General features: G+C 42.2%; 1 protein-coding gene across 2 annotated transcripts; it reads left to right on the top strand.

Annotated features, from left to right (window-relative positions):
- The first annotated feature begins 6,051 nt into the window (after positions 1-6,051).
- Positions 6,052-54,833, top strand: TAMM41 (TAM41 mitochondrial translocator assembly and maintenance homolog). Of its 2 annotated transcripts, XM_021695046.2 has the most exons (8): positions 6,052-6,416; positions 8,907-9,089; positions 11,474-11,566; positions 19,276-19,426; positions 32,866-33,011; positions 42,914-43,079; positions 44,337-44,399; positions 54,703-54,833. In XM_021695046.2, the coding sequence occupies exons 1-8, from the start codon at positions 6,282-6,284 to the stop codon at positions 54,777-54,779; spliced, it is 1,014 nt and encodes a 337-aa protein (XP_021550721.1). In that variant the 5' UTR covers positions 6,052-6,281; the 3' UTR covers positions 54,780-54,833. The 2 variants fall into 2 exon arrangements, with proteins under 2 accessions (XP_021550721.1, XP_044772336.1); XM_044916401.1 differs by lacking the exon at positions 44,337-44,399.
- Positions 54,834-72,089: the final 17,256 nt, after the last annotated feature.

The following is a 72,089-nucleotide window of genomic DNA, read 5'->3' on the forward strand; positions in this document are numbered from 1 at the left end:
GTTTCATCCATGGAAGTATTAATAAAGAGGTATGGGCACCAGCTGTATTACTTCTTCTTCAATCCTTTTTATTCCTGAGGAGGCCCAGATGATGCCCAAAGTAGTAAGATGCCAGGCAAAAGGTCACATGCTCAGACCCTGGAGATTTGGAAAGTGTCGTTCTAAACAAGAAGATTGTTCCTAGAATTTTGCCAGCTTGGAGTCTGAACAAAGACAGCCTCAGAATCAAAGGCATAGATATTCTTGGGTTTTTACAAGCACAAATTATAACGGTAATTCATATTTCTCCTTACTTTCTCTCTTAGGTTATGGAATCCTTTGTGCCTTCAGGCAAAAGAGGTCTGTGTAAATAAGTCTTGATTGGTTTTGCACCTTGAGATGATTCTGTGACAGCAAAGGAGTGCTTGGCACCAATATTTCCCAAACTGACGCCACAAAATATTAATCCCAAAAGATGTTGAGTGGAGGAGGAGAGCGGGGGAGGGGAGAGGAAAACATGGTCTGGGAAACTGGAAAGTGTTACATGTTCTGTTTTTCTCTTAGAGTTTCACAGTGCATATCAATCTATTAATGCTCTGGGAAATCCCACAGCAAAGAAATCTATTTGCCTCTATTCAATTCAGTTTCCTAAACTCGGTTGACCGTGAAATTTTTTTTCAAATAACTCCAAATCATGATAATTCAATGAAAACCCACTTTGGGACATGGTGCTCTGCTCTACACCAAACCCAGATTATAGACTTTGATAGCTAAAGATAGACTTGGTATACAGTAATTCACTCTTCTCTAACTGGGGTCTTTGCCAACTCAGTTTCTCTCCCAAAATTCAGGGCCAGTTTTACAAAGAGATAAAGTAGACCGTTGCTGACTTGCTTAAATTTCAGGGACAATATGTAATAATAATAATTAATAATAAAAATAGTAAACACATACATAATACCCACTACGTATCAGGTATTTTTCTAAGCACTTTATGTATGTTAACCAGTTGAGTTGTGGTGACAACCTCGTGAGGTAAGCACTATTATTATCCGCATTTCATACATGTGGAAGTTGAGGCACAGAGCCACTTGCTCAAGGTCACACAGATAATAAGTGCCTGAGTCAGGATTCAAAGCTGGCGGTCTGAATCCAGAGTCCTCACTCTTGACCACTATATTATACTGCCTCTCAGATGAGATACCTACTCTGTTTCCTGAAATTCTATCCTTATTCATTCATTTCTTTGGTCCCATAAGAATCTGTGATCTTTCAGAACTCCATTGGAAAACAGAGTGTCCTCCCAAAGGGAGAATTCCCCGACCCGGTGTAGAGGCTGTTCTTTCTCCCTAGAATGTTTTAAATACTCTTCCCTATCTGGTGAACTGCTGGCTATCTTTCAAGACCTAGCCCAAATGTCACTTTCTCCCACAAGAAGCTTTCCCAGAAACCCTGAAGGGCTATCTCACCACATCTGTGGCCCAGACCTTGTCTGCATTTTACTTTAATTGCTTTGTATACATGTTTTTTTTTTGTCACCAGCCCATGACATTCTCAATTGCAGAAACTTTGTTTCAGACATTGTGCTAGGCACCAAAGAGTAGAAAGATAAACAAGAAATGGCCCCTGGCCTCAGAGAGTCCCTAAGCCTTAAATACTTGTTCTTAATGGACACATCAGGTATTTAAGACAAGGGCTGGAGAGCTATAAGCAAAGGTTATGTGGGCACAGAAGGAAGAACAATTACTCCCAGTTAGAAGGAGGTGATATTTGAGCTAGGATTAAAAGATGAGGAAAATTTCAATGAGAGAATAAATGAATGAATGGGAGAATGAATGATTTGTGTTATTCTTATGGTGCAAGAGGACAATTAGACTTGGAGACTGTACTGACAGCAGCCGCCATTAGCCCTGTGCCTTCAGGCAAATCACTTCGTTTTCTACACTTCAGTTTATCCATCTGTAAAATTGGAATAATAACCACTCATTTCCCAGGATTTGTTTTAAGAATAAAATAAAAATCATGTCCGGAAAAGTGCTTTGTGCAAAATGCTAAGGATGCTTTGCTTTGTGTAAAAACCGTAAGGACGTTAGGTTTAATGATGCTTCTTAATTCCTCTTGTATATTGTCTCTTAAGAGTTCAATGAGATGAAGAACATTTAAGTGCTTACTCTGTGGCAGGCATTATTCTATGTACTTTCTAGATACCATTTCACTTACTGTCGCAACAATCCCGTAAGGTAGGTGTTATTACTGTGGCCATTCTACAGATGTGGAAAAGAAGGCACTGGATGCTTCTCAGTTGTCTTGCCCATGGTCACACAGCTGTTAAATCTTGGGGCCAGATTCAAGCTCAGGTGGTACCTGAGAGCCCCTGGTCAGAGCCTAAAGATAATGAAAGACATCCTCAGTCTGGTCCAGTTATTATACGTGAAAAATCAGTTGAGAATGGACAGATGTGACAGGGTGACCCTCCTCTGACACACAGAGATCAAGAACCCTCTTCCTTACCTCCATTGGCAGATAAATGGAACATGTGGTTAATCATAAGAACCACAGAGCTTGGATTTTCTTTTCTGGAATATTTTTTGTCCTTTACTTATTAAACGCTGATTAAACGAAAAACTAAGACATAAAAATTATAGAAATTTCACAGGGTTTTTTAAAAGATGGAATACATGAGCCTTGTCCTAGTGAAACCCAACCTAATAAGGTCATTGTTAAAGATACAAAGCCAACAGCTGGATAAATCAGAAAAATGAGGCTCAACTTTCACTGAAATCAAGTGGCATTTATCTGTAGTTTAAACGGCTCTCTAATGTTTGTATTTCATTGGTATGAGAGTTCCAACAGAACCCTAAAGTGATTACATAGAACACCAAGGCTTTTTAATAGCTTCTAACTTAGCAAGCCACGGTAATTTAAAAAGGAATGGATGAATTGCTAAAAGCAAGGAGATTTCTGCTGAAGAATACAAATGCATTCTCTGCTATTGCTTCTGCGTCTTTCTGGGGAGAGGCAAAATGCACACAGGCATGTGATGGAACTTTCCAGCTGGTGGTTTGCATTATCAGGAAGGAAAGTGTTTGTGAAAATGAAAATTACTGATGATTAGTTGTGAACGCCCATAAGGGAGAGAAAATGGAGAAACATTGCAGAATCTTTATTTATACCAAGGGCTGAACCTTGTGGGTGGCAATGTGAATTGGTATAATCTTTTGGAGGGGATTTTAGCAATGTGCAGACCCTTTGACCTAGCAATTCCACTTCTAGGAATCTACTTTATAGCAATATTTGCACATGTACACAAAGGTCTATGAGGATGTTCACTGTAGCATTGTTTGCATGTATGAAAAAAGGAAATAATCTCTATAACCAATATGAAAATGTTTAAACAAATGATGGCATATCCATATTTTAGAAAAATTTGCTGCTAATAGATGGAATGAGATAGATCCCCATATATTTGACACAGAAAGATGTCCCTGATATGTTAAGTGAAAAGGGCACACTGCAAAATAGTATCTAGCATATGATTCCATTTTGAAATGTTTTTAATGTTAATATATATGTAGAAAATACCTGGAGGAACAGGTATCAAAGATTATCAGTGGCTATCTCTGGGGGATGGCCAGAGATATTTTTGTAATGTTTACACTTTTTGAACATTGATTACTTTTGTAAAGAGAGGAGAAAACAAAACAAAACAAAGTTGAGTTATTTCCTCCAGGGAAGAACAAAAGAAACATGGCTAGTAGAGCTCGATTCACTATATTTAGGTGAAAGGTTTTAGTGTAATTATGCAATTCTGTAATTTCAGATTCTGGCAATCTGGGCAAGGGTGCTATTCGGTCCGAATGAACCCAGATGACTGTGCTCACATTGGGAGAATGCGACACAGTCCTTATTCTGGTCTCTAGGTTGTCCCTTTGGCTATTGCTGCTTCTCCTCAGCCTTGGCTGACAAATTAGAAGCAGCTGATTTTCTTTCTCCTTCTCCTGCCTCACAGGCCGGCCATTTTAGACTGCGCTAAAACATGATGGTAAAGAGCTTGGCCTTTGGAGTTCTAGAGCCTTGGGTTCAAATCCCGATTTCGCCACTCTCCTAACTGTGTGCCTTGGAGAAATTTGCTTCTCTTGTCGGGTCCTCTGTTTCCTCATGTGAAAAATGAGGATTTTAGAGAACCTGCCTACTAGGGTCTTTGGAATGATGAAAAGAGCTAAGTATTGAAAGTGTTTGGAAATTTATCCTGTTGAGCAGTGAGTAATATATGGAACTGTTGAATCACTATGATGTGCACCTGAAACTAATATAACACTGTATGTTAACTGCACTGGAATTAAAATTTTTAAAAAAGAAAGCGCTTGGGAATAATAAATGTATAAACAAATATCACCTATTATTATTGTCGTCTTGCCCTATCAATTCTCTTGGTAGAATTTCTTCCATCTATCTTCTGCCTGATAAACTCCTACCCATTCCTCAAGCCCTGGCTCAGATGCTATCCCTGCAAAACCTCCTTTGGTCTCTCCCCGCACACCCAGAACTAATTAACACTCCCTTATCAGAGCTCCCGCGGAGTGCTGGGCACCCCAGCTTCATTACGGCATGTGATGTTCTGGGTTTGCTTGTCTGTCTCCTTTACAGACCCTGACCTCCTGCAAGGCATCAGCCCTGGTCTAGCCATCTAAATCCTCAGCACTTACCTCTTGTGCGGGGCTCAGAGTTTGAATTCACATAATCTTTTTTCAAATTGAATTAATCCCCTCCCTGCCTCTATCACCCCAGGCCAGGCATCTTTAGTTCCTGGTGAAACTATGGTAACAGCATCCTAACTGCTCTCCCTCCCAATCCAGGCTGATGTTCCACCCTGGGCTTTAGCTCCACTTTTGCCACAGGCTAATGTGATCTAAGCACACTGCTTTCTCTCTCTAACAATTAGCTTGCTTATCTGTAAAAGAGAGACAAACCCTCCTTCCACCCGGTAGTGGAGGGGACTCAAGGAAAACTACATGTGAATGGCATCCACATTACCCAAATTTGGCTATTGCTATTTCTGCTTTTTCCTTACTTATTTACTTTGGAGAGGGAAGGGGGAGGGGCAGAGGGAGAGAGAATCTGAAGCAGGCTCCATGCCCAGCGTGGGGCCAAGAGGGGGCTCGATCTCAAGACCCTGAGATCATGTTCTGAGCCAAAATCAAGAGTCGGCTACTTAACCGCCTGAGCCACCCAGGCACCCTGCTATTTCTGCTTTTTGAAAGGCAGTGTCCATCAGGGAAGAAGAAAAGAGTATCTGAAAAGTCTCTGTCCTAGAAGTTAAAGTACATCCTGTGATTTTGAACAAGTTTCTCTGGTTATACATAAACAGGTGAGCTCTCTCACCTGGGGTCCTGTTTCCTCCAGAAATTGCATTTGATGTGCCCTTCTGTGAGACCAATCCCAGAGGCAAAGAGGCAAAGATTCTTCTCCACCCTTAGAATTAAATACAAATCTCAGAGAACATTGGTGCAGTCTTTTACCATTCATGGAACACTTTCATGTCCATCATTGGATTTGAAAAGGGCTTTCCTGGGAAAAAATCACAGCCAAATCTTAACAGTGGTAATCTCTGGATGGTGGAATTGGGCATGATTTTAATTTTATGTGTGTTTTCCTAAACCGTCAAAATCTTCGATTTTGGAGCTGGGTGTAGATGATGGTTGTACGACATTGTGAATGCACTAAATGCCACTGAATTGCACATAAAGTGTACAATTTTATGTTAGCTTTGTGGATTTCACCTCATTAAAAAATGTTCTGCAATACACATGCATGATTTTATAGCCATTTACTGAAATGTGTTTGAGTCCAGAACAAAAACGGATTCTTAAGGCTCAAAAGCAGTTCAGTTAGCTGACACTCTCCGCACCCCTGTCTCCAAGTCATTGGTCCGGGCGGCCAGCCTGCAGCGCGCTCCTCCGACCGCCAGGGGTCTTCACGGAGCCCTCGCGTTCCCCACCCGCGGAGGAGCGTCTTCTCTTGCGCCTTTGAAGCGCGTATGCACGCGAGAGGCGTGGTCGGGACTGCCGGCCCCCCGGGCCTTGACCCTGCGCTTCTCAGGCTTCGGCTGGCGTTGGCCTGTGGTCCGAGTCCTCGCCTGTCCCTCCAGTTCCCACCCCCGGCTGCAGCCTTCTGCTGTCCGGGCCGGTCCCCGACTTCCATCTCCCCAACCTTAACCGGCTGCCCCAGTATCGGTTCCCCGGCCCGCTGTCCTCTGCCCTGCCCTGCTCCGCCAAGGGTCCCTGTCTCTGAGCCTCAGCCCCATGGCGCTGCAGGCGCTGCAGAGCTCGGGGGTGGCCTTCCGCAAGATCCTGTCTCATTTCCCCGAGGAGCTGAGCCTGGCTTTCGCCTACGGCTCCGGGGTGTACCGCCAGGTGGGGCCCAGTTCAGACCAGAAGGTGAGCCTGGCCCCGGGGCAGGCCCCACGCCGGGAATCGGCCTGTTCCAACGACGTCCCTTTTGCCGTAGATCCCTACAGAGCCCTAGAGCTGCTCCCCTACTCTGCGCACTGCACGTATCAACTAGCAAAATACAACCCGTAGCAAAGTGTTCCTAGTATAATGACATTATAAGCTGAGTTTTGAAGGATAAGTAGGAGCCCACTTCGGTCTGGAACAGGAGATGCAATTATGCGGAGGGCAAAGCTGATGCAGAGGCAAGATGGAAGACAGGAAATATTTGCCCGGTGCTGGTTCAGTGTGCTCAGCCTTGGCTGATCATTGGCGTTTTCTGAGAAACTTTAAAATGCTGATGCCTGGGTTCCACTTGTGCAGATTCTGATTTACTTGGTCTGGAATGAGACTTGGGGCTTCGGGAATTTTAAAAACTTCCCTGGTGATTCTAATGCGTAGCCAAATTTGAGTCTCATCTGCAGCTGTGGGAGAAGGTACAAAATGATGCTCCTGACTTCAGGAAGCTGACGGGTAGTTGTAGGGCCAGGGCAGATGCGGTGAAGTTACCTACAAAAGTTAATGGGTGACCAGTATATTTACCCACGCTCAGGACATTTAACAAGAGTCTATTTAGGACCAGAAGTTGTTATTCTTCAAAGTTGCCTGACTGCAACAGCAGTGAGGGTACAGTTTGCCTTATGATTGCAGACTTTTTTTCTGTAAATAAAGGGGAAAAAAGTTTGCTTCCAAGGTGGAAACAAGATTCAAGACATAGAGCAGTGGAGTGGCAGGCAGATATTTTCATTTAAATGAGGCTGTTACTGACTTCCTCCACTAAGGCTTTAGAGCTTTTGCTAAGTTAACAAAAAAAGCAAGAGTCTAAATAGAGACGTTTTCTGGTGAACCGTATTTTTACTTGCTGTAGTTCATGCACAGCCTACCAATTCATTGTCATCTTAGTTTATTAAACTAAGGAAATGATTGAGATAGGGCCTCCTGGCTTTGGACACCTGACTGTAATCTGTTTTTAGGTTCAAGTTTGCCTGTTCACTTCCTGGTAAGGCCGTCTATACTGTTGCTTGGATTTCTGTTTCCCAACTATACTGTGTTTAAGTTGACAACATATGAAAAATTATAGATGGTGGGTATATAAGAAATTACAGATTATTATAGGCTAGTTAGTTATTTTTTCTAACATACGTTAACATAATTATACATTTTTTAAAACATGTCCAGCCCAAATCTTAAGTTTCACCAGTGGTTTGTGGTTTTTGAGAAACTTAGAGCAGGCCTTAGCCTCCTGATTCAATAGCCACCTCTTCATTTTTCCATGGAGATTTTCCTTTGGGTAGGCCTGGAGGAACCCTTCCCTTTCCCTCGCCCTCATTCCCTACAAGATAACAAGTCTTATAGATTCCAGCACGAAGTCTCAGATCAGTCCCTACCCTCAGTGCCTCACTTAATGTCTTTTCATTTCTCACCCGGAGTTTTGCTGTTAGCCTCCTGTGTGGTTCCCCACCTTTAATCATCCTTCCCTCCCGTGAGTGCTTCTCCAGGAAAATTTTTTAGCATGGCAACCCAGCCTCCCTTTCTGGACTCCCTTGGTTGTGTTCTGTTCCAGCATATCGAACTAAATGCAGCACCCAGAACATGCCTAGCTCTTATAACCACAAGAGTGCTTTCCTTTAGCAAGACTCCCTTCCCTTCCCCCTGTACTTCCACCAAGCCTGCTTAACTCTTGCACATTCTTCAAGACTCAGATTTATCAGATAAAAGAATGTAATTTCATAGCAAAATCTCTCATTTCTGTTCTGACCCCATTCTGAGTGAAATTAGTACATTTTGCATTCCTCTATCAAGTTCATTTAGTGATAATTTGTCTATTCTCCCCAGTAGACCTTCTTTACCTCTACCCCAGGATCTATCAGAGCTCCTTGTAGGTGCTCAGTGAGTGGTTGGAGAATGGATAAGAGTTAAAATAACTTATTTCCTATGATATAATGCTTTTCAGAGCTCATCCATCCTGTGTTATTTGAGCTGGAAGAAAAGTGGAACACATTTAGCTACATTTAGATGAAAGCCATGTGGCATAAGGTTCAGCACTCAGAATTTGGAACCAGACTCTGTCTGCCGCTCACTAGTTTTGTGTCCATGGGCATGGTTCTTACTCTGTGCCTTGGTTTCCTTTCCTATAAAATTGGGATAGTATCAGTACCTACCTTGTAGGATTGTTCTGAGGATAGAATGAACTATGATACATATGAAGTATTTGGAAGAGTGCCGGCAGGACAATACATATGGAGGAAGCATTGTTATTACTATGCGTGTTGATGAAAACAAGCTCAGACTGGTTCCAGAGACTTGCTTAAATTTCTGATGACAGCTCAGGTCCTCTATTTCTTAATCATAATGGCATAGAATTTTAGAGCTTTCCACTCTATATAGATGCCTTTCGAGGAATTAAAACTAAAATCATTCTCTTTTCTTCATTCCCAGAATGCCATGCTGGACTTTGTTTTCACAGTAGATGACCCTGTTGCATGGCATTCAAAGAACCTGAAAAAAAATTGGAACCATTACTCTTTCCTAAAAGTTTTGGGGCCCAAGATTATCACCACTATCCAGAATAACTATGGTGCTGGAGTCTACTATAATCCATTGGTCATGTGTGATGGTAGGGTAAGTGACTTTGGATGTTTGTCTTAACTTGGGCGGTTATTAAATATTAGAATACCAGCTGACTGTATATGTTCTTGCAGTCAGGAAACGTTCACATTCCTGCTGGATAAAGGTGACTGAGAAAGACTATCTTTAATTATTGCCTTTGGCCAGTGCTTCTCAAATTTGAGTGAGCATCAGACCTCCTAGAGGGCCTCTTGGACACACAGAATCCTAGGCCCCACCCCAGAGTTTCTGATTCCGTAGGTCTGGGGTGAGGTTTGAGGATTTTTTTTTTTTTAATTGAGATATAATTATATAACATTGTGTTAGTTTTGGGTGTACAGTGTAATGATTTGCTGTATGTATGTATTGCAAGATGATTACCACCACAATAAGTTTAGTTAACATTCATCATCACACATAGTTACATTTTTTTTTCTCTTGTGATGAGAACTTTTAAGATTTACTCCCTTAGTAACAAGGATTTGCATTTCTAACAGCTTCCAAATCATGCTGATGCTGCTGGTCTGGAAAACACGCTTTGAGAACCACTGGTTTGGTCAGTGGGACGAATACTCAGGCCCACTAAGGATGAGGGTATCACAGGTAGTCAAGAGCATGTGATGCCACGCGATAGGAACCTCTTGGTGCCAGCAAGTGGGTAGAATTTGAGGATGCACCCCATCTCCCTGTTGGAGAGCAGATAAGAAGCACAGATCCCAGCCGAGGGCTGGCTGACGGCAGGAACCCTGCCGAACTTTCACACGAAGGGGCCCAATCTCTAAGAGAGCTGCCAAGAACTGGGCAGGACTGCAGCCTAAGAGGACCAATGGGGGACTAAGTCATATACCCCCTAGAGAGGAGCTGGGCTGCCATTGACAGACAGGTTCCAGCAGCTGTGCCGGTTCTGCTCTGTGCTGCTGATGGCTTTGAGAAGTTTTCCTTTGATGTGCTGATGAATCACCTGAGGATCTCGTTGAAATACAGATTATGATTCAATTGGTCTGGAATGGAGCTTGAGATTTTGCATTTTTTGATGAGCTCCCAGGTGATGCTGATACTACCGGTCAATGAACCAGGCTTGGAAGGGCAGGAGGTTGGAGTACTGACTTAGGAAGGATTTTGAAGACCTGTCTGAACTTGGCAGGAATGAGTACTCTGATTGATTGGTGATGTCTATATAGCATTTGGGCCAAATGTTTACTTTTCTGGTTGAGGTCTAATCCTGCTCCAACCTGCATTTTGCAGTTGAGGAAATGAGGATTCAGAGAATGGACATGACTTCCAGAAGGTCATGTAACTAGTTATAACGTGAGAGGCCCCTCCAGGGGGCCAGGGGTGTTTCCATTACTTCCCAGCTGTTATGTGCCTGCCTTAAGAAGGGCTTTCTGCTGTATTGTGTCCAGATTGGAGGGAAGATGGTGGCTCAGTGCAGTTTTCCACATCTACTTTAGTCATGCCAAACACGTAGCTTTGTTCTTTCTCCATAATTAGTATTATGCTGAGCCTATCTCTAATTAGTGGTTTCAAACAATATTACAAGCTCCAGTAACCAAGTGTTGGGGCATAATTATATGCCAAAGGGACTGTACTTTTTAATTGAAATTCTTTAGCTACTTTTTAGATATTTGTAGCCTGAGAAGGCTGTTTGGATACTGAAGTTTAGCAAAGTGAGTCTGACGTTATTTGTTGAAGCAAATGAGATTCTGTAACCTGGAACAACTACATTCAAGGTTTGTACAGATTGCTTTTGAAATGAGCTTGGCCATAATTCCATGTGTTTAGCTCTGATAAAGATGTTTAATTTTTGGATGTGGCTTTGTAATTATAAAAGTGTTGGAAATACTTAATAGTGAAAGAGAAATTCACCATGTAAAAGATGTTGGTGAAAACTTCTACTTAAAGAAAATGTCTTGTACTCTGTGATGAAATGAATACTGGAAGCCCAGACCGACATTCAGGGACCTAGTTTTTACTCAGCTACTAATGGTGCCACCTTGGGCACGCCATTTATTAGGCTTATTTCTCAAATGAGAAGTATGAACTATATCTTTGCTTCTCAAACTGTCTGTGGTGCAGACCCCGTTTTTATTTCCAATTCAGTGAGGACCAATATGTGCTAGATAGCCTCTAAGAGCCCTTGTGCCTTTAACATCACAAGAGCCTGAGTGAAGATAGTGATCACTTGAACTCGCATCCCTGAGGGGGCAGATCAGTCTTCAAACTAATCCTTTGTGAAGGATTTTGGTGGAGATGTGTGTTTTCACAAGGCAGAGATTTTAAGTGGCTTTGGAAATCAACGTGCTATTCTGGTCAGAAATTTTTTTCCTTATATTTTGCATTTGCAAAAGCAACAGTGTGGTATTTTGCTCTCTTTCATGCCCATATCTTTTCTTTTCTAGCTTATCAAATATGGGGTCATTAGCACTAACATTTTGATTGAAGATCTCCTCAACTGGAATAGCTTATATGTTGCTGGACGACTCCAAAAACCGGTGAGCAAGTGTCTTATTGGCTGCCACAGTTAGGGATGTCTCTCCTCTCTGAACCACACCCTGCTTTGATCTGTGTGATTGCAATGAGATGGAACGCCAAGAAACAGAAATGAATTTCAGACTCCTTTTACTCCCTATAGAATTTAGTGCCAAACAATACCCAGATATTACCCATGCTACTCCTGCCTTCTCTCTAAGGATACTCGAATTGTGGAATGGATAAAGCTCAGTGTCACTGCATTTGGGCTTGGGAGGATGGCAGAAGAGGTGCCCAGTGCCTCAGTGGAACCTCTGTCAGCATGACCCAGATCACCGTTCCAGAATGTAAGTGCCGTGGTGCACGCTTTGTCAGCCGTGCCTGGGACAGTGCCTGGGACATAGTAAGCATTCAGAAAACATTTGTTGAATAAGTGAATGAATCAGGTAGTCATTCAGAAGGGAGTAGATTCTGATTCCCTTTCTTATCGTCCTCAGGCCAGTGGTGAGATCCTGTTATAAAGTCTTTCCTTCATTTAGGATGCTGCTAGAGGAGGCTCTGGGGGATAGGCTTCCCCCTCAGTTTTAATAGAAACAAAACAGGAAAAAGGTGGAAAGGACTTGAACTTTTTTTTTTTAAAGATTTATTTATTTATGGGGCGCCTGGGTGGCTCAGTCGGTTAAGCGGCTGCCTTCGGCTCGGGTCATGATCCCAGGGTCCTGGGATCGAGCCCCGCATCAGGCTCCCTGCTCAGCGGGGAGCCTGCTTCTCCCTCTCCCTCTGCCTGCCTCTCTGCGTACTTGTTCTCTCTCTATCTCTCTGTTAAATAAATAAATAAAATCTTTAAAAAAAAAAAAAAGATTTATTTATTTATTATTTTAGAGAGAGAGAGAGCGCGCAGGGGGAGGAGCGGAGAGGGAGAGAGAGAATCTCAAGCAGACTCCCTGCTGAGCACAGAGTCTGACTCGGGACTCCATCAAACAACCCTGAGATCATGACCCAAGCCGAAATCAAGAGGACGACCAACCGACTGAGCCACCCAGGCGCCCCAAAGGACTTGAACTTTTTTTTTTTTAAGATTTTATTTATTTATTTGACAGAAAGAGACACACAGAGAGAGGGAACATAAGCAGGGGGAGTGGGAGAGGGAGAAGCAGGCTTCCCGCCGAGCAGGGAGCCCGACACGGGGATCGGGGATCATGACCTGAGCCAAAGGCAGACACTTAACGACTGAGCCACCTAGGCGCCCCAGGACTTGAACTTTTGACATTGTATTTGCATATTATGTTCCTTTTTTTTTTTGCAGATATATATAGCCTATTTTCTATGAAGGAGTCTTCATAGTTTAAGAACTATGCGAAATAGTAACAGTTGCTAATCTCACAGCAAGGAACAGTTTTCTTTGTGCTGTTAGAGGGTCTCAGGCCCCAAAACAGGGTACATGGATTGTTCTCAAATGTCTCCCATAAGAGTGATTCTGCTGCTCCCCTTTTTGTCAGTTATGGCAAAAAATTAGAGATTTATACAAGCTTACCTCACTTGGTTGTGTCATAAAAATCTCTGTTGAGCAGCACGTGGGTCGCTCAGTCGGTTAAGCATCCAACTCTTAATTTCAGCTCAGGTCATGATCTCAGGGTCGTGAGATTGAGCCCTGCCTCAGGCTCTGTGCTGGGTGTGGAGCCTGCTTAAGATTCTCTCTCCCTCTCCTCCGCCCCTCCCCCCACCCAAATCTCTATTAATGTACATGGGTGGTCACAGTTCTCTTGCCTTGCTTCTGGACTTAGAATTTAATGGTGTAGCTCATTAAAACATCCAGAAACACTTGATGAGAGCAATAGATATATGGGTATGTCCATATATAAAAATTTGTCAAGCTGTACTTTTTAGATTTGTGCATTTCACTGTGTAATTTTTACTTCAGTAAAAACATTTTTTTAAAGATTTATTTGAGAGAGAATGTGTGTGCGCATATGCGTGCAAGCGGGAAGAGGGGCAGAGGGAGAGGCAGAGAATTCTGGAGCAGACTTCCCACTGAGTGTGGAGCCTGACTTGAGGCTCTATCCCAGGACCTTGAGATCATGACCTGAGCCAGAATCAAGAGTTGGCCACTCAGCTGACTGAGCCACTCAGACACCCCAGTAAAACATTTTTTATTAAGTCCAGAAACAATAGGCTTACTGAAATAATTTCATATTTATGTAGATGAATTTCTCATTTCTAAGCTGGATAAAGATAATCCAGTAAAGCTGGATAATTAGTAAAATGATTGAATGAATAGAAATAATTGAAGATTTGTAAATATTAATTTTCCTTCCAAATTTTTTTCTTTCTTTTTTCTTTTTTTTAGTTTATAAAATTTGGGGGCACCTGGCTGGCTCAGTCAGTGGGGTGTGCAACTCTCGATCTCGGGGTTGTGAATTCAAGCCCCATGATGTAATTAGAGATGACTTAAAAACATAAAAAAGATTTAAAAATAAAATAAATTTACAAAATATGTAGCTTAATGGGAATAGTAATGAAAGCGGAATTAGAAGCCTTAGGTCTTATTCATTTCTGCCACTTGTTAGCTGTTTATGTGAATTTAGGAAACTTGTTTTATCTTTTTGAACCTCAGTTAATTTATCTGTAGGATGGAGTAACAATATAGTACTTGCCCTCACAAAGGTGTTGACAAGTGGAAGCAGAATGATAAAGCCGGAAAGAACAGGGGTGTTTTAGAATCAGATGTAGGGTTTGGGTCCCAGCTATGACACTCCCCAGCTATGTGACCCTGCACCAGTGACTTAATTTCCCTGGGCCTTGGGACATCCTTCTCTGGATTAGGCTGACGACATCAACCTTAAAAGGCATTTGGGAAATGCCTAGATCTAAAATGCCTAGCACCTAGTAGATACTCAGGAAATGATCATTCCTTTCTCTTTGTCCTTGCCTATCTCAGAGTTATTTTGAGATAAAATGAGATTTTGAATGTGAAAATGTTGTATTATTCTCTGTACTATGCTTTGTGCTTGGAATATTTCAATTTTTTTCTTTTAAATAAGCTTTAGAAAATGAAACGCCATGAAATCTCAGAATTTAGCACTAGAAATGACCTCAGATTTCATCTAAATGTCACATATCCTGATAAAATAAAAACAGCAATTCAAGACCAGTAGTAGCTGCTACAGTCATCTTGATAAAAACTGCATTTCTCAGCTAACTTGGGAAAGAAAATGTTATTGAGAACAATGACTGTTCTTCAAGCTTACTAAACTAATAACTCAAGAAAATTAGGCTATCTTAAGACTCATTTGAAAGTGTTGAGCATAACACATGGTAAAAAATTATAAATGGGTGAATTAACTCTTTCACCATTTGCATTTTCCCTGTCACATGGAAATCACTGCTAATCAGAATTGTCAGTGGTAATGATCTTTTTAAACCAGTTATTTTTACCGCTAGATGGCAGCAAATAGTAATCAAACGTGAACAAATCTGATGAAAAGACAGGGTTGGTAGCCTTGTGGACAAAAAAAAAAAATAGGTGAAGGTCTTAGAATTGTGAGAATATGAGTACAAATTCTTTGTTTTTATATATTTTAAAAGAAAGAGGTATTTTAAATTATATTGTCTAAAGCTCTAAAATTGTCTTCCATATTGCAAATAGAACAGAATTTCTCAATTCAAGTCTTTAAAAGGAATATACAAAGGGTGTATGGGAACTCTCTGTATTTTCCAGTCAGTTTTGCTATGACTCTAAAACTACTCTAAAAAAATAAAGTTTATTAATAATATTTTCAAAATATAAAGGAGTACCTTGCTTAAAAAGATGGACTTTCTGGAAAAAAATTGAGTGTAAATTAAATTTCTATCATACTTTACCATTAACGTACCCCATAATTGAGGTTAGATAAGTCATTTTTATTTCTAGTGCAGTTTTAAGATTCTGAGTCACTTACCAAGACATTTTTCAAGAAAAGAGCCATGAAATTTAAAGTAGTTAATAGAATCTTGTGGCCAGTTCTTTTTTAAGTCAAAAGAACCCTAAAGTAATATTAATAGTCATTTCCTAATTTATTTAACATAAGTCTGGATTTTTGTATTTCATGTTGTTTTTAGTGTATAGATAATTTGGCTTGAATTTTTAAAGCATTCTCATTGACATACAGTAGTATTTTGCTACCTTGTTAAGACGATTTTAATTTATTTTAATGTGTTCATTCCAATATTTTTTCTCTTTTATTTGCTAGTAATATAGCTTTTTTATAACATAAATTATTGAGATAGAATTCATATATCATACAATTCAACCATTTAAAGTTTACAGTGGTTTTTAGTATATTCACAGTTTTGCAATTATTATCATATAATAACTTCATTGATTTACTTTTTGTGGCTAGAAAAATCCCAGTGGTATTATAGATCCCTGAAAGAGAGCTGGAAGACCTGACTTACTGGTCTTGGCTCTGCCCGACTGTGAGCAAATGTTTGTGCCCCTAGCCTTTGAAATGCAAAATTTGAGCCATTAATTTACTTATTCAAGAGACAAGTTTATTCTCTGTGGATGCTAAAAGAATAAAAAAATAACACCACATTGCTGGCCCTGGAAGAACCCACAGTCCAACAGGTAGATGATAAGGTTTCATCCAACTCGAATGTTCAGTGTTTCTTCTTGGTCCTCAAGCAGTGACCATTTAGAAAAATTAACTTTTCTGGCCATTTGGAATGGAAAACTTCTATGGGAAGTGCCATTTGGTTACTGGTTGAGTGTTTGAAGGCTAGGTAGGGCCTTGTTCTTTGTGACTATAACTTCACTGTTTGCAATTCAAGGACTGTCTCCATGTGACTGTATTATAGAGCAGACCACATGTGACTCTTTTTTTTCTATCTTGAAAGGTACTCACAAATCTCTCAAGTTGAAAGTCCCTTCAAGCTTTACCCCTTCCTCTCTCCAGTAACGATTTTCCCCTTGGCAGTGTTAATGCTATCTATGCGGTTCAGGTTGGGGCATTCCCAGTCAGATACAAACAGCTATTCACAAATCTGAGGACTTTCTTTTTTTCCAGGCCTCTCTGGCAGTGTCCCAAGAGTTCACTGGCTTTTCACTCTGAACCACAAATAACAGTGCTGCCGAGACAAGTGCCTAGGTCACCTTACACTGGAGAGCCAGATCAGCACAGTTGCAGTCTTCTGAATTGACATTTTTCCTTTGAGTAAGGATGCTTTTATTTTTACTCTCTTAACCTTAAATAGCAAACAGACTGCTTTTTTACAACCGAAATAGAATGACTTTCTGGAAGAATAAGTGTATTGCTTTAAATAAGAAGATTTCCCCGAACTTACTCTCATTTGTTAGCATCTCAGAATAACTTCTGTTTTCACTGAGTTTCTGTAAAAGCCACCAAAAAGAGAGAGGATGAAGAATTATTGAGCAGGACCTGGTTGAGGATGAAGAACAGGAATTTGGAAGTAAACAGGCTTTGTAGAGTGGTAGAAAGAGCTCTGGGTAAATCAGGGACCTACTACTGGTATGCCAATACTTCTCAAAGGAAGATCTTTTAACCCTCTGGGCCTCAGTTTCCCCATTGGTAAGATGAGAAGCTTGCCCTCCTAGATCTGTGATTCTATATGGAATACAAAGTTTGGGAAAGTTATTCAAGGAATGAACATTGTAGTTATATAGGAACTTCACGTTTCTTTTAATCATCTTTCAAGATAAGAAGTTAACCAGAACAACAATAACAAAAAAGTTAACCAGAACAGATACCTAACTGAATGCATGAGAATAATTCAAAAAATTTAGAGCTGGATCTGCCAAGTATAAGGGTGTTACCCTGATTTTTGCCATCAACTCATTATGCAACATTGGGCAAGTCATGCTACTGGACTGCACCTTCGTTTTCCTTTCTGCAGATGATTGCAGTAATGCCAAACTCACCCAAGTGCTGAAAGGCTTAATTAAGGGCTATTAAGTGCTGTAATTACAAGGGAGGAGTTGGTAGTATTGAATAAAGTGGCTTACCTACCATATGAGAGGTTTGGGTATTATAAATATTCCCTTAGAAAAAAAGTAGGGACAAAAGGTAGAAGATAGAAGTTAGACTCTTAAATTAATAAAATAGTTATGTTTTATACTGTCATTTTTGGCAATTAAAAAAAGAAGAAACTACTTTGAGACATACATCAGCCTTTCTCCTTGCTGTCTAATAAAATTCTAATTTAGTTTTCTGATAGTGTATGCCTTTTTTTTTTTTGATAGTATATGTCTTTTAGTGCCATCTTAATTTTTCTCAGAAATCATCTTTATTTGACAGATAAAAGGCAACTTGAGCCCTGTTTTCTAGAATTGGGGAAGATTTGGTGACAGCACTAAATGGTTTACAGAAGGTGGATACATTTCAGATAGGTGAGGGTCCTTTTTAGGGATCTGTAGACTCTTTCCTTGTTTATAGACAATCAGTCAGAAGTGGCCTGACTGATTTAAAGCCTGATTAAGCCTGATGGTTTAAAAAGATTATACCGGGAGTGTAAATTGGCCCAACCACTCTGAAGAGCCATTTGGCATTTCTACTTCTAAATATATACCTGAGAGCCGTGGTTCTCAAAATGTGGTTCTCAAAATGTGGTTCCTGGACCGCCTGGGAACTTGTTAGAAATGTATATTTTCAGGCCTGACTCAGATCTCCTAGTCAGAAATACTGGGGGATGGGCCTAATAATATGCATTTTAACAAGCTCTCCCAAGTGATTGTGGTGCTTGCTAAAGGTGAGAATCTCTGGCCCAGGGAAGCTTGTATTGCGCCCAAAGACACAGAAGGAAGCTCACTAACCAACAACCTTATCAATTTGATTCTGTTATTAACCCCATTTTACTGATAAGGAATTATGGCCATAGTCACAGAGCTAGTAAGAGATGGAGCTGGGTCTTGAACACATTTTCTTAACGACAGTGCAGTCTTCAAAACAGAGTCTCAGAACAGACTGAGCAATTTGTATTTTAATGGATTTGAGGAAAGTCAAAGAGAGTACCTTCTGTGTATTCAGGAGAAAAATCCTTTTTTATTGATCAAGGCATTCACTAGTACATTAGGTGCTTTACATTTATTATTTGATTCAATCTTTGTAACAATTCTTTGATGCACATTTATCGCCATTTTATAGATGAGGACTTAAGTTCAGAGAAGTTAAGTAATTTGCCCAATTTCACACAGCTAGTAAATACCTAGACCTGAGCCCATACCTACCCCCAAACTCCTACTGTTTCTACTGTAGCTAATTTCCTTTCCTTTTTTCCTTAGTCAGGTTCAAAATCAGTTCAAAATAAAGCATGAAGTGCTTAGGTTATATATGGATAAGGACAGAGGTGAGTTCTAAATAAAGAAGTAAAATGCCTTTGTCTACCATAAAATTAAGTAAATAACAATGAGATTATAAAATTTAAAAATACAAAATTTCCCAAAGGATGTTTATTTCATTTATACTGACTTCTTTTTTAAAACCCATGGAGAATTTCCTCATTTAAGAGAAATATTTATTTTGTTTTCTTTCCTGTATTATGATATCTTTAATTCTGGCATAAAACACAAACCCTTGGGATTGCTTATTAGAATAATAATTATTTCGTGTCTACTGGCCTAATATTCCAAGATCTTCAGGGCTAAGGGTTTGGGATAGTTCCAGTGCATGTGTAAACCCATAGCTTGACCGATAGTCCACTTCGACATTTTTCTTCTAAATGTTCTGCTTTTTTGCAGGTAAAAATCATAGCAATGAATGAGAATGTTGCTCTTAGGTCAGCCCTCGATAAAAATCTGAAGAGTGCTGTGACCACAGCTTTCCTCATGCTCCCCGAAAGCTTTTCTGAAGAAGACCTCTTTATAGAGATCGCCGGACTCTCTTATTCAGGTTAGTAGATTTGGGCTCACATTTTCTGCAGGAAGGAGATATGTTATTTGAAGAACATGCAAACAAACATCCTGCTCCTCTACACTGGAGCTGCGGCCCCCCTGCTCCTGGATCCCACCACTTCCTGTGCAGGTGACTGCAAGAACCCCATGATCTGCCTCCTTGCCTCCAAGGGCTCTTTCTGTCCACATCTGTATGTAGATCACCCCAGGATAGTCTTGTTGTTACTATTCATTTTCATTTTGAAACAATTTCAAACTGACAGAAAAGTTTTAATAATACAAAAATTCTCATATGCCCTTTCCCTGACTTTGCCAATTTTAATGTTTCACCACATTTGTGTTATCATCCTCTTTGTCCCGGTGATTTTCCAACTTGAGTGTGCATCAGAATCCCCTGGAGGTACTGGGCGCACCCCCACACAGCTGCTTTGGCAGGTCTGGGGTGGAGCCTAAGAATTTGTGTTTCTAGCAAGTGGATGATGCCAGTGCTTCTCCAGGGATCCCACTTAGAAAACCACTGCCCTCTCTGTACCTGTAAATACTGTATTATGTATTTTATTTTTCTGAACTATTTGAGAGTAGCTCACACATATCCTGTCCCCTTCAGGCCACATATTTCCAATATATGTTCCCCAAGAACAAGGACATTCTCTTCCATAACCACAGCACAGTTACCAAATTCAGGAAATTTCACACTGATACAGAACTTTTTTTTTTTTTTTAAGATTTTATTTATTTGACAGAGAGAGCACAAGCAGAAGGAGATAGAAGGAGAAGCATGTTCCCAGCTGAGCAAGGAGCCCCATATGGGACTCGATCCCAGGACCCTGGGATCATGACCTGGGCTGAAGGCAGCCGCTTAAACAGCTGAGCCACCCAGGCGTCCCGATACAGTACTTTTATCAGATTGATGATCCATAGTCCATATGTTGTCAGTAGTCCCAGTGATGTTCTTTTCCTCTCAAGTACACAGTCTAGTCAAGGATCATATTTATTAAGATGCCCTGTCTCTTCTATCTTTTAATCTGGAACACTTCCTTAGCCTTTCTTTGTCTTACATGACATTCACATTTTGAGTCTCAGACCAGTGATGTGTGTGCCTGATAAGCAGAGTTTTGCCTCTTCTAAGCAATCAGTGGTGAGACATTTGAAAATGAAGCAAATCCCCTGCTTCTTATCAAACTTTCCCTCTTAGATTGAGCATTAATTGATGATTCTTGCTCCAGTCTTTACTACAATGGTTACAAAGTGGCGACTTTCCAAGTTCGCCTCTCCTTGCCCATTAAGGAAAAGCTTTCCCTTCTTCCCCATTCATTAGTTTATTTATCTAAATCTTAACTTCCTTTCCCTCTCTCCTTAAACCAGTGTGTTCCTCAGAGATGTCAGGGGCCCCTTCAAAGGGAGAGGGGAAAGCTGAGAAGATAGAGCCCCTAGCCCCTCATCCTTCCTGTTTAATGTATTAAGGATCCATGTAAAATTTTATTTACAAAAAAGTAGCCTGCTACTTAAAAAACAGTTTGAAACCACGGTCTTAAGTAAATGTCTTCTTTCCCAACTTTTAAGTGTGAGTCAAAGAACTCTATGCTGAAAACATTGCAAAAGAGTTTACTCATTTTCTGAATCCATGTACAGATAAGATTTCATGGAAATATAATGCTGAAAGAGACCGTAAAAGCCTTGTTCTCCAGGCTTTTTCCCAAAATGCAGCTAGCAGGACTACAGTTGCGGTCGCAACACTGGAGAGAAAGGAAGTGACGTAACCTCGGCCTTGGTCGCTTCCAGCTCCACATGGCAGCATCCCTGCCTTTCAACAGGAAGTGGGGGGGTGGGGGGCAGAGGCTGCTGTGGCTAGGTACCAGAGTGAATGGGCCTGTGTGCAATGTGTGGGGAAAGTGGGTCACCCTATTAGGGTGATTCCCTCCCCTTGCTCCCCTGTGAAAAAAGATGGACCCAAAACCTTTTATGAAGGGTTAACTTTGTGGGAGAATGATGCAGAGCCAATTTCTACTTTGCCCACACCACTGCCACTCCTCCATTTCCTCCCCAGTGATCGACATCAGCGTAGTGTCAGGTGGCTTCTAGGAGTTCCTATGAATTCTGAACATTGACTAAGGAAGTTTCTCGAATGGCATAACCGCCTTTACCTTTTAGCAGACTTCAAGTTAGCATGCAAGTTGCTATCAATCTGTAGCTGACTTTTGCTTTGCCTCCTGGGAGGGCTGTGTTTTATACTGGTTTCTCCTGTACTGTGAGACATGTACAAAGTGTTCAGTAAGTGCTTGCTGACTCATAGCGGTATCATTGTCTGTTTTGCTTCTTTTATAATTGTTATGAAGGGCTGCTGTGTAGTAGTGCTGTACCAGACACAGTAGGTGGGTGGGTAAGTAGATAAGGTGGTAGGATAGATCTATAGATAAATCGATCATTGGTTCCGTCGTTGAATCCTCACACGACTGTTGAACAGATATTTCCCGCGTGCCTTCCATGTGCCACACGCTGCGCTAGGCCCCGGGTGTACACTGCTCAGCCTGACGCGAGTAAGACTCCTTGTGGGGTTCATGTTCCCTTAGGCAGAGGCAGACAGTCAGGAAGCAGAAAGGTCATTTCAGAGAGCAGTAAGTGCAATGAAGAAAAGAAAAGAAATCCTGAGGAGGGCCACCTCTACCTTGGATAGGCAGGGAGGGCCCTCTAAAGTGGTGCTGTCTGAGTTCAGATCTATTGGTGGCAAGGAGTCCACCCCGCGCTGCTGGGAGAAGGGCAGACTGGGAGAGTTGCTTCCTAAGAGGCAGGTCCTATCCTTGCTGCGCCTGATTCCGGCTTTCTCAGCTTCCAGTTTCTCCCATTTCTCATCTCGTCTCCTCTTGCTCCCTTGCCATTATATTATTTATTGCTCAACCCAGACTTGGATCTGAGAATTTGGCCAAGGATCCTACATTACTCATTTCACTGAGGTTGGCTTCTTTATACTGCAAAACTTAGGACACGACCCTTGGCACATCCTCTCCACAGGGAACTGATTCCAACTCTGTGCAGTCCCTAGTTTATGAATGAGACACTTTCCAAAAAGCATTCTATATGCCAGTTGTTTAGAACTGGGAACATATTTTTCCACTAAGACAACATTATATGCTGCTCCTAAGCCAGAACACTGTATAATTAATGGTTACCTACTCCATAATATAATGAAATTAGAGTAGAATAGTGAGGATAGGGAAGGATGTAGGCCCTGCAGGTAGATGCCTTTCATAGGTATGAGACCCGCCCCAGGCCATGTGTTGAAAGGCGAGCCTTTCCTCCTCTCTTTCCCAGACTTCTGAGAACCCATTATCCTTGAACTGATTGGATTCTACCCTGTCGCCAAACCTCCCAAGCCCCCAGAATATTCTAAACTACAAATTACCCACCAATCTCATTTTTATTTACAACTTTGACATTTATTTTCCACTCAAGAGATAATACGTTGCTCCTAACCTGCGTAGGTTAGCATTTCTCCCTGGAAGGGGGTAGGGCTGGGGAGACAGGAAACAGCATCTCTCCATGTTATTAGACAAGTTCCTGCCAGTAGTTACTAGCAGAGGCAAGATCTGTCTGTATTACTAGTAGTAATAATAACCCCTTACGTTTTATATAGTATTTAAGGATCATTTTGACTGCCTTGGGGTTGGTATTGATGACATTGTTGTAAATGATGGTGAGAAAGGAGTAGGTGGAAGATGAGAGCCTGCAAAATTGGGGAGGAGAAAGCTTTCTAATCCTTCAGTTATTCTTAGAAGTCAGCATTTAAGTAAACAGAAAAGGAAAACCAAATGAGCTTTAAAGGGTCACCTTGACCTTTCTCATGTAAGCACAAACCATTAAAATGACTAATTTTACATAATGATCCTGGTTTAACATTTATTAAATGAATCAGCGTCCCATACCTCATGAAGAATTAAAGCTATAATTTCTGCTCTGAAGAACTTCACATTAATAAACATGCAGTCATAGTGAGTCAATGATAGACTTAAAAAACAACACGTATGGAAAAGATAGGGAGTGTGAAAGAACACGGCTTGTTTAGGGAATCAGGAATAGATTGATGTGACTGAAGTCCATGGCTCATGGCAGGAGAAAATAGTACTTATGTGCCAGGAACAACTCTCAATACTTTTGATCTAATAACTAGTTTAATCCTCGCAGCCCTCCTTTGATTTGCATGCTGATTTATTGCCCCATTTTAAGATGGGAAAACGGAGGCCCAAATCTGTCTGGTGGGTTCGTGGGTGGTAGAGCTGGAATTATAGCCCATGCTCTTCACCATTTCATTTCACTGCCTCTCAGGTATTTTGGACAAGAGGTTAGGCCCTGGCCAGGCCAGACAAGGCATTGAATACAAAGTTAAATGAGACTGGAATTTGACATCCCGTACACAACTAGGAGCCACAGGAGGTTTCAAGCATTGCAAGATGGCATGAGATTTGTTGCTGTAGAAAGATCATCTTGCCAGCACTGTGCAGGAGGGAGGGTGACTAAAAACAGGGAAAAGTCTTACTCACTGAGCAAATAAGGACGAGCGTCTCCTATGCCAAGCACTCTTTAACCTCTGTGGATGAAGGAGGTAAATCAGGCAGGCATCATCCCTGCCATTGTGGGGCTTTCATTCCAGTTGAAAAGTCAGACAGCAGACTTGTGGCAGCGTTCAAACGGGAGGAAGACGGACGTGGCTTATGTTAGTGTAACCGGGGAGGGCTTCGGTGGGAGGTGACATTTGAACTGAGCACCAGTGGGTAAGGACCCATGAGGAGAGGCCACATGAGAGCCGTCTAGGCGGAGAGGAGTCTAGTTAGGCTGTACCCGTGTCCGGCCCGCCTCGCACCCTTGGCCTCTGGAGCAGTTCTGTGGCACAGAGAGGCACGCTGTCCATCTTTGTTGGCTGGATGGACAGAACGGAACCAGAGTAGCACCTCGGCGAAGTGCACAAATTCTGGTGAGCAGAATTGACATTCAACCCTTAACTTCTTAAATTAAGTATCTTATTTTGTACCTTGCTGCTGTTTTTTTTTTTTTTTTTTTTAGACATTATATTATTTCATGGAAGGCAGAATTAGGGAAGTGTTTAAAAGCTGGGGCTCTAGAGTCAGAGGTCTGGGTTCAAAACCTGGCTGCACTCTTAATTTTTTGCCTTCAGGCAAGTTTCTTAGCTCCTTGTGATTCAGTTTCTTCATCTCTAAAGAAGGGTTTTATATGGATTAAATTAAATGATACATGCAAAGTTCTTAATACAGTGGCTGGCACATAGTAAATGCTCAATAAGTGCTATTCGTTGTTATTTTAGATACGTGTTTGTACTCACACAGCCACTTGATGTAATAAACAAAAGAAAGGGAAAGACCACAGTCAGACCTGAGTTTGAATACCGGCTTTCTAGACGTGCTTGAACATTTTGAAGCCCATCTTCTTACCTGTAAAACAAAATAACTGTCTTGTAATAAGGATTTCAATGAGATAATATAGATGAAAGTCCCTAACGTCAAACCTCATTGATAGTTGGTGCTTAGAAAATGATTGGTATTGTTATTTATTACCGTTAACATATTATTCCTGGCCACACAGGTTTTTCTTAGGTTGAGACACCATTATTTGCTCATTCAGTGATAGACGGACACTCAGGTTGGCTCCATTTATCATTGTTTTATTAATGCCTCTGCTGTGAATCACTTTGGAGAAATTAGTTTGGTAGGGGAAGGGGGTCGAGGGGGCCACTAACTTCCTTGGACATGTTCTCCAAAATGCAATTTTGTTGTCAGTTACAAGAATTACAAAACTTGTTACATGTTGACAAAAATTAGCAGGCATTAGAATCCACTTAGATCAGGTGGATTCATTTGGCCCTTTCCTGTCCTTGAGGAGTGAAAAACACCTTCAAGCACACTTGTGTAAGAGAGAGAATGGGTTTCTTTCAACGCCAGATTGTCTGAACACAAGCTCAGCTACTTCTAGGAATCAGACAAAATGAGGAAGTTGCCAGTTGAGTGATTCTTGGAGAAAAAAAAATTAGAAATGGGTGCCAGCCCTCTCAAGTGTGAGTAAACATCCTCATTTCTGGATCCTAGTAAAAGCCAGTAAAGAAACTTTTTCTCTGGAGAGCTTTTAAGATTTATTCCACCAGGGTCGTACCATCTGAAACCTTGCAAGCGGTGTTATTCGATAGCTTGAGTATTAGAGATTGACTATTTCAGTAATTTGGAAGCATATTTCTCTATGCTTGGCAAGCTTGAGCTTTTGCTGAAGGCTCAGTTGGAACTCTGTGCTCAGTCACTGGTTAATTTCTGAGAATGCAGTACTCCAGAAGGGATATTAATTGTCAATAATTCTTAATGTTTATGGATTACTTAATGTGTGTCAGATATTGTTCTAAGTGTTTTATATGTATTAACTCATTTAATGCCTGAATCTTATAAACTACCTACTGTTATTGCTTCCATTTTACATTTGAGGATACTGAAGCCCAGAGAAGCTAAGTAACTTGCCTTGGGTCAGGTAGCTTATGAGTACCAAGCTAGGACTTAAACACAGGTGGTCTAAAAAATAAACAAACAAACAAACAAACAAACACAGATGGTCTGGTTCTAGAACCCTTTGCTCTTCTACTAAGGGTCTGTGGTGGTGGATGTTGTTCCTGGTCCGTACCTGGGACAGGCTTTCCCCAGGCCCCAGGTCCCTGGGTGGCTCACCTCCCTCCCTAGCTGCCCCCCACCCCTGTCCTGTCATCTTTCTCTGCTTTGTTCTCTCCATAGGGCTGTCTGAAATACTGGTTATTTTATTTGTTTGTTGGTTTTGGTTTGTCTTTGTTCCACTACTAGAACGTGAAGGGCAGAAATGTTTGTCTTGTTTTGTTCACTCCTACCGCAGTCCTTAGAGTGGTACCTGACACATTCTAGGTGCTCAGTAAATATGGAATGAATGAATGGATGAATGACTGTAATATTGGTTCCTTCCTGAACCAGTATCATCAACCTGATTCCTCCCTATCCCTTTCTACACTCATCCAATTGTGTTCACTAAAGTGTGGGGGAAAAAAGGTGATTCAAATTTATATCACCACGTACATCAGCTAATCTTTTTTTTTAAGATTTTATTTATCTGAAAGAGAGAGAAAGAGAGATGTGGGGGGAGGGGCAGAGGGAGAGGGAGAAGCAAGACTCCCTGCTGAGCCGGGAGCCTGATGCCCAGCTCTATCCCAGGATCCCAAGATCATGACCTGAGCTGAAGTCAGATGCTTAACCGACTGAGCCACCCAGGCACCCCAAAGCTATTTATTCTTCTCTCATTGTCGTCCACATGCAAGTGGTGTGATATGGTGTCTTTTCTGCAGCCTTGGAGATATTTTGGGGAATGCATTTTGAATGGGGTGGTAGACTGCCTCCTAGAAATACCGTCCTAGCCATCTATGTTAAAATAAATATTGTTTTATATACATACAGAAGAATGACTTAGGGCCCTTTTCTCATACTATGCACAAAATTAACTCAAAATGGATTAAGGATATAAGAGTTAAATGTAAGAGCTAAAACTATAGAGCTCTTAGCAGAGTGACTTTGGGTTAGGCAGTGGTTTCTTAGATATACACCAAAAGCACAAGCAACAAAGAAAAAAATAGATAAATGGGAAAACTATTTGAAAATTAAACTTTTGTGCTGCAAACGATACCCTCAAGAAGGTGAAAAGGCAACCAATAACTTGGGAGAAGAGATTTACAAATTATATATCTGATAAGGAATAACACCAGAATATATAAAGAATTCTTGGAATTCAATAAAAAGACAAATAATTAAATGCCCAATATTAAAATGGGCAAAAGATTTGATGGACATGTTTTCAAAGAAAGTATACAAATAGCAAGTAAGCACATAAAAAGATGCTCAACATCATTAGTCATTAGGGAAATGCCAGTGAAAACCCCAGAAATGGTGCTTCATACCCACTACAGTGGCTATAATAAAAAAGAACAAGTGTTGACAAGGATGCAGAGAAATTGAAACCCTCATGCATTGTTGATAGGATTGATTGTAAAATGTGCAGCTGTTTCAGAAAAAGAGTTCAGCCGTTCCTGAAGATATTAAACATAGAGTTACCATTTAGCCCAGCAATTCTATTCTCAAGTATCTACTCAAGAGAAATGAGAACACATATCTATACGAAAACTTGTACACAAATGTTCATCACAGCTTTGTTATAATAAATAGCCAAAAAGTGGAAACAACCCAAATGTCTAGCAGATGAGGAATGGATTAAAAAAATCTGGTATATCCATCCAGTAGAATATTATTTAGCCATAAACAGGAATGAGTATTGATACATGCTGCAATATGCTGAACTAAGTCATAAAAGACCACTTATTGTACAATTCCATTTATATAAAATATCCAGAATAGGAAAATCTAAAATCTATGCAGAAAGTAGATTAGTCTTTGTCTAGGGCTGGGGATGGAAGGATGGAGGGAGACAGAGTGTGCCTGCTAATGGGTACAGGGTTTCTTTTTGGGAGGCCAAAATGTGCTAAAATTAGATGGTTGCATAACCCTTTAACATACTAAAAATACTAAAAAAATTGTATATTTTACATGGGTGAATTATATGGTATGTGAATTATATCTTTTTTAAAAGCTGTTAAAAAATGAATATTAGGGCCACCTGGGTGGCTCAGTTGGTTAAGCGTCTGCCTTTGGCTCAGGTCATGTGATCTCAGGGGCCTGGGATCGAGTCCCATATCAGGCTCCCTGCTCAGCAGGGAGTCTGCTTCTCCCTCTCCTTCTGTCCCTCCCCCTGCTCATGCTCTCTCTCTCTCTTAAATAAATAAATAAAATCTTTAAAAAAATGAATATTATTTGGGGCACCCAGATGGCTCAGTTGGTTGAGCATCTGACTCTTGATTTTGGCTCAGGTCATGATCTCAGGGTCATGAGATCAAGCCCTGCATCAGGCTCCAAGCTCAGCACGGAGTCGGCTTGAGTTTCTGTCCCTCTGCCCCTCCCCCCTGGGGTGCGCACTTTCTCTCTCTCTCTCTCTCAAATAAGTACATAAATCTTTTTTAAAAATGAATATTATTCTGCCATATCAACATCCAGTTTGGGCTACTATTCTTAAAAAACACTACCACGTTAGAAATACCCACTTCTGTAACCCACACTGAAATGATCTGTTTTCATAGCACTTCCTGCCTCAGGTAGGGCAAAGATCTTTATATCTCCAATATCTGGCACAGCTCCTGGTACTTACTAGCCGCCCAAATATTTATTGAACTGAAATAACAGCAGTATTGCAAGGAGTTTAAGAGGGGAAAAGTTAGCCAGTTATTATTTTCAAAGACTTAGGGCTTCCTCTACCCCCTATCCTTTCCCCATCCGATATGCATGTCATAGCAACAGGACTATCTGCTTTACTATTTACAAAACATTCACTACTGCCTTTACTCATTTAAATCTAAAAATAACCTTGTGAAGTCAGTGTGATGGTTACAGCCATTTTACAGGTAAGAGGACTGACTCAGAAGGGTTAATCTCCAGTCACCCTGGGACACTGCCAGCCCCTTACATCCCTACGTTCATAATAAGGCCCTTGGCCATTGGCAGCATGCTGGAATCACAGAGCGGGCCAACTATAGATGCTTTACAAGCCTCTGGGTTTAATGCATTTCAAAGTCGAAGAGAAATTATCCTTTTGGTCACCCATTGTTATTAGACTGGCAGTTTTCTGGCTTGAGCAGTCAAGAGTTAAACTTACCAGTAGAGGTATAAAATAAAATAAAAGTCAGCAGTCGGTTTTTCTCAATCCCTGGGTTTTGTTGCAAACATCTCTGGAGGTAAGAAAAATTGATTCTTATGATCAAAATGCTGGGTCATGCTGGGCCCACAATTTTATTCATTTTGTTCTGAAGAAATGGGTAATAAGCCCATTTTCTTGCTGTTCCCTGTGGCTGAGCTAGTTCGGCTGCACAGCAGTTGGAGAAATTCAATTCAGCAGACATTATTGATGCGCCTTCCATGTGCCAGGCAGTGCACAAGGAGCTGGAGATACAGGGATGAATAAGCCCCAGTCCTTGTTCTCAGAGAGTCCAGAGTATTTTCCAGGCCCTTTAATCAGGACATGCAGATGCTCTTTGGGGGAGGCTTCGGATTAGTTTGCTTTTACATTTTGGTAAAATACAGCCACTCTTAGAAAGTTACTATCTAAAATGTAAGAACTCCTTGTTGAATGTACAAGAAGAAGAAAAATGACACACATGTTTAGAACTCAATGGTGATACAAACTGATCTTTCACGTCAGAGCCAGCCATGTTGGGTTCAGAGTTGGATGACATTTTATCCCTTCCAAGATTGATAGAATCCATTTATAGGCTCTAAATAAAAGCCTAAGGATTTACACGATTAAAAGTTAACCCAGCTTCCTCTCCATGCATATTTGCCAAGTTAGCACGTCTGTGCACCCCATGCATCTATTTAAAAAGGCTAGAAGTAATATGCCAACATTATAGAAGTGAAGGAAATGAAGGAAAACTGCAAAGTAGAGTAATACTAGTCACTGAAAATGTCACTACCTTGATCCCAGAGGTGGCTGGACCTTTGCACCTCAATCTCCTCATCTATAAAATTGGGAATACTTAATACCTTCTTTAGGAGGCTTTGCTAGGACTAAACGAGATAACAGCATAAGGCGCACACACTCCCCAAAAAGCCCACAATAAATGTGTACTTATTAGAGCAAAAACATTTTTATGTAATCTTTTTGTCTCATTTTTCCTCTTTTTATACCAAGTTGTTTTCTTGTTGTACTTTTGTGTGTTAGTTTCTTACTATTATATGATCATTTTCCATCTCGCTGTGTATGATTATTGTAATTTTTAATGGTTGCACACTGTTCCATGGTAGGGTATGGAAGTACCATTGTAACTTACCCATTCCTCTGCTGTTCGACGTTTGGGCTGCTTCCAGTGTTTCAGTATTATAAATAGTGCCTCAGTGAACGGTTGTATGTATGCAGTATATTCACCTACTTACTGGGAAATCTCAGGTAGGTGACTTCATCTCTGTCTTTGTTGCCCTGATGCTAAATGGGGATAGAATAGTATCTCTCTGAGAGGACAGAGATGTGTGGATTAAATGAATACAGCAAAGCACTTGCAGCAGTGCCTGGCACTTACCAGATGCTCAGCGAACATTACCTCGGGACCTCTGTTTGGGTCTGTTTTTTTAAGCTGGAGATGGGGTTGTTTCATCCACTGCTTTCCAAAGGATTTTACCAGTATTATGTGAAAGAACCAATTTCTCTAAACCCTCTCTAGCAGTCATCCCAGAATTTAACTATATAACTCTCTTTCCCTTTAAAATAATAGTGAAAAGGGGCGCCTGGGTGGCTCAGTGGGCTAAGCGACTGCCTTCAGCTCAAGTCATGGTCTCGGGGTCCTGGAATCAAGCCCTGCATTGGGCTCCCCGCTCAGCGGGAAGCCTGCTTCTCCCTCTGCTGTTCCCCCATTTGTGCTCTCTGTCTCTCTCTCTCTCTGTGTCAAATAAAATCTTTAAAAAAATAAAATAGGGACACCTGGGTGGCTCAGTCAGTTAAGTGGCTGCCTTTGGCTCAGGTCATGGGTCCTGGATCCCCGGGTCCTGGGATGGAGCTCCACATCGGGCTCCTTGCTGAGCAAGGAGCCTGCTTCTCCCTCTGCCTGCCACTCCCCTAGCTTGTGCTCGCACTCTCTCTCTCTGGCAAATAAATAAATAATAAAATCTTTAAAAAAATAAAATAAAATAATAGTGAAAAAATAAGTTTGTCCATATTGGGGCAGCTTGTTATGACTGGAACTCACTTCTGCTCACTTCCCTGAACAAACTTCATGTCACAAACGTTGGGTTCCAGAGGCTGTTTATAAGTTTGTTTTCCTGAAGCTTGCAGTCCCCAGCTGCTTTCCACAAAATTGTAGTATAAGTTGGTCCTCTGAAGCTTCAAAACCCAGCATATTTTATTCCTTACTGAAGGATAGTAAAGATACTATTGGGTATCTGTATTTTTTCCAAAACAAAACAACAGTTTGGTCTAGTAATATCTGTTGTGGCGCATAATAATTTCAATGATTCCCTCTCCTGCCCATGCCACCCCCTCCAAGAAAATTAATTGGCAAGGGTAACCGTATGTTTGGGTTTGCCCAGTTTTTACTTAACCTGGTATAATTATTCATCATGCCCACCTCACCCTCAAAAGCGACCTAGTTCAAATGGTGAATTACACTGTCACCTGATCCCTGGGAATTTGTCAGTATCTGGGGTACCTGCCTACACTTGCTACCTCACTGCTTTCCTGGATGACTTTCTAACTGTCCAAGAAAAGTTTCAGTCACAGTGCTTTCGCCAGCCTTCACCTGGGAGGCCCTCACACGCACCCAGCCTTTTTTGAATGCACATTAGCCCAGTAGGCATTCCCTCAAGTTTGCACATTTCATCGTCTTTTTCCCTCCACATCTTGCTTATCATTGTCAGTGGCATAAGCAGGCCAGGGCACCTCAAATTTGTGTCAGAATGGCTCTTTGTCCTTCAAAACTGTTTATTCTGCAGCTCAGTCCATCCCATAGGCAAATGTAACGTTCCTCATTTCTCACCACTTGCAATGTAACAAATGGTATCTGCTTTCAAAAAGTTCATCTTAAATGTAAACCTCGTCTTACTAGGACTCTTAACACTCGCTGTGCTCTTGCCCTTACCAAATGTGATAGATAAAGTTCTTTATATTCATAAAGTACCGCAAAAGCCCTTGCACAAACACAGCAAGGAGGTTCAAGCTGAGTAAACTGAGTAAGCAGTAGCAAGGACACGTCTAAGGTGACATACAGCCCCCAGGTCCATGATTGGTCACAGTTTTGCTCACAGGATGAAAGATTATAAGAATAGGTGCTTCTGCAATTGGAAAAACAAAAACAAATCAGCTTCTCAATGATGATTACCTTTTGCACTTAGGTAACTGCATTTTAACTGGCATCAAGGGCTTTAGGATTTGAGAGGCTCTGTTTTCCCCTAAACAAGTGCCTGCATTCCTTGGGTAATGTACTCACAGTTTTAAAAGAAGAAAAACCAGGGGCGCCTGGGTGGCTCAGTTGGTTAGGCGACTGCCTTCGGCTCAGGTCATGATCCCGGAGTCCCGGGATCGAGTCCCGCATCAGGCTCCCTGCTCAGCAGGGAGTCTGCTTCTCCCTCTGACCCTCCTCCCTCTCATGCTCTCTGTCTCTCATTCTCTCTCTCGCAAATAAATAAAATCTTAAAAAAAAAAATTTTTTTTAAAGAAGAAAAACCAATGTTTTGAATGTGGGATGATGCTGTCTTGAACTAGCGTAGGATGAATGTAGGGCTGTAGTTTGTAGGTCAGGATGTGGACTCTCAATGGAAAATTTGTTTTTCCATTTGTTTTAACCAGGCGACTTTCGGATGGTGGTTGGAGAGGATAAGACAAAAGTGCTGAATATTGTGAAGCCCAACATAGCCCACTTTCGTGAGCTCTATGGCAACATATTGCAGGAGAATCCCCAAGTGGTGTATAAGATCCAGCAAGGCAGACTGGAGGTAAATTGTATGTGGGAAATAATTTATGGTGTTTCTAAGGCAAGAGCTATTTTAAGAGGAAGAAGTAAGGGTTAGAGCAATATGAGTAGTGTAATAACATTTACAGTTTAAAAAGTAGGTTTCAAATGTAAACATACTAGTGTATGTATTTGGAATAAAGCTAAAAGGTAACATAAGAGACCACCTTTGGGAAAGGGAACCTGGGGCTGATGTGGGAGAGGGACCTGTCTTTACCATGTGTATCTTTTTTGCCATTTGAAATTATTATGTGTACTAGTTACCAATCAAAAACAAGTGAAAATAAATTCTCAAATTTGGCGTCTTCGTCCCCAATCCTGCTTGCTTCCCCAGACGTAACCTTACTGACAGTTTGGCATATATTCTCCCAGATCTCTTTTTGGGTGCATTTTTATATTTATTTGTACATATACACGTGTATGAAGAAGTTTGGTCTTTTTTTGTTTGGTTTTGTTCTGTATAAACAGACTTACACATGGTATTCTGACGCTTATTTTTTTTCTCACTTTTTATGTTTATTATGTCTTGGCTTTCCTTTTGATATATCAAATGAAACTTTCTTTCCAGGTATCTTTAAAAATGATATTATTAAGTATTTGAAAATAAATATTAAAGGACTTTTCCTTTGAGAAAGTAATTTGAATTTAAGATGTTTTTAAAACTCGGGGCACCTGGGTGACTCAGTCGTTGGGTATCTGCCTTTGGCTCAGATCCTGATCCCGGGGTCCTGGGATCGAGCCCCGCATCGGGCTCCATGCTCCGTGGGAAGCCTGCTTCTCCCTCTCCCACTCCCCTTGCGTGTGCTGTCTCTCTCATTCTGTCAAATAAATAAATAAAATCTTAAAAAAAAAAAGATTTTTTAAAACTTAGAAACCACAGAGTTGTTTTTTTTTTATGTATTTTACTTTTTAAATGCTCTTCCTCTCCAAATAATAGGGGCAGTTAATTATTTTGAATATAGAATTAAGGGAATTTCTACAACTGAAAGGGAACTTTGAAAAAAAAAAAAAAAGGAATTATTTTAAACAAAAAAAAAGAGTAACATGAAATGCCCAGAATACCCACCAGTCAGTTGAACGAATTTTGCAAGTTTTTTTTACTTTTTTACTTTTCTTAACGTAATGCATGCACGTGGTTTAAAAACCAAATGGGACCTCAAGGTTTATAACAAAAAGTAGCAGTTCTGTACTCGGCACCTTCCTACTTCTCAGTGCTACTTCCCAGAGGCGACTGCTTTCATCTCATTAGCGGGTCCTGTGTTTACCTCCCTGTTTCTAAACAATATAATTTGACTGTGATCTCTTGATTTTTTTTCTGTTTCATACTTTATTTTTGTCCTCCATCTATGAAGATGAGGATTTTTTTACTCTCTTTTGTCACTCCCATCAACATGCACGCACATGTGCACACTTACACACACACTTCCCTTCCTGCCTCACTCCCTCTTGCTCCACATACAGTGATTTCATAATTTTTGGTTAGGTTAATATTCACTATTTACATTATTATGAAACTTACTTTTTCTTCATTGCTGAGATATACTACTTTGAAATTTCCTTTCCTGCACAAATTTGTTTTTCTTAGAGTTAATAATTGTCTCATTTTCTTCATTTGCTTGATTTTCTTTGTTCCTGTCACTAATTCATACCCTCTTACAAATCTGTATAGCTTCTCTCATCATACACCAACACCTCAGGTATTTTCTGTTTCTTGTTTTTCTTGGGGACGTTTCTTCCTGGAGCTCCCTGTGCCCTGTTCTTTCTGGACTGGTTGTTTTCTAGGCTTGTGGCACGGCTCTTCTCCTGGAGCATCTTTTCATTATTACCCTGAGGGTTCTTTCTGCCTCTCTCCTTTGCTAGGTTTTGATTTTCTGCATCTTTTATCTTCCTTTTGCATGGCTACACTTTAATTTTGGTGAAATATACCTTTTAGTACCTCTCTAACATAGGTTGCGAGGAAGGTACATTTTTTGAGACCATGTACATCTGAACATTCTACCCTTGCACTGATTGATAGTTTGGGCTGCATATCACATTCTAGGTTGGAAATAATTTTCCCTCAGACTTTTTAAGACATAGCATCATTTCTTCTAGTTTCTAAGTGTTGTGTTTAAAAGTCCAGTGAGGTACATTATTTGAGACCATGGACATCTGAACATTCTACCCTTACACTGATTGATAGTTTGGACTGCATATCACATTCTAGGTTGGAAATAATTTTCCCTCAGACTTTTTAGTCATAGCATCATTTCTTCTAGTTTCTAAGTGTTGTGTTTAAAAGTCCTGGGTGGCTCAGTCAGTTAAGCGTCTGCCTTTGGCTCAGGTCATGATCTCAGTGTCCTGGAATCGAGCCGCATGTCGGGCTTTCTGCTCAGTGGTGAGTCTGCTTCTCCGTCTCCCTCTGTGATCTCTCTCGCTCTCACTCTTTCTCAAATAAATTTTAAAAAATAATAATAATAATTAAAGTCCAGTGACATTCAGATTGCTATCCTTTGGGGGCATCTGGATGGCTCAGTCGTTGGGCGTCTGCCTTCAGCTCAGGTCATGATCCCAGGGTCCTGGGATCGAGCCCCTCATCGGGCTTCCTGCTCAGCGGGAAGCCTGCTTCTCCCTCTCTCACTCCCCCTGCTTGTGTTCCCTCTCTCACTGTGTCTCTCTCTGTCAAATAAATAAATAAATAAATAAATAAAATCTTTAAAAATAAATAAATAAAATTAAAAGAAAAAAGATTGGTATCCTTTGGATGTGACCTTTTTAGCTCTAGGACAGTGTTTAGGATCTTTTCCCTTTTTCCAGTCTTAAATTTCATGATGATTTGTCTTTGTATATGTGTTTTTCACTATTATTCTGGCACTTCATGAGCCTTTTCAGTCTGGAAACTCGTGAGCTCCAATTCTAAGAAATTTTGTTATTTCTATAATAATTTCTTCATATCCATTTTCTTACTTTGTTCTTTCTGGAATTCCTGTTAGCTGGTTGTCAGACCTCCTGGTTTGATCTTTTTAATTTCTCTTTCCTCCTTCCTGTTTCTTCGGGGTTTTTGTTCTGCTTTCCAGAAGAATTTTTCAAATTGATCTTCTAGCACTGCTATTAAATTTTTAATTTCCTTTGAATGTTCTTTTTTTCTTACAGCATCCTGTTCTTGTTTTCCAAATGCATTATCTTTTATCACCCCTCTAGTGGTCTTTATTATAATTTTTGAAATTTTATCTTGCTCTCTACATTGTCTCTGTTTCTCTTGGTGTCAGTATCTGTAGAATTTATCCAAAGGGACATCATCTATTCCCTGATTTGGGATCAGGAAGAATAATGTGCTTAGCTGCCAACTTTCAGAAAACTGAGCAAGGGGAAAGGGCTGGGAATTTTCTTTAACCCTGAAGATAAACCATTCCAAATTCCTCACTATGGCCTGGGAAAGCCTGCATGATCTAAGTTCTAATTGATCTCTTATCCTGGGGAAGCTTACAAGAGTAAGATTCGTGGGCCGAATTACAGTTCCCAGCGCTGCTGAAGCTGTAACTGACGCCCACCTGCTCCTTCCCATGCTCCCCATTCAAAACTCCCTTCACCCCCATCTTGCACTTGTGCTGGGCTAGACGAGGTGGCCCAAACCCTCATCCCTGAGGCATCTGAGACCCGGTCACCTTGCCTATTTCAGGCTATGATTGCTGCCCTTTCCCTTTACCGCCAGAGTTGGGCACAGGGTACTAAGAGATGTGTACCAGCAGCCCTACCTCTGACGATCAGGATCAGTTACTTCTGCCACTGTGGCGCTACTCCTTTCTGTGTCTGCTGGACTTTGGGCATGGAATCTGAAGAGAGTAGTGGCAGTCATAGCTTTGAGTTTAAAGTCCTCAAGTTGTAGGGATGGGAAGCACACATTTCCTGAGTGCGTCACTGGGAACAATGGGAAGCAAGGTACTTCTTCCATCCCTTGGTTCCCAGACCTATGCATTCCACCAGTTGGGAATGAGGTACTATGTAACAGGCATTAATTTAGGATGTGTACTGTACCCCATTCTCACAGGGTATCATCTCCAAGCTGCTGGCTCAGCTGTTCCGCATTGCTCTGTCATAGGATTTTTTAATGATGGCACTCAGCATTTTAGGCTGGATAATTCTTTGTTGTGTGGACCCCAGATTTCCCCTTTTTGAGAACTGTTCTATCAGTTTGGTAGCTTTGGTGCAGTGTATGGTAGGAAGAGTGGAGTCATGGTCCTGTGCCCATTGCTGTACCTCTGTACCTCTTTTGCTCTAAAATGGGTCCCATAAGTGATGTTACATGGTACAGCCATGTTGGTGAAGCAAGCATTCTGTAGGCCCTGTAATGGTGCTGGCTAGGTCCTGTTAGCAAGAAGGGCAAACCCATGCTCAGAATATGTGTTACTTCCAATTAAGATAAATTACCTGCCCCTTCCCAGGTGGAAAGGGTCCGATGTAGTGAACTTCCACCAAGTGGCTGGTTAGTTTCAAGAGATGATCCTGGGCTCCTGGGTGGCTCAGTCGGTTAAGTGGCTGCCTTCGGCTCAGGTCATGATCCCAGGGCCTGGGATCGAGCCCCGCATCGGGCTCCCTGCTCGGCGGAGAGCCTGCTTCTCCCTCTCCCTCTCCCTCTGTCTGCCCCTCTGCCTGCTTGTGCTCGCTTGCTCGCTCTCTGTTAAATAAATAAATAAAAATCTTTAAAAAAAAAAAAAAAAAAAGAGATGATCCTATTACCAGGATCTCAGCGTTGGCTTCTGTTGCTCTCAGGATAGACCTTAACAACAGCAGTAGCTAAGTCAGCCTTGGACCTAGGCAGAGCCTCATTCCCTGCCACTATGGCTACTCCTTTTAAAAACCATTGTGCCAGGGGCACCTGGGTGGCTCAGTCGTTGGGCGTCTGCCTTTGGTTCGGGTCGTGGTTCCGGGATCCTGGGATTGAGCCCCGTGTCGGGCTCTCTGCTAGGCGGGAAGCCTGCTTCTTCGCCCTCTCCCACTCCCCCTGCTTGTGTTCCCTCTCTTGCTGTGTCTCTCTCTGTCAAATAAATAAATAAAAATTTAAAACAAAAAAAACCCATTGTGCCAGCACTGGGATGACAGAGACTAGTGAATTAACTGGCTGAATTGTTCTTTTGGTTATTGTTGATTCTTCTGTGAAGGATGCTTTCTCGTGGACGTTAGCAAAATACAAAGATCTTCACACTTTGTGCACAACTCCCATAGATGCATCCACATGCCTTTTCTCCCTAGTTTTTTGTCTTTAGTCTTCCAGTCTTTTTCCTTTCGGGCCCAACCAACCAGCGAACCATGCTTCACTCCCCATGGGTCTTTGTATCTTCTTTCCTGAGGCCACTTTTTCCATGTAAAGTGGATGACGAGGTGCACTGCCTGAAGCATACCCATTTGGGAGTGATTTCGCCTCATTAATGTCTTTCAGGGCTATCCCTGCCTGAAGCTGTAATGCATCATTTTCAGCTTGTACATACCAAGCCAAATCATCCATGCAGCAAGTTCATCCTTTATCCTCCAAAAGCCAGTCACAAGGGATCCTCCATGTAGCCATATGCATGAACCAGTGGAGAAATAGGATGGTATGCACTGGTACAACAGTGCATAGTGGATATTATGGGGCCTGGGTTTCCTGTGTGTGCAGCTGACTTGTGCCCTCTGGCCTTACTCATGTCGAATGCTAGTGTACCTCTCCTGTCTTACAGTGGATTACTGTAGAGCCTACCTGATCTTAAGATTTGGTGAATATGAGAGATCTCAGCTCGTGATGGGCAGTTCTTGATGCATGGTCTTTTGTTGCTCCATGGTTAGAAGCTCCATCTCTACCAGGGTCTCATATCTAGGAGCTGATTTCAAATGAGGTCTTGTTTTTCACTGCAGATGGCATGGTCTTGCTGTAGAACCCTAGCTGTCTACATTGTGATTCTCCTACTGGGAGCCTACCACAAGCTTCCTGTGGCTTCTTTTAGCGAAGACACCTTTAACACTATAGAATTTACAGGGTTGTATGGCCCAAGTGGGGGGCTGCTTGCTCTGCTGCCTGGATCTGTTGCAGAGCTCTTTTCTGCTCTGAGCCTCACACACCTGGCATCCTTTTTTACCACTTGGTTAATGGGTCTGAACATTACAGCCAAGTGTGGAATCTGCTGCCTCCAAAACCTGAAGAAGCTTACCAAGCCTCATGCTTCACTCTTAGCAGTGAGAGGTACGAGATGCAAGAAGTTGATCTTTACTTTGGAGAGGATGTCCCACCATGCATCAGACCACTTGACCCCTAAACACTTCACTGATGTGATAGACTCCTGAAACGTCATAGGGTTTATCTTCTACCCCCTGGAGTACATTTATCTACCAGGCACTCCAATGTACTTGCCCCTTTTGTTTACCAGGTAACAGTAGCAACATACCGTTGATGTATTGGATCAGCCTGAGATTATACAGAATGTCCACATAGTTTGGTTTCCTTGGGGTATCTTACGACAGAGGATGGGAGAGTTAACATAGCCCTGAGGCAAACCATAAGATATACTATTGTCTGTCTCATGAATGCAAGCTGCTTCTGATCCTCCTTCCTAATAAAGATGGAAAAGAATGCATTCCCCATGTCTTGGCCCCTTCCAGATACCTGCAGTTCTGTTGACTTGCTCTAACAGATTTACCATGTCCAGCACAGCAGATGTAACTGGGACTTCTACTTGGTTGAGTTGTGGTAGTCTGGATAATCTTCCAGAACCCATTTGGATTTTGCGAGGGCCAGACTTAATGGAAATATGATGGGGACTATTAGCCTTTGTATTAGTCAGTGTTCTCCAAAGAAACAGAGCCAGTAGGATATATATATATAGAGAGAGAGAGATTTATTTTAAGGAATTAAATCGTGGAGGCTGACGAGTTTGAAATTTGCAGAGCATGCCAGCAGGCTGGAGACCCAGGGAAGAGTATGTTGTAGTTTTTTTAAGTCTGAGGGCAATCTGGAGGCAGAATTCCTTCTTCCTTGGAGACTTTAGTCTTTTTTCTTAAGGCCTTTGACTGATTAGATGAGGCCCACCTGCATTATAGAGGGTAATCTGCTTTACTCAGAGTCTGCTGACCTAAACATTAATTATATCTTTAAAAAATACTTTTATAATAACATCTGGACTAATGTTTGACCAAGCAACTGAGCACTATAGCCTAGCCAAGTGACACAAAACTAAACATCACACCCCTGCATCATTTAGGTTTGCAGATAGCACTAATCTCTGCTTTTCCTCCTGAGATGTGGTGTTTGTTGTTGTTGTTTTTAATTACTATTTTGTATAAGAGGTAAAATGGCAGCTTCATGGCTTCCGCTTGGCCTTCCATAGTATGTCAGCTCTAAAATGCCATCATAGAGTATGCTCCTTAGGACTGCTCCTGGTACCTATTGTGTAGGATTGGGATTGAGTGGATTTGAAACAAGCCCTCATCTGATCCTACGGTGGCGCTGTGGAACTAGATGGCCTTTCCTGGTTGTCCCAGCTTGGGGCAGAGAGGCCAGGCCTTTGTACTCCTGCATCGTCCAGTCATTGGGTCCAGGCAGCTCCCTTTGGCTGAGGCCAAGTCTAGGAGGGACTGTAAGAGGGGGATTCAGCCAACTTGCCCAGCAACTAGTGAAATGAGTACCTTGGCCCTTAAGCCAGCATCTGGGTGGTACAACACAGTATCCAGTATCAGATGACCACATCTGCTTTTTTAAAACATCAGCTTTATCGAGATATAATTCACATACCATAAAATTCAGTGGTTTTTAGAGTATTCACAGAGTTGTGCAACTATCACTACAGTCTAATTTTACAGTATTTCCGTCACTCCAAAAAGAAACCCCACATCCGTTGGTAGTTCCTAGCTTCCTCTCCCGACAGGCTACCAATAATCTGTTTTCTGCCTCTATGGATTTGTCTATTCTGGACACTTCATATAAATGGAACCATACAGTAGTATGTGGTCTTATCTGCTTTTAAAATGCAGTTTGACTTTCACGATTTTTTAAAAAATTTCTTCTCCTTTATTTACTGATTCTCACGATTTAACTGAATGCTTTCACTTCCATGTTTTAATGAGAATCGAAAAGGATAATTACACAGAATTTAACAATTTATTTGAAAATGTCACCTAATATTTTGTCTTTCAAGCAAAAATTCCAGTGCATTCTTTTCCTCAAGAGAAAGCAGTGGCAAATACTCTTTTTTTAACTCCTCATACTACTCAAGCCATTTTGGTATCTCTGAAATTCCTGAAAGCTTCATAGATAAAGCCTTCAGTAATAGAAGATCCTTTTGACTAATCTCAATTCTTAGCCCCAAAATATGAGTCCATAAATGTTATTTCTAATATATTATATAGTAATGTCCACAGTTTTTGTCATTTATTGAAGCAAAGCTAAATAAGAGTTCAAATCCTGTGAATTTAGAATCTTTTTAATGATAAATATGAAATATTCAGGTTAAAAAAAAAACAACCTTAATTTTTACTGGAGCCACTAGATAATAGTACTTTGTTCTTCTTTGCATAAATTTTATAGGAAACTAGAAAATCTAGACATTACTAACTCATATACTTATTAAATGAAAAAAAGTGGTAGAATGAGTGAATTCTAAGTGTTAATAAGAAAGTTAGTCATATCTGGAAAATCTGAATCTAAAATTTAATACATTCATTTGTCTAGTTTTTTTCTTGCTGTTCTCTTAGTCAGAGTTAAAACCTAAACATTTGTTGAAAGAATACAAGACAGGGCGCCTGGGTGGCTCAGTCAAGCATCTGCTTTCGGCTCAGGTCATGATCCCGGGGTTCTGGGATCGAGCCCCGCATCGGGCTCCCTGCTCCATGAGAAGCCTGCTTCTCCCTCTCCCACTCCCCCTGCTTGTGTTCCCTCTCTCGCTGTGTCTCTCTCTGTCAAATAAATAAATAAAATCTTTAAAAAAAAAAAAAGAATACAAGACAGATTCTTACCTGAAAAATAATGGGATGAGCCATTCATTGAGGGCGGTGCTACTGGTTCTCACCTTGGCAGGCAGGCAATGTTTACATGATTTTGTAAAAACTTAGTTCCGTGAAGTAAAGTATGTTAGACTAGGAGTTAGGCAGGCTAGGTGTGGCCTCGGCTCTGTGGCTAACTTTGGATTCAAAGTCAAGTCTGATGCACAGTTTGTATGTTTTATTTCTGTATTTATCTTTCAGCTTGATATATTTAGAATATGTGGGGCACAGAAACCACTGGTGTAATTTAATCGTACTTAAGAAATAATGACAACTAAGTTTTATTGATTCAGTTATTCATTCCCTTACTCAACCAGTGTTTTTTGACTACCTGCTGTGTGCCAGGGGATTAAAAGCGAGTAAGTTTAGTCCTTGTCCTCAGTTTATTCCCACAGTTAATGAAATACAGCATGATGAATAAAAAGGCCCAGAAGGCAGGAGACATGTGGTTAGACGCTGCTCTCTCCCATTGGCGGTAGGACCCTGGCTGTGTCGCTCAGTGCCCCTGTGTTTAAAGTGGGAGAGAGAGTCTGAGTGCCTGGATTTGCTGAGCCTCAGTGAATGTTAGCAGCAGCCTCACTTCCTTCAACTCCTGGATGTAAGACAAATAGAAATTTTAAAACTGAGAGTCAGAAATTGATCCTTTAAAGAGGCTTCTATTCTTTTCTCATGTGAAAGTGGATTACTATAGGAAAAGAGTTGGCCTTTTTGAAGGAACTTAGCATCTGAACTCTTGTGCATTCAGTTTCAGAAAGGAGCAAGTCTCCTTAGTGTGCTGCCCAGTCTAGGGAATGGGTTCATGTATGTTTATGTGACTTGAAAGAGAAGCCATGTTTCTTTGAATCGTTATAGAATTCAAAGAACTTTCCATAGACATTATCTTTTTTTTTTCCCCATTAGATAGATAAAAGCCCAGAAGGACAATTCACTCAGCTAATGACATTGCCCAAAACCTTACAGCAACAAATAAATCATATTATGGACCCTCCTGGAAAAAACAGAGATGTGGAAGAAACTTTACTGCAAGTTGCTCATGATCCTGACTGTGGAGAAGTGGTGCGACTAGGTATGTTTATGGATTTGACATCAAGGAAGTGCTTGCTGTGGGTAAAAAGCAAACTTTGTGACTGAGATGTATTCTTTATTCTTTCTTGCCTAGAGAGATTGAGAGACAGATTGTCTCAGGGAAGAAGAAAGCACTAACAATCTGGGGTTTTTCCAAATCTAAATTGTCATTTGTTTGAAGTAGGGTGGTGAAAGTACTTCTGTTTTCAGATTCCTGGGTCCTAAATCACTGTCAAAGGGGGAAACAATGTTTGTTTTGGTTCCAAGAGCGTAACTTCTAGAAGTTATTCCAAAGACTCCTCTGTGTCCTTCATGGTGGTCTGAGAAAGGAGACTGGTGCCATTTTTAGTGCTTTTCTAACATGAGGAACACAGCTTTCATCAGCCGACTCCCGTTCAGTGTGTCTCATCATGTGTTCCGTCAGTTCCCTCTGACATGGCCCATGTTCTACATATTATCCCCAGGGCCTTCCCAATGTTTACCCAAAAATCTTACCTTCAGAGACCCACTTCCCTTTGAGGCGTTAAAGATAATTCACAAGGGCTGTCAGTAAAAAATAATCATGATTGAAAAGGACTCCCGTCCTCAGATGAGCACGTTCTCCTGTTTTATTGAGTAAATATTTCCTGAGCTCCTCAAAGATGCAAGCTACTGCCCCAGATGCCCCTCCAGTGACGCACTCTCCCAGGAACCTGTCCCAGGCTGTCAGAGCATGCGTTTAGGTTCCCAGGTACCTATTCTGAAGATAAGTGAAGAGCCAAGTTGTTTGTTTTCATTTTAACATGATTCTAGTCACAATATGATCTCTGCTGCCTTTGTGAGAGGATGAAGGACTGAGGAGTCCAGTGTATGTTTTCAGAATGGAAGTTTTTCTCCTAGGCAGAAACTTTGGGTTCTTTTTAATCATTTCCCATCTTGGGGTTGAGATCCAGCCTCCTTAAGCAGATTTAAAGTCATAAAATGACCTTTGAGGGTAACTTGACCCCCCCCCATTTTAATTAAGGTGAGGAGGTCCAGGCCCAGAGGGGAGCAGGCATTTGCCTGAGCTCACACGGCTGGTCGGTGACACGGCTGGCAGCTCCGGTCTCCTGGCCCTCAATCCTAATACCCCTTCCACTGTCATTCTGCGACACCAGGGCAGAGCTGGATTTGCTGGTTTTCTTGGGTAACTGGAAAGAATATTTCGTTTTAGGTTTTAAAAGTGTTAAGATGACTAACATCTGGCTTTTTTGGCATTCTTGCTGGTTTTCTCTCACAGGGCTTTCAGCAATTGTGAGACCTTCTAGTATGAAACAGAGCACCAAAGGCATTTTCACTGCTGGTAAGAACTTTTGAAAATCCATGGTTGTTGTTTGTTGTTGTTGTTTTGTTTTTGTTTTTGACAAGAGTTACGTTTAATTCACAATGTAATGAAGGTTACAAGTAAAAAGCTACATATAAAGCATGAAAAGGCCTATTACGCAAATGTACATATTTCTATACAAAGCTCCTATCACCGTTTGCCACCCTCGTCTCCTGTGTTTGTTAGCTGGGCCGAGTCCTGGAGCTCTGGGTTATGCGAGCTCTCAGTCAAGGGAGGTGGTAGGGGGAGAGCTTCTGAACCAACATCTCAAAATGTCCTCTTAAAGACATCAGTTATTTGCAAAGTAAAATCATTTCCTTTTCGGAGATCCGGGCTTAATGTACCTGCTGGATTGAGTGGCCTCAGCATTCCTGATTAAAACGTAAAGCTGCATCTGTATCCTGCAAGTACTTCTGAAGTGCTGAAGTGCGGTGGTCGTGAATTAGGACATAGCACTGGTGTACAGACAGGCAGAACAGCACTGTCATCTGATCTAAAACCGTCAGACCATGTGAGGTGCTGCTGGAAGCCTTACTGCCCCTCTCAGTTTTCTGAATATCTCCTTGTGTGCAGGTCATCCCCTCATTTTAGGATTTATGAAAGTCACGTGCATATTGTTGCCAAAGCAGTAGTACCTTGCCCTTCTCCCCTGCTGCCCCAATTTCCCCTCTCCAGAGACCACTGCTGCTAACTCTCCTAGTGACTTGGTTATATGTCCACTGTCAGTTTGCTAAATAGTAGGCGTGTACTGCTGCTTCTCTCCTTTTCCGTTGTCGGCATCATCTGTGGACTTCTCACTCTGGCAGATTTGAATTCAGCTCTTGTACCCACCCCGCCGCACACGCTCACCCCTCCCTTCCCTGGGTCCTCGGGTAGTTGCTGTGTAGCTTTGGTGAAGCCAGTCGTCAGAGTTTACAGCGTATGACTCTGTTACTGTGATTCATAGATGAGCTGTATCATACACTTTTCCTTCCCTGCACGACTTTCTTTTCCCACGGGATTGTCTTCCCCTGTCTTGTGGGAGGGATCCCCTGTCTCCTGTCTCTTGTGTCTTTTACTTTCGTGGTGTACACTCTCATTTTGGTGAGGCACGCCTCCAGTAACTTCCTGAGAAAGGATGCAGGGAGGCAAACTGGGAGACCGTGAATAACTAGAAGTATCTTTAGCTTACCCTCAAATATAATTGACACTTAGGCTGGAGATGGATTCGAAATCATTTTTTTAAGAATTTCGATATCATGGGGCGCCTGGGTGACTCATTCAGTTAAGCGGCTGCCTTCAGCTCAGGTCATGATCCCAGGGTCCTGGGATTGAGCCCCACATCGGGCTCTTGCTCAGCAGGAAGCCTGCTTCTCCCCTACCTGCCACTTCCCCTGCTTGTGCACTCTCGCTCGCTCTCTGTCAAATAAATAAATCTTTAAAAAATAAAAAAAAGAATTTCGATATCATTATTCCAATTATCTTCTCACTTGAGGATTGCTGTCAAGGTCCAAAGCCATTCTGATTCTCAGTCCTTTGTTCCTTTGTGTATATTCTTTCTGGAAGCCGGTTAGGTCTTCACTTGCCCCCAGGGCTCTGACATTTCTCAGTGATATGCTTTGATAATGAATCTGTTTTTATCTACTATGGGTACTCATTGCCTTTTCATTTTGGAACCTCAGAAAATAAGAATATAAGAAATTTTTCTTTTATTGTTTTTTTTACCTTCTTCGCATCTGTTTTCTCTCTTCTCTTTCTGGAACTCCTTTTATTCAGATATTGGACCTCCTCAAAGAGCCCTTTGGTTTTCTTTCTTTTGTCTCCTGTTTTTTATCTCTTTTTGCTCTGTTTTCTGGGAGATTTTCTCAACTTTAGCTTCCAACCCTTCTTGAGTATTTTATTTCTGCTATTGTATTTTTAGTTTCCAGGAGCTCTTTCTGTGTTCTTTTTTTATTCTCTGAATGTACATTTTTGTTTATTTTTTTGAAGATTTACTTATTAGAGGGAGCGCACACACATGTGTGCACTCGAGCAGGGGGAGGGGCAGAGGGAGAGGCAGATAATCTCAAACAGATTCCATGCTGAGTGCAGAGCCCTATGTAGGGCTCGATCTCATGACCCTGAGATCATGACCTGAGCTGAAATCAGGAGTCAGACACTTACCCAACTGAGCCACACAGGCGCCCCTGAATATATATTTTTCAAAAAAATTTTAAAACATCCTGTTCTTGTTTTATGGGCTTAAGCATTTGAACGTATCTTTGGATATTGCCACATTGCCCTCCAGAGTGGTTATAGCAATTTATAGTCCTACTAGCAGGAAATGAGAGTTCTCTTTTCTCCCCATTCTCTCCAACACTTGGTATTGTCAAATGATGGACTTTCCTAGTTCAGTCTTTCTTTATGTGACTGAGCCTCTCTAATGTGCCAGCCAGGCAGGATACAAAAGTGAACACACCGTCCTGCCTTCAGGGAGTTCATAATCTAGAAGGGGAGACAGATGTGTAAATAGAAATTTGCAGTACTGGGTGATAGATGGCACAGAGGTAACGCCATGTAGGGAGTAATCTTTCAGCCTGATTCTGATCTCTGGGCTGAAATTGCCAGGAAGTTGGCGTGGTCACACCTCTTAACCTCTCACCCCAGCTTCCTGGATACCCAGCTGTGTTTGGCCCCAAGGACACAGTGCTGCCCCTCCTGAGTCTTTGGAAAGATTCGGCCAAAAATTCAACAAAGATTTAGTAGCTCGTGTGCCAAATCTACTCAGCTGAAGATCTTCCTACTGTGCAGGAGTGCATAGCTTTGCATTTCCAATTAAGATATTTATTTAATCTATGTTCCTGCTGGTTTATCCTGGCAAGGCTGAAGATGAGGTGTTTTTGTTTGCTTGGGTGATTCAGACTATTAATCTGTGATTTGCATGATTGCAGCTTCTTGGGTGAGGCTGAATGCTTTGGGTTTTCTTTCTTTTTTTTTCTATTTTGGGCTTCTTGTCCCATAAGGAATTATTAGATTTATGGATTTTTTTTTTATCTGTGATCATGTGTTACGGGGTTTTTAAATTTTTCTTTTCTTTTAGAGATACATATTAACATTTTTACAAATGAAATGACAGGATGTTTGAGATTTGCTTGAAAATAAAACATGGTGGAGGGAAGGGGGTTAGGGGTAGAGGACACAAAATTTTCCCTGAATTGATACATTGTTGAAGCTGAGTGAAGAAACATGAGACATGATCTACTCTTCGTTTATAAGTTTGAGTTTTTCTCTAATAAAATGTTTTTAAATATCTGTCATCATCACCTCTTGACCCTTCAACCTGAAATGAATCTTTGGTCCTCTTTCCACCTGCTCTTTCCAGTGGCCAGCAGAGGGCAGTGGGTGACACAAAGCCACAGCCCAGTTTTCCTGTGGCCACCCTGGTGCCCAGGGCTGGTTCCTGCACGTGCTCACTGCCTGCTTCCCTTTCCTTTCCGAAGATGCCTTATTGGACCGTGGAAGGCCAGAGTACCAGAATGTGTGCAGCCTGCTCTGCGTGTGCAGAAACTGTGGAAAGTGACCAAATGTGGGTTTACCTTATGCTCTGGTTTCTCTGGTTTTATGGTGCTTGTGGGCTGTGATGAAGGCAGCTCAGGCCAAAGGCCCAGAGCCTGGAGCTCATATTCCAACTTAACTACTGTGACTTGGGCAAGTTACCTGATTTTTTTGAGTTTTACTTTCGTAGGGATAATTACCCCTGCCTCACCAGGTTGTGAAAATTACATCTTATGATAAATAAAGCCATCTAGCACAGTGCCTGGACTTTCTCTTTTTGGTATCATTACCTAGAAGTTGCCTGACTCCTCTTTAGGCCTCTTTGCACTGTCATATTCAGATGGCATTCGCCCACCCATGAACCAGGTCTCTCCAGTTGGAGCAAACTAGCAACGAAAGGCCCCGAGTGGCTAGTTGACTGTTCCTCTTCCCTTTGACTTCACAGCAAGCTTCAGAACCTCTAAGCCTCTGCGTGTTGTTCCTTAGAAGTCCTCTCTTTGTGGTCATGGCTGGCATTCTGCTTGCTTTGCTTAGGCAAAACCCTCCAAGTTCTACCTGTGTTCAGTTTTTCAGCTAGCTAGCTGATGCATCATGTGCAGGGTGGGAAAACCTGTGTATTTGATGGAGTTTGTATTCCTTAGTAGCCATTCTCACCCCTCCCCTTTGCAACGTCCCACTCAGTGGGGGTGAAAAGGCAGGTTCAGTCTTCCCCCTTAGCTAGTGAATACCTTTAATACTCAAGTTCAATTCAGAGAGATCGCTAACCGAGGAGCTAAGCTTGGGGTCAGAAGACCTGGACTTGAGTTGTAGCTACTCTTTTCTTCGCTCTGTAACCTTGGCATGTTAATTAGCCCTTCTTCCCTGAAATGGAGGAGATCCTAATACCCAGCCCGCTACGTGTTCTGAGAGTGTCCAGTATGTACCTAGTAGGTGCTTTATAAACTGGGGTGAGTCTAGATCTAAATATCACTCTATTCCTAGACAAGATAGAGGCCAGGCATCTACAAACAGCCCAGAGGATTGCCTTTTCTCATAAACTGTGTTGGGTAACACAGTTGCCTGTTCTCATGTGGTCTGACTCTGTCTTTATTAGTTCCCTTGAAATCCCTTCCTCATCAGATACACCCATGTTCAAAGGTGAGTACAGAAATGCCTCCAAAGCCAAACACTACTTTCCCCTTTTAGCCTAACTCACCAGCAGCTCAGGAGAAGTGAAAGGCCATTTAGTCTCCTGACACTTGCCTTCTCTTCTTTTCATGGTAGCAGCAAATGGCTTCACATCTCACATGGGTCACAGAAGACCAGCTAAGCAAAGTGTTGTATTCTGATCAGCAGCAGCCTTCACGTTACTAACCTGTCTGAGTCTTCTGGTACGGGAATAGGAGAGAGGAGGAGGATTTAGTGATAAGACTGAGAAGTAAGCGGAGCCGGCAAAGGGAGCCTGAAAAGCCAGGCAGAGGAATTCAGAGTTTATTTTGAGGGCAGAGGGAAGCCAAGGAAGGATTGTAGAAAGACCTTGATGGCTAGAGAGTAGAGAGCAGATGGAAGGGAGATAACACTCTTGCTCAGGAAACGGATTAGCCATGGTTCAGCCAGTCAGGGGAGGAGTTAGGCAGCCTGAACTCGGTTCATTGCAGTACAGGCAGAGAGAAGAGATGCGTGCAAAATTTAGAGGGCAAGTTACCTGTTCCAGATGGTTGGAGGGATATGGGTAGTGAAGGAGAGAGAGGAGTCAGAGAAAACTCCATGTCTGGCCTGGGAAGCACTGGACGGTGGTGCCATTCCCAGAGGTGGGGAGGTTGGGAGGATGATTAGCTTAATTTCTGAAATCTTGCTTTATTTTTCCCCACCTGACTTTCTGGTCAGTCAGAACTGACTCTGGGGACAGATACCTATTTACCTCTCTAGCTTCAAAGGATTCATCTGAGTTAACAAGACGGGTTTAGTCTTGTTCCTAAAAAGTTTCTGGCATGCCTGAGGGGTTCCTTACCAGCCCTTTCCTGGAACACAAGAGAATGGATTGTCGATTATCTTCTGCTTCCAGTTTCTTATAACTAAAATACTTCTTCCATTTTTTAGTATCTACACATTAAATAAGAAGAGCACATAATAATAGTTAAGGATTTTTTTTTTTTTAGCGATTTGCTTATTATTTAACCTGAGAGTCCTTAAAATAAGTTTGTACTTCTGCTTCAAGAGGTTTTCTTTGTAGATAATATCTAACTGTGGTTGGAAAATAATTGGAAGAATGTTTGGGGGCTTACTGATTTTCCCTCCTAAATATCTGAAATGTGGAATTATGGAAGGGAGAGATCTCTCACAACCTACTCGTATCTCTGCCTCACATTGTTTCCTGGAGAACCATGTCTGTCACTGGATCCATCTTATTTAACCTCACACAGGGATTCATGGTCTTACATGTGTAGTAACTTTGCTGCGGGTCATGTGAAACAGGCTGGAACTCAACAGAAGTAAAAGTTGAGGAGCCAGATGTTGAAGTAGATTTTTATATGCTTCCAAAAAGACCTGACTTCAGATACTAGTCAAAACTCATAATGACCACTTCAGGTAGATAAGGATGTGTCTAAATACGCTGTTATCTAAAGAGATATTGCATCTTTATCCATTGGGGAAGGAGCAAAGACGATGATGATGGTTCTTAAAGTTTCTCTCTTAGCAGGCTGTCTTCCCTGAAGACACATTCTAAATGCAGACTTCCTAAATCACCATCCTTTTCTATAGAGAGAGAGCAGAAACCAAAAGTAGGCTTAATGTAAGCCAAGTAGAATTCTGTGGATTGTAAACTGTGTGAGAGCAGAGACCATAACCTCAACATCTAGTTCAATGTCTTATATAGATGTTCAATAAATATTGGTTCAGTGTATTTCAGTGACTGAGTAAATGAAAGGTTCTAGGTTGTCTGGTAGTAGGAAAAAATCTCCATTGATACAGAAAAGTGCACAAATCATAAATTTGGTGAATTTTCACCAGGTGAACACACTCGTGAACCTAGTACCCAGATGAAGAAATAGAACAGGACTGTCCCTCAGATGGTGTGCCAGTCATAGTCACTAGTTCTCTAGGGGTAACTACTCTCTGACTTCCAATGCCATGCTTCTGTTGTGCCCATTTTTGAACTTTAGATAAGTATGTAGTCTCCCAGGTCTTTCATTCCTCTTTATATGAGTGAGATTTAACATGGTGTTTGGAGCAGTAATAGTTCATTTATCCTCATTGCACCAAGTCCATTGTATGATTATACCACAGTTTATCTACTCTCTTGTTGATGGTTTCTTGGGTTGGTTCCAGTTTTGGGCCCTTACAGGTAGTGCTGCTGTGAATTTTTTTGTACCTGTCTTTTGGTAAGCGAACATAGGTGTTTCTCTTAGGTGCATACTTAGGGGGTAGAATTACAGCATCATAGCTTATGTGAATGTTCCGCTTTGGTAATACTACCAAACAGTTGTCCACATTACACTCCCACTAGCTGAGCTCTTGGTGCGGCTCCTCCTCACTTGATGCTCCGTGTCTTTTTCATTTTAGGTACTGTGGTAGGTGAGTGGTGGTATCATATTGGAGTTTTAATTTACATTTTCCTGATGGACTGATGAAGCTGGGCATTTGTTCACGCTTATTTGGATATCCTCTTTTGTGACGTGCCTATTCTAGCGTTTTGCTCATTTTTCTATTGAATTGTCTGCTTTTCTTACTGAATTCCTCATATAGTCTGGATACATACAGGTCCTTTGTCTGATAATATGTAATGAAAAAGTCTTCTGCTTGGGGGACTGTCATTTCACTCTCTTGATGGTGTCTTTTGATGAAAAGACATTCTTAATTTTACTCAATCCAGTTTGTGAATTTTGTCCTTTATGGGTAGCAGCCTCTGTGCCCTGTATTGGAAAGGTTGCCCACCACAACTTCATGGAGTTTTAGTTTTCCACCGGTGTTGCAATTAGAATATTAAGGCAGAAAGGATCCTTCATTCCAGTCTGTTGGTTCTTTACCTTCTGCAACTCTGGCTCCCTGTGAAAACCCAACAAAAACTATACCGTCGGCAACAGAAGTGCGCACATGCACGCACACAGCATACTTTTCTGGTTTCCTCCTAACTTTCCTGCAGACCGATGTTGAAACCTACCCACAGCCCCTTGTCAGGGAACCCCAAACTAGTCCAGCCAGTCTTTTTACAGATGAGGAAGTCGAGGCCCAGAGAGGGTGCGTCATACTGTAAGTTTGTGGTCTAGTTGGGACTAGAATTCAGGTCTCTTGACTTCTATTTGAGTGCTCTTTCTTTCTTTCTTTCTTTTTTTAAGACTTTTACTTATTGGGGTTTTTTTTTTGGTTTTTTTTTTTTTTAAAGAATCTATTTATTTATTTGACAGAGAGAGACAGCGAGAGAAGGAACACAAGCAGGGGGAGTGGGAGAGGGAGAAGCAGGCCCCCCACCGAGCAGAGAGTCCGACGCGGGGCTTGATCCCAGGACCCTGGGATCACGACCCGAGCTGAAGGCAGACGCCCAGCGACTGAGCCACCCAGGCGCCCCAAGATTTTTACTTATTTGACAGAGAGATAGCACAAGTAGGCAGAGCGGCAGTCAGAGGGAGAGGGAGAAGCAGGCTCTCTGCTGAGCAGGGAGTCCAGTGCAGGGCTCGATCCCAGGACCCTGGGATCATGACCTGAGCTGAAGGCAGCCGCTTAACTGACTGAGCCACCCAGGCACCCCTCCAGTGCTCTTTCTAACACAATTAATTACCTGCTGCAGTCTTTCTGAGAATCTCCGGCAGAGCCATCGAAGGGAGAGACTGTTTTTAATGAAGGGAGGTTCCTTTTTTTTTTTTTTAAAGATTTTATTTATTTGAGAGCGAGAGTGAAAGAGAAAGAGAGAGAGAGAGCACAAGCCAGGGGAGAGGCAGAGGCAGAGGGAGAGGGAGAAGCAGACTCCCTGGTGAGCAGGGAGCCCAATGCGGGGCTCGATCCCAGAACCCTGAGATCATGCCTGAGTCAAAGGCAGACACTTAACCAACTGAGCCACCCAGGCGCCCCAATGAAGGGAGGTTTCTATGCAGTAGCAGCAAAATATGGCTACATGGTGACACTCATGTACTTTAGATATTTACCTTAAATGTTAAGGTCCAGCATGTCTGTATGTCAGGTTTGTGAAGTTGAGCTGGGACTTAGCATGGCCAGGGCATCTTCCTCTAGCTGTGACTCAGTGCTCTGGGGTTGCTGTGTTGAATCCTACTGTATGCACCTACCTGTGTTCTGCTTAGTGTCTCGATTGGTTCTGGCTGGAATATTAAAAAGCACCTTACGTAAGAAGTTTCCAGTCTCAATGCTCAAGTGGGTGAGGTTCACCAAAGTGGTTGCTCCAGGGAGAAAATTAAAAGAGGTGGAGGCAGGGAAAGGAGCTCTGAGTTCTTGACTAGGCTAAGTCCGTTTGCAAACAGTAGGCAAGCTGGGCCAAAGTTTCTAGAAGCATTCGCTAACAATTTTCCTGGTATGCAGACTTTTTACCTACCATTGCCTGCAGTAGTTTCTTCAAAGATTCTAAGTGGACTGGGCAGCTTGCAGGTAACAGGCCGGGGTATTTTCAAGAGACCACTCAGACCCCACTACTAGGAGGCTCCAGATTTAATGCTGTCACCTCATCCACCGTGCCTACCAGTGCTTAAAGTGCACTGCGGGCAGTGTGCATTTCAGACTTGCAGCACAGACCACAGTTCCTATCTCATGGGGGAAAGACCGTTCGGATCTTTGGGCCATGCCCTGAAACACGGACTAAATGATCTCATCCTCAGCACAAAGGAAGTTGAGCCCATAATACCATCTGCAAATAGTATCCTATTAGACCGGACAGACAAATAGCATCCCATTATTCTACCCCATTTTACTTCTGTCCCATTAGCCCCCAGAGAGCCTCTTCTCCAGTTTCATCAGGTACTTGTGATTAAGTAGGTGGAGGGTGCTAGAAGGTCAAATATCTCAATGAGGTGCATCTGTTCTGTCATTTCAAAAGCATTTACTGAGTACCTGCTATGTGCTAGGGACGGTACTAGGTGATGGGGATCAGGGATGAATGGGACAAGCTCCTTGTCCTTGAGGAGCTCCCAGTCTAGGCAGAGGGACAGGTCAGTAAGCTGACAAGCACCACACAGTGTGGTAAGTGCTGTAAGAGAAGTCAGCGCAGGTGCTGTGGGACCAGAAGGAGCTGCGTCTGAGTTGGCCTGGTGTGTCCAGGAAGGCCCTTCTATAGAAGGGATCTGAAAGGGGATGAAGAGGGTACGTACCCTGCAGAAAGTGATGGAACCGACATTCGTTCTGGGCAGGCCGTGGCATACGCAGTGACACAGCAGCAGGGAGCTGGGGATGGTCGGGATGCCGGCACAGAAAAGGAGCTGAGGAGACCCAGTGACATTACAGAGTTTTGTCTTTGTTTTCCTTTCTCCTCTTTAAAAGAGCTACTCAAGTCGGAGGTTGATGATAGACTCGTAACTCAAAAGATTCACTTATCCCATTAACTCGGGTACCTTTGGCATCCGTGTCACTGTTGGAGTAGATGCCTAAATCAGAGTCTCTTCCCCTTATGTTGATCATGGTGACCTTTAATCATCTTCGGCTCCCAGGGTTTCCTGGGACCCCACCCCAGTCAGCCCATTACTGCCCCACTCCAAAGACAGGTCTCTGGTCAGGATATCATGGAAGCTCTAGCTGAGTATGTAGTCAACAAGCACCAATTTTCTCACCATCTCTTTTTTTTGTCTTTTAGGTGTGAAGAAATCAGTGGTTTATAGTTCACTAAAGCTACACAAAATGTGGAAAGGATGGCTAAGGAAAACATCCTGATTTGGCTTGCTTTTATACGTGTTATGTATAGATTAATAAAGTGATCCTTTTTTGACAGAACAGTATTTGTTACCTTGACCCACTGCTTGAATTTGAAGATACCTAGGTTTGTATAATATTTGATTTTGAAATGTATGTGTTAGACATTTATCTGGGGGACCCAAATACCTTTGGGGATGAGCAAATAAGTAGTTTCACAGGCATAGGTGGGAATCTGTGAAAGTACTTTTAGCTAGTGAAGGATTGAATAGAACAGGGAAAATGACCTAATGTTCATTCAAGGCCTACACACCAGGTGTGATACATGAACTGCTTCTTTTAATCCTTACGCTACTTCTACAACATAGATATGAGCCCCACTTTTTTACAACCAAGGAAACTGAGGGTAAAGAAGTTAACTACCAGGCCCACTGGCCCACAGCCCCAAAACTAGTACATGGCTAAGCTGGGACTTGAATTCAAGTCTGTCCCACTCAAAAGACCAGTATCACATCCCACTTCAGGCCTTGCCTGCAAGATGTGAATAATTCTTTCCTGGTTTATCCAGATGATTTCTATGATTATTTTCAGTTATCACTGGCCATGGAGCTAAAGACACCTGGTATGGTTTCTTCTACACCATTTCTGTTCTGTGTCTTCTCAGATCAAGCGGGACAGTAGAAAATTCCTTCCTAGAATAAGCTACTTCTGGAGGGATGATGCATGATACATCAGAATTTATGGCAGACTTAGAGACCATTTATACTCCTTCACTTTACAGGTGGGATAAGTAAGGCCCAGAGAGGTGGTGACTTCCAAGGTCACATATATTTCTCGACAGCCTAGACTAAAACTTGCATCTCTACGTCCTACTTAATCCCCCTTTCGCTTCAGCCTGCTGTTCTACCCACCCAGCCTGTAGGTAAATTATAACAGGGCCTTGGATTTCAGTAGCTTTTACAAGATCAGGAAGAACAAAATCCCTCGGCTCAGTATTATTTTCAAAAATCACAGGACACCTCACCTAAATGTAACTCCTAACTCTAACTTGAGTTTTACCATCCTCAATCCCTTCTTGGATAACTAACCTACTCTAACAATTGGGCAGCAGATACAGGAAAGTCTTTCCCTGGAATTTCAGGTTACAGTGGGTTATGTAGAAATAGCTCAGAGGTTATGGCAAGTGGAAAAGCCAGGAAAAGACTAAAGGCTCTCAGGGAGGAGAATTTATTTTATTTTTTTTAAAGATTTTATTTATTTATTTGACAGAGAGAGACACAACAAGAGAGGGAACACTAGCAGGGGGAGTGGGAGAGGGAGAAGTAGGCTCTCTGCTGAGCAAGGAACCCAATGCGGGGCTCTATTCCAGGACCCTGGGATCATGATCTGAGCTGAAGGCCAATGCTTCATGACTGAGCCACCCAGGTGCCCCAGGGAGGAGAATTTAATTCAACTGATTAATTCAATATTGCCAAGCAATACTGGGTTGGAGGGAGATGGGATTGGCCAAGATGACCATACTTGTGATCCTGCCCTCAGTAAGCTTGCAGTACATCAAGTGGGGAGGACAGAATTTATCCTCATAATAGAAGATGAGAAGTGATCGTTGCATAAAGACAAGTTCATTCATTCATTCAGTCATTTAACAAATATTTAATAAATACTGCATATCAGGAACTGAAGCCTAACGAATAAGACATTATCCCAAATCTAAGGATCTTACAATGCAGTAAAGTAGTCAGGTAAGTAAATTGGGAATTATATTTATCTGATAAATGCTTAATTATAGGGGTAACTATAGGGTGCTGTGGAGATACCTAAAAGTAATGGCAAATACTGGTTGAGCCCTTACAGTGTCAGGCAGTATTCTAAGCACTTTCTATAGATTTATTCATTTAATCCTCACCACAGCCTTATGTAATAGGGACTCTTATTATTCCCTAATTTATGCCTGGGGAAACACAGGCACGGAGGAGTAAGGCCTTGCATACCATTTCAAAGCTGGTAGATGACAGCCAGGATTCAAAACTGGGCCATCAGTTTGCAGAGCCCTCCCTCTTAACCTCTTAGCTAAACTATCTTTCAATCACTTTGTCTTTGCCTGGTTTGAAGAGAAGGAGCAAGCGATGTCCAGCCCACTACTTTTTTTTTTTAAGATTTTATTTATTTACAGCCCACTACTTTAAGAACAAGTAGGAGTTACCCCGAGGAGAAGAAAGAGTATCCCAGGCCAGGGAAGTGCTTGTTCAAAAGCCCTGAATGAAGAGATCACAGTATGTTTAGTAAACTAAATCTAGCTCGAGACGAATAAAATGCCAGGCAGATGCTATAGAGGCTGGAGAAATGACAGAGGCGAGATCATAAAAGGTCTTACTGAAGTCTGTCATTGTATTAATCATTATCCCCAGAACAGTGGAGAGCCAATGAGGGATTTGGGCTGGAGAGTAGCAAAACTGGATTTGCATTTTATAAAAATCATTATGGTTGCAACATGAAGAATGGATTAAAAGAGGCAAGACTATGGGGTGCCTGGGTGGCTCAGTCAATTAAGCATCTCTTGATTTTGGCTCAGGTCATGATCTCAGGGTTGTGGGATTGAGCCTAGCGTCAGGCTCCATGCTCAGTGGGGAGTCTGTTAGAGATTCTCTCTCTCCCTCTCCCTCTGCCCCTCCCCCTGCTCACGCTCTAAATAAATAAAATCTTAAGGGAAAAAAAAGGTGCCGAGGTTCTGGATGGGGTAACTGGGAGAATGGTGTGCTATTTCCCTTTTTTGGGAACCCTTACCTCCCACCATATACAAGTTGGGGATTCAGGAGGAGGGGCAGATTTCGGGTGGCATGAAGACAGTGATAAATTTGGGTCTGGACATGCTGAATTTGGGATGTCTGTGGAAGATGTTCAGTAGACATCAGCTACACAGGTCAGAAGCTGGAAGTGTACTAAGAGTTGGCAGATAGTAGATGGTGGGAGTGGATGAGATTTCCCCAGGAAGTCTGTAGAGTATGAAGACGAGAGCCAAACCCACAACACTGGGAAACGCCAACATGAAAGGAGCAGGCAGAGAAAGCTAAGGGGTAAGAAGAGGTCAGAAGAAAACCAGGAGAGCAAGGTGTCAGGTCATACAGGAGATGGTGAGGAAGCATTAAATTGTATTACTGTTCCCCAGAAGAATCTCTTTTCCCTCCCTGCAGTTCCCCACCCTATAGGAGGACTAATTTTCCTCCCTCCAAGGACCTCAGGGTGGCCTTACGACTTTTCTTGGCCAATGAAGTGAGAATGGGAGTGACGTGTCCCTTCTGAGCCAAAACTGTTAAGAGCCAGCCCAGAGTTTCTCATGTCTCATGTTCCTTCCACCATGGGACTGGCAGTGTTCCACATGGAGGCTGCTCTCTCTCTGCACGGGTCCTCTTTCAGCGGGGAGGGTCAAAAAAGGTTTCGTGCAGTCAGTTGACTTCTTGAGTTTTGACAAGGGCACCAAGGCATAAATGAGGGAAAATGATTTTTTCTAACAAATGGTGCTGGGACAATTGGATAGCCACATCAAAAGAAGGAAATCGAACCCTTACCTCCCACCATATATAAAAATTCATTCAAATGGATCAAAGTGTAAATATAACAACTAAAACTATAAAACTCTTAGAACATAAATGTTCATAACCTTGGATTAGTCAATGGCTTCTCAGACAAGACACCAAAAGCACAAGCAACAAAAGAAAAAAATAGATAAATCGGACTTCATCAAAATTTAAAACTTGGGTGCTTCAAAGGACAACATCAAGAAGCTTAAAAGACAACCCACAGAAAAATGGGAGAAGATAATCACAAATCATATATTTGATAAGGCGCTTGTACCTAGAATATATAAAGACATTTACAATGCAATAATAAAAACATAATTGACCATATTTTTAAATGGGCAAAAAATCTGTATACACATTCCTCCAAAAAGATACACAAACAGCCAATAAGCACACGAGAAGATGCTCAACATTAGCCATCAGGAAAATGCAAATTGAACCACAACAAGATACCACTTTATACCCACCAGGGTGGCTATTATCAGAAGACAGAAAATGCCAGGTATTGACAAAGTTGTGGAGAAATGGGAACCCTCATATGCTGCTTTCAGGAACGTAATAGCACAGCTGCTGTGGAAAACAGACTGGCAACTCCTCAAATGGTTAAACACAGACTTACCACATGATCCAATAATTCCACTCAGAGCTATATAGCCAAAAGAAATGAAAACATACCTGCACAAAAACATGCAAGAATATTCGTAGCACCACGATCCACAATAGCCAAGAAGTGCAAATAACCCAATATCCATCACTGATGAGTGGATAGATAAAATATGGTATATCCCACACAATGGAATATGATTCAGCCTTGAAAAAGAACGAAGTACTGACAACATGCTACAACATGGATGAACCTTGAAAACATTATGCCTAAGTGAAATAAGCCACACACGACATCTTGTAGGATTTCACTTATATTAAGTGTCCAGAAGAAACAAATATATAGAGACAGAAAGTAGTTTAGTGGTTACCCATGGCTGGAGGTGGGTAATGTGGGACCTGGGAGTGACAGCTAAGGGATACAGGGTGTCTTCTTGGGTCTTTGAAAATGTTCTAAAAGTGATTTTGGTGACGGATGGTTGCACAACTCTGAATATACTGTGAACCATTGAACTGTGCTTAAATTCAATGGTTAAAGTACATTAAATGGTGAGTTGTATGGTATGTGAATGATATATCAATGCTTTAAAATGGAAGAAATGGGGACGCCTGGGTGGCTCAGTTGTTAAGCGTCTGCCTTCGGCTCAGGTCATGATCCCAGGGTCCTGGGATCGAGCCCCACATCGGGCTCCCTGCTCGGCGGGAAGCCTGCTTCTCCCTCTGCCTGCCGCTCCCCCTGGTCATGCTCACTCTCACTCTCTCTCTGACAAATAAATAAATAAAATCTTTAAAAAAATTTTTTTTTAATTTAAAAATAAAATGGAAGAAACATTTCATGGAGGAGAGGGCGCTTGAGATGGTCTCAAAGGAATGTAAGGAATTAAGTGGAGAAGGAGCAAGTAAGAACTAGTACAAAGGCTGGAAAAGTAAGGAGGAGACGGAGTGGGGAGTAGGACTTTTTTTTTTCTTTGAGAATTTAGGGTTTTGTTTAGTTTTTTTTTTAAGATTTTATTTATTTGATAGCAAGAGAGGGAACACAAGCAGGGGGAGTGGGAGAGGGAGAAGCAGGCTTCCTGCTGAGCAGGGAGCCCGATGCGGGACTTGATCCCAGGACCCTGGGATCATGACCTGGGCCGAAGGCAGATGCTTAACAACTGAGCCACCCAGGAGCCCCAAGAATTTAGGGTTTTGTTTGAGGGTCTCATACCAGAACTTCCTGTCATCTCTAAGCCAAGCTAGACTTGAGGACAAGGAGACAAATCAAAGAGTGTCATACTGTCTTTGTTTCCTCTCTAACACTATGCCAAAGAATACCTGGATATTAGCTACATTGCTTGCAGCCCTCTACTGGAAGACAGGATTTCTCAGCCTGTCCCAGGGCCCGTGCTGCTCCCAGAGAGGTTGCTAGAAACTTTGCATTGAGAATCTACAAGCCTCACCACGTGAGGAAGCAGGGCTAAAGTGATGGTCCATGGTGACATCCAGTCTTACCTCACGTATATATCAAGTGGCAGGTTTCTCTCTATTCTTTCACAGAAGTTGGAGATACAAGTATGATTCCTAAAACTGGAGCAACTTGGGGGGCCTGGGTGGCTCAGTCGGTTAAGTGGTTACGTGTCTACCTTTGGCTGAAGTCATGATCCCAGGGTCCTGGGATCAACTCCCATGTCAGGTTCCCTGCTCAGCAGAGAGTCTGCTTCTCCCTCTCCCTCTGCCCCTCCTCCCCACTCGTGTTCTCTCTCTCTCTCTATCAAATTAAAATCAAAACAAAACAACAATAAAAAAAAAGCTGGAGCAACTTGTAAGAGGGAATTTGCAGTGATTACGTATTTCTTCCTTTGGTGCAGTTCCATAGCCAATCATCTGACAAGAGGCCCACAGACTTTGGTGTCCTTGTGCAAGTATGACACACAAAAGCCTCAGTCTGTTAATACAGCTGCTGTCCTTGTGAAGGACAACCTAACACTGGGGATAGAGGTCTTAGGTGGATGCCCTGGGAAACAGGCTCTGAGAGGGGGTCTGCCTGGAGGAGGTGTATGGAAGCATGCTCTCAAGTGCAATACCTATAAGAACGTGAGGGCAGCTGCGGGGTCAGGCAGAGGGACAAGCTGAGCTGGGAAGCTGCTGCAACAGGGGCCTCAGCCATTCCTCCAGGGTAGCTCTGGAGCTGGGTGGCCTTGCAGGGTGGTCCCAAATCGAGACGAGGCAGTCAGTCCTTCTTACCAAGGCAACAACTGGTTATTGGATGTGGGGCCTACCCTTGGTGAGGCAACTCCCTTTGGCCGGTGACAGAGTGCACAGACTCAGCTGTGAGCCATCAGCCGTCAACAGTCCCAGCAGCTGGAGGAACGTTTGATGTGTTTCTGGAGGGAAATCTGAATGGTGCTGAAGTCAAAAGGGCCTTCCGGACCTTTTTCAGCTGGTAAAACCTCAGACCCCCCATGATATATATAGAAGAAACGTCCAAACATGAGACGTTTATATGTTAACACTTTTCTTGAGCACTTTTCTCCAAAGGTCCACAGACGTCCTGCCCAATATGGTGGCCATCAGACACATGTAGTCACAGAGCCCTTGAAATACGACTGGTCCAAATTGAGGTGTGATGTAAGGATAGAATACACTTTTCAAAGACTTCGTATGGCAAAAAAGATGTGGAGTGTCTCAATAATTTTTTAATATTGATTGCATGTTGAAATAATTATTTGGAATACATTGGCCCAATTATTAATTATGGCCCAACCTTATTAGCGCTAATATTAATACTAATTTCACCTGTTCCTTTTTTTTTTTTTAATGCGCTGCTAAACAATTGAAAATTAACATGTGCGGCTCCCATTAGAGGTCCACTGGGCAGCGCCATCACGCACGTTTCCTGACAGTCTGGATGCTGGTTTCTCTCTGCAGTGGGAAGAAGGCGGTTTCTCTCCTCATTGGATGGCTGGTAAGAACTCCATTCATTTCTTCCACTCACCCGTACCGTGCCTGGAGTAAACTCTCACAAAAGTTTGTTGAGGAAAATGACGAAGCAGGAACATCCCGTTGGGTTTCACTTCCCTCTTTCAGACGCTGCTACGTAATTTGTTTGTCGGATTCTTAGCTTCCCCGCAGATGGGAAAGAAGAAAAACGTGGCTGTGTCAAGGGTGTGTGAAAGGAGGAGGTCGTGATGTCATGCAAAGAAAGCAAGTGGGCAGAGATCCCACACTCAAAATGGTTACTCTTCGAGCAGTCTTCATAGCCACAAGAGCTCTCTGAGCGCGTGTTCCAGGGCATTATCTAATTCAGTCCTCACAAAGTACGGCAAGATGATATTTTCATTTTCCTCATCTTACAGGAGGGGGAAACCTGTCCCTCCAAACGCTGCCTGGCCCTGGGGGATTGGAGGTGTTGACCCTGTCCCTTGGCCAGTTGCATGTCTTTTATATTGAAAAACTGATTGGAACGAATGAGTTGGGTTCTGATCTAGATCTTAGTTCAAGGACCAGGATGGAACTTTTTTTTTTTTTTTAAAGATTTTATTTATTTATTTGAGAGAGAGAATGAGACAGAGAGCATGAGAGAGGGGAGGGTCAGAGGGAGAAGCAGACTCCCCACCGAGCAGGGAACCCGATGCGGGACTCGATCCAGGGACTCCAGGATCATGACCTGAGCCGAAGGCAGCCGCTTAACCGACTGAGCCACCCAGGTGCCCCAGGATGGAACTTTTTAAACAGATGCATTTACACGGTGATTTAAATACTTACTTCGACCTGATTTGATCCCTGGCATGGAAGATTCCATTTAGGTTTTTCTTCTGTAAGTACACTCGAGTTGTTTAACATAACCTTATTATGCATCTTTCCTAACTCAGAGTTAATTTTAAGGTTTCCTTTTTGGGAGGACCAGATGCTACAAATAATTTGTTTTTTCCAAATTCTGGAGCTATTCCAGAATATGAAGCTAATCGAAGCAGATAGCTGTGAATTCACTGGGAGGTGACCCATTTCCAGTTCTGCAGGTCAGGTGGGGGCAGATTTGAGGTCATCTTTTCACTATTTTTTAATTAGGAGTACAGTCAAGGCTAGCATAAATGTAACGATGTCGATGGTTTTATTTAACTAGAACAACAAACATATGTTTTCCAGATATTTTTATTCAAGACCAAAAAAGCAGAAGATTATTTTCCAATAAAAGAATGAGAATTTTAGAAATGTTTAACTCATTTATAAATGTAAAATACATTTTGTTTTAAAAATATGTACTAAGCAAGCTGTTTTCATCAGGTTGTCATGTGAACCTTAAACTATGTGATTATTCTACACATGATTACATATGTACATATGATTATGTAGCTAACACTCTTCTCAATTTCTCCTTCCTTTTTATTCACAGGACAGAAGAAAAAGCATCCCCACTTTCCAGTTCCCAAATATTTCCACATAGTATCAACTTACTGAAAGGAAATACATATTCTTTCTATGCTTATGGCTCTGAGAAGCTTAATTATTAACTCAGAAAGTGACCGTGTTGCTTAAAGGGAAAGATGTGGCCTCTGGGCGTAATCAGACCTGGGTTCAAATCCGAACCCTAGTGCTTATCGGTTTTATCTTCAGCCCTCATTTATCTTCCAAGAAGCTGGGTTTCCTCTTCTGGCAAGTAGGGATAATGACTGCCTTGCAAGGGTTGGTGTAAGGCTCAGATTAACTAACTATGGTAGCATTTTATCCATCATAAAGCTTACATGCTTCTTCCCTGACGAATCCCAGTGATTAAGAGGAAGCGTGGTATAATGGCTCCAATTCTGAAGGACCACAGGGGAAAGAAGGTAACGCTGCCTAAGTATCTCCTGGTGTCCTGCACTTCACCTTAGTGCATCAAGTTCTCTATAATAACCCCTCCAGGTAGGTGGTAATAGTCCCATTTGCACTCTGCTCTTCTCACCGTACCTCTCAGATTTAAGCTCACATTTCCAATATGCTAAGTCCTCAGTGGGCTTGGGGATGATATTTATTCTAATGCTCAGTTTTCTTATCTGTAAAATGGCAGCAGTATTAATCCTGACATCACACAGTAGCACCTCAACCCCTTTTTAGAGTTAGATTAGCTCTGAATAAAAAAGTAAAAGCCCCAGGGGCGCCTGGGTGGCTCAGTCATTAAGCGTCTGCTTTCGGCTCAGGTCATGATCCTGGGATCGAGCCCCACATCGGGCTTCCTGCTCAGCGGAGAGCCTGCTTCTCCCTCTCCCACTGCCTGCCTCTCTGCCTACTTGTGCTCTCTCTCTCTGTATCAAATAATAAAATCTTTAAAAAAAAAAAAGTAAAAGCTCCAATGGTTACCTTTAGGATTGAATGGGACAATGTGCATAGTAACACCTAGCTCACAGTGGGAGCTCAGTAAATAATCATGACATCCAGATCTGAATTAAGTTATCTCCACTGGCATAGTGGAATGATTTTATTTTAAAACTTCTCAGCACACACATCTCTTAAAATCTGTGATAGTTCATAGAGATGTGACTGCAGAACGTCCAGGTCCCAGCCACCTTGATGAAATTATAACACAGTCCTGGAAGACTCAGTCCAAGGGTGAGTTACTCACATGGATATCAGAAATCTCGGGGTGCCTGGCTGGCTCAGTCGGTGGCGTGTGCAACTCTTCATCTCGGGGTTGTAAGTTCGAACCCCACATTGGGTGTAGAAATTACTTAAAAAAAAAATCTTTAAAGAAAGAAATCTCCAGGATGGTGGCAGGGAATATGACAGAAAGGAAAATGGTGAGCAGGATTCCAAAGCCTGCAGGTGATGTAGGGAGGTCATTTGGAGATAGTAATAAAAAAAAATATTCTGGCTCATGGCCTGGACCTCAAAGGGTGAGAGGTAAGGTCCGGGGGCAGTCATGGGAGCCAAGAAAGTACAGGTTCCACCCCTCGGCCTGTGGCAGGTGGTTGCTTTGGATGAGCTCCTGCTTTCTGCCCATTGCACAACTAGTCAACCTTGTGCTAGCCTGGCCATCTAGTTAAGAGCCACTCTGGAACTCAATTATTGCTTTTGTTGGCAGGGTGGGGAGCCTATCTGGGTCAGCTTGGCTTTATAGGGAACTTTCCAGGGGCACATATAAAGGGAAAGAATACCTTCTGGTTCACAGGGAAGAAAAAAAAAAAAGACATCTCCCAGTGCTGGGATTTCTAAGGTGGCGAGAGAACTCTCCCTTGCTCCGTTTTGTCCAGGAAGTTTTCCTGTGCGTAAATCGAGCATTCACAGAGTCAGAGAACAAGGGTGCTCAAAACTGTTTTAGGTGGCAGAGCACCTGCATGTCAGCTTCCCTTGCAGAAGATGATGAAACACTGGCATTTCTATGCCTCATTATACAAATGACGACTTAGCTCAGAATACATTGATGGATTTCGCTTCTAGGTCGGGCTAGAAACATCTGCTTAATTAATTGTGCATACTGTTATAAAATAAAATCACAGCTGTAAGCTTACTGGCTCATGGGAGAAACAAGCTATTGAACTACTCAGGATCCAGTTTCCAAGTATCTCCACAACACTCATTTCCAGTATTCACTTGCCAGTAAGTTTGGATATTCTGCTAGTACTTGATAGCAGTCATCAAAGAAAAACGTCAGGAGAAAAAAAATTAACAAAATACTAGACTTTAGCTTTTTTTTTTTTTTTTTTTAAGGCAAACCAAAAAGGAAATAAGATCACATGTAAGGTACTTTGGAGTCAGAAAGACCTGAGTTTATGTTTTGTTTTTTTGGTGTCTTAGGTAGGCACCATGCCCATCATGGGGCTTGAACTCACAACCCTGAGATCAAGACCTGAGATCAAGAGTCAGATGCTCCACCGACTGAGCCATCCAGGTGCCCTGAAAAGACCTGGGTTTAAATCAAAAGTATTAGCTGTGTGACAGTGGGCAAGTTACTTAATCTCTTGGAACTTGCTTGCTTCCTCTTCTTTAAGATGGAGAAAATACCTCCTTGGCAGGATTAGTCTCAAGATTAGCATTCATGTATGTGAGGTCCCTGGTGCCGTGCCAAGCCCACAGTAGGAGGCTTAATAAAGAACAAGTATTGTTAGCATTTGGGGCATCAGAATGCTTTGTCCAGCTCCCGAAACACCAGTGTTCCATCGGTAGGGAAAAACTAAGCTAGAAAAGGCCTAGAGACAATTGAATTGTGTCCCCCATGCAACAGATGAGGCAACAGAGACTCACAGATGATCCCAAAGTCACCCAGCCAGTTTGCCGTGAGCCGGGCATAGAATCCCAACTCCCAGCGGCTTCGCTGCCCTGCTGTGCTCTTCTCTTCTGCAAACCCAGAGCCTTTCTCCAACGGCCCACGTTGTCCCTGGAGGCCGCCGGCTGTGGCACGTGTGCTCTTTTGGTAGACAGCCAGGAGGAGAGAGTGTGCAGTGACTCACCAGGTGAGCCCATCCCCAGTCCCTAGTTACTGCTCCTGTTAGAGAAAACACCCCTCCCGACTGCCCACACGTCTGTGTTTCTTGTTATGTTTAGTCCTCCCGCCGTGGCTTTGCTCTGTTCGGAGAATTTGTCCAGGTAGGTGTCTTGTCCCCCCACGAGGCCGCAGCTTGGGAGGCTGATGTTGTGGCCAGCTGGAGCAGGGAGGGGCCCGGGCGCTCGGGCTGGCCTGGGAGGCAGAGCGGGGAGGCTGGCTACCTGCCTCAGGGCTCCAGAGAGCAGGTTGGGGCAGAGGAGTGGAGGGAGGCGTGTCAGCACTTGTCTGCAAGTCACCAGGGAGAGAGAGACACCTGGTACAAGAGGAGGCAGAAGGAACACGAAAGAAGCCAGGTGCACCTTGGGGGCCATGCATAGTTTTTACTACCTTCAAGACCGTCTTTATTATTTCAAACACAGCTCCATGCCTTCAAAGACTGTGGTCTTCCGCCCCCACCCCCATCCTGGCCATGGGCCACTCCTGTCCTCCACCTTCCTGCTTGGAGGCTCGGGCTGGGGTGGCTGGCCCGCCAATCATGTTCTTGAACTTCTATTATGTCACCAGCAGCCAATCAGAGTGGCTGATTAGTATGCGATAACCGGTGTTACTACCTTGGGTTGACATAATCCTAGCCAAGAGCAAAGAAGCTTGACAGTTTTTGTCAGCAGGCAGAACTTTTTAAAGGGCTGTTTGAAAGCCTGCATATTTTTATAGGGCCACTCATAAACCTACTCTGTGTCTCCACCCCTTGCTGACTGTTGAGCCATCTGCACACCAGGGTAAAAAAAACTGATATGCAAAGCCTACAGCAGACACCGAGCGAGACCAAGAGAGGCATTTGCTCCTAACTTTGCTGCTCCATCCTACCTGAGTTCTAGGGGGTGCCCTGAACACATTCTTCTTTACTTAAATTATTTTATTTTTACTTAAATTCACTGGAATCAGGCTTTCCTGTCTCAGATCAAACGGTGTTTTGCCGTTTGTCCTTGTGACCTTGTTACCTAGTGACCTTGTTACCTAGGCTTCTCCTTGCCTGGGCTGTGGGTTCCTTGGCAGGATTGTCGATAGTATAGACTCTGTCTCTCCCATCTTGCTGACACAAGGGCCTGCAGAGAACTCTATTACACCTGGTTTTATTTATTTTTTTTTTTTAAGAATGTATTTATTTGAGAGGGAGCATGAGAGAAAGAGAGCATGAGCCGGGGGGGGGGGGGGGGGGGGAGGGCTGAAGGAGGAGCAGACTCTCCAAGGAGCAGATAGCCTGATGTGGGACTTGATCCAGGACCCTGCGATCATGATCTGAGCCGAAGACAGACACATAACCAACTAAGCCACCCAGGCGCCCCTCCACCTGGTTTTATAAATAAAGTTTTATTAGGACATAGCTAGGCTTACACATTTGAGTATTGTCTATGGCTGCTTTCATGCTACAGGAGTAGAGTTGAGACATTGTAACAAAGATCAGGTTTTGGCAAGACCAAAATATTTGCTATTTGGTCCTTCACAGAGTTTGCAAACCTCTTAATTCATCTACCTGGCTGCCCCCAGAGTGATCTCTCAAGCCTCAAATGCAATCATGCCATTCTTCTGCTTCAAAACAAAAACAAGAAAACTCAAAATCAGCAGTCTGTAAACAGAGCTCCTTGGTGTGCTCTCCATAACCTGCCCACACCCCCTTCCTTCCCTCCTGTGCACCCTTTGCCTCTGCCCTTGCTCAGCTCTGACATCACCAGTTACGCCTTTGTCCATGGTGTGCCTGATGCCTGGAATGCCCTCCCACTTTCTCTATCTGCCAAACCCCTTAACAACCTTTAACACCACATTCAAATATCACCTCCCCTCTGCACCTTCTTATGTGCCCAGCAGAATTAATTGCTCCTTCCTCTATGCTCCCGTAGCTCTTTGGACAGATGTATGCCATTGTATTGACCAAATGGGGTTGCGTGATGTGTTTATGTGTTTGTCTGTACCACTAGACAGTGAACTACTAGAGATCAAGGACCTTGTCTCATTGCCTTTCTGCCTCTGACCGGAACGAAGATGAATCATCTGGATGTTACAAGTAAGTCAGAAACAGACCTTTATAAAAGTCCCAGGAACCTGACTGTAATGTCTTATCTGTGCGACCTCTTCTGATTGACTATCTCATTTCTTCTCATCTCCATACTTCCTGGTAACTGAAATATCATAGGTGCTCAGAAAATGTCTCCCTGAGTGAGTGTGTAAATGGTATAAAATAACATGTGTTTTTCTTTCTATTCTAACATCAAAATGCAGTAAACATATTGTCACATTTACTTTATCGTCAAGTACATTCAGGACTTTTAAAAGAAGTCTACCTTCGGGGCACCTGGGTGGCTCAGTTGGTTAAGCAGCTGCTTTTGGCTCAGGTCATGATCCCAGGGTCCTGGGATTGAGCCCCGCATTGGGCTCCCTGCTAAGCGGGGAGTCTGCTTGTCCTTCTCCCTCTGCCCCTCACCTCTGCTCATGCTCTCTCTCTCTCTCACTCTGCTCTCTCTCTCTCTCTCAAAGAAATAAATAAAATCTTTTAAAAAATAATAGCAAAAATGTACAGTGAAAATGTCTATTGACTGATAAATGGATAAATAAAATGTGGTATATTGCATACAATGAAATATTATTCAACCTTAAGAAGGAATGAAATTCTGACACATGCTACAAGATGTATGAACCTTGAAGACATGCTCAGTGAGAGAGAAGCCAGTCACAAAATGCCATGTACTATAAAATCATGTATATATAGAACGTTCAGAATAGACAAATCCATAGAGACAGAAAATAGATTAGTGGTAGCCTGGGTTTAGTGGGGATGAGGGTGGGGGGAGGAGATGAGCAGGAACTGCTAAAAGGTAGGGAGTTGCTCTTTGGGCTGATGAAAATCTTATGGAATTAGACATTGGTGATGGTTGTATAACTGTGAATGTACTAAATCATTGAACAGTACACTTTAAGTGGGTTAATTTTATGGTAGTGGATTATATGTTGTTGTTATTGTTGAAGTACTCTGCAACAAGTAGAGCTAAAATTGGTGAATTCTATCAATTTAACTTCCTGGTTGGGAAATTGTACTACAGTTGTGCAAGATGTTACCACTGAGAGAAACTGAGTAAAAGGTGCATGGGATCTCTCTCTATTCTTTATTACAATTGCATGTGAATCTACAATGATCTAAAAATAAAAAAAATTTAATTTAAAAACGTACTCTACCTCTTTCCTATTTCTCTCCTCCCCAAATAAGAATTTCCCAGAGTATCATGTCAATGTTCCTTAAATGATATTGCTATTTGATGGCATCTTTTACTTGTTAGAAACCACAGACCTAGCTCATAGACAGATGAATTTTTCAAAAGCTGACCAAAGTGTTGGATGTAACAAAAATATATTTATCGTCTCCAAAAAGTGAAAAAACCTAAAATCATTAATGAATGTTTAAAGATTTTTATTTATTTATATATTTGAGAGAGAAAGTGAGCGAGCAAGTGAGAGAACATGAGCAGGGGGCTGGGGGTGATGGGGAGAGGCAGAGGGATAAGCAGACTCCAGGGTCATGACCTGAGCCGAAGGCAGAGGCTTAACCAACTGAGCCACCCAGGTGCCCCCATTAATGAATGTTTAAATGGCTACCCAATATGATCTTATATCAAATAGTGAGCTGCAACTCAGCTCATTTATTTCTGTGTGTGTGTGTGTGTGTATTATATGCATAATATTTAATGTGGGATATTAGGAGGATTCAAACCAGAGGTGACTTGGTTTTGAGAGCTTGTTTGGAGGTTCTAGCAGGGGAGCGCAGCTACTCGTATACCCTTGACCGAAGAACGGTCCTCCTCTATCGGGGAAGGTCGTCCTCTTCGACCGAGCGCGCAGCTTCGGGAGGGACGCACATGGAGCGGTGAGGGAGGAAGGGGACACCCGCCTAGCCAGCCAGATCAGCCGAATCAACCCTGGCGATCAATGGGGTGACAGATGGCGCAGCCAGATCGCCCTCACATCCGGTGACTTGGTTTTGAATCTTGTCTTTTACCTCTTATAAATAAGTTTTTAACTTCTTTGAATCTCAATTTCATTATCCATAAAAAGAAAATTATTGTATCTACTTCACAGACTTGTTGTGAAGCTTAAAATTACAGGGATAACCAATGCATGTAAAAGGCTCAGTAGAGTATCTGCCCCATTATAAGGGCTCAAAAAATGGTAATTATTATGATGACGATAATACCAGGCGTGGCAATTTATGCACTGTTATCTCTGATGTGTATTTGTAGGTGACTGGAGCTGGTGTTAAGAGCCCTAAGCCCAGTAGGTCTTGGGCCCACTGGATAATGGGCTTGTACTTCACCAGAGCCAGAGAAAAGGCTTCTATTGTCACTCTGCTACAGGATCAATAGAAAGAGGAGAACAAAGGCCTGGTTACAGTGGAGGCTCAAGCTAATATTATTTTAAATGAAAGCTACAAAAACAGTGTGGGAAAAAATACAGGAGGGGTGAGGCCAGCTAAGGTTTGCATCCTGAGGTCAGTTAGTGGTTGACTGAGTCATGAAGCATTTCATACAAATCATGATCTGACAATCTGTCTTTTCCCTGCAAAAACTCAGGACACCTATTCTAAAAAAGCTTTTTTTTTTTTTTTTTTTTAAGGAATGTGTGTGATTTGTGGTGTCTTATATATGGAAATGTTTGTATATGACTTAAATTACATTAGTTACACATTTACTCTTTATTGAAAAGAGACATCGGCACCTGCCTGGCAAACCTGAGCTTTAAGATTGTGTACGATCATGTAACCTTTGGGATAACTGTTTGGGACATCTCTGCAAACATGCATCAGGGCCTGGCACTGATGTACCTATAAAATGTGACAAACAACAACAACAAAACCCACAGGGGGGAAAAAAAACAATGAGAGAGATCTGTAATAAATAAAAATCAGTGATTCTATGAATGTTTTATCTTATCATTCAGAGATAATATTAACACAAAAATGATAATGAAGGTCATCTTCATGTTTCTGGCACTTGTAAAAGATATTTTTAGAAAAACAGTATAACAGTAGAAATATCACTAATGTACTAGGCAATACAAAGATTAGAAATGAAAAGATCTAGGGTTCTGATACTTACCTATTGTGTAACTGCAGCCAAGTCACTTAAATTCTCTGTGCTTCACTTTCCTCATCTGTAAGAAATGAATACTAATATGTACCTCATGGGTTTGGTATGAAATTAACTAAGATAAATGGAATTTTATTCAAATATAAGGTAACATTATAGGAAATTATAGAGAATATCCGCAGTTGTGGGCTGTTTACAGATAACCCAGGATCACAGAATTGTATTATTATTATTTTGTATTATATTGTTTCACATTTTAGGCCAAAATTAGAACAGGGAGTAAAAATTCCAGAACAATAGAAGGACACCACTAGATGAAACTAATTTACCAATTTTTCCATGTTTTGTCTTTCAAGAGCTTTAAGATCTTCGATTCATAAAAGAGAAATTTGTGTCCACATCGGGAGGCAAATGTTCATCAAATAATAGTGAGTGCCTGAAGTGCTAGGTAAGGAGGGGTCATGCAGCAAGGCCTGGGCTATAAGAGAGAGTTCTCTGATTGTGATGTTCAGCATGGGAACAGGAAGGGTAGGATAGATAAGAATTAGGTGTTCATTGGCCTTACATTTCCAAAAAGAGG

This window comes from Neomonachus schauinslandi, chromosome 1 (assembly GCF_002201575.2).
Source record: "Neomonachus schauinslandi chromosome 1, ASM220157v2, whole genome shotgun sequence".
In the NCBI taxonomy this organism is placed as follows: domain Eukaryota; kingdom Metazoa; phylum Chordata; class Mammalia; order Carnivora; family Phocidae; genus Neomonachus; species Neomonachus schauinslandi.

Coding starts and splice junctions, on each gene's coding strand:
- TAMM41 (XM_021695046.2), top strand. CDS start 6,282: ATGGCGCTGCAGGCGCTGCAGAGCTCGGGGGTGGCCTTCCGCAAGATC. Junction 19,427..32,865: donor CGCCGGACTCTCTTATTCAG/GTTAGTAGATTT, acceptor TGTTTTAACCAG/GCGACTTTCGGATGGTGGTT. Junction 33,012..42,913: donor TCCAGCAAGGCAGACTGGAG/GTAAATTGTATG, acceptor TTTCCCCATTAG/ATAGATAAAAGCCCAGAAGG.